At 40.4% G+C, this 72089-nt stretch overlaps 1 protein-coding gene across 1 annotated transcript; it reads left to right on the forward strand.

Annotated features, from left to right (window-relative positions):
* Positions 1-9713: 9713 nt before the first annotated feature.
* Btc (betacellulin) lies at positions 9714-50706 on the forward strand. The gene is made up of 6 exons (XM_036201685.1): positions 9714-10071; positions 33695-33793; positions 42517-42634; positions 46428-46574; positions 48365-48472; positions 49869-50706. The coding sequence occupies exons 1-5, from the start codon at positions 10008-10010 to the stop codon at positions 48468-48470; spliced, it is 534 nt and encodes a 177-aa protein (XP_036057578.1). The 5' UTR covers positions 9714-10007; the 3' UTR covers positions 48471-48472; positions 49869-50706.
* Positions 50707-72089: the final 21383 nt, after the last annotated feature.

The following is a 72089-nucleotide window of genomic DNA, read 5'->3' on the forward strand; positions in this document are numbered from 1 at the left end:
AGACTTTGTTTCTGCCAGACCCTTTCTCCCTATTCCTTTGGCACAATTGCGTCATATTTCCTACTTCCCTTGAATTGCCGTCTGAGAATTGAATGTGAACATGTCTGATGTACGTTGCCTTCAGGCTTCTCCCATAAAAATGTGTTGTGTGATTGCTGGACCCAGACAACATGTGAAACTCACTATCACAGTTCCACTCCTTGTTAAGCTAATACTCTACACACAATTCTGAAAGCCTGTTTAATCACCATATTGTTTCCATACAGTGATAACAGGTCACACTTTTCTTTAACATGATAAGCTAACCAGCATATGAAAGAAAATTCAGTCTTTCACAGAAGATACAAAGGCCTTAAGTGCTATTATTCTTTTTATGCAATATCCTGTAATTTAAATTCTAGAGTATAAGATAAAAATTAAGTAAGTACTAATGGTATAAAGTCAACCCATTTTATGTTACATAAGAAAAGATAAGGGATTTGCTTTACACATGCATACACACACACACACACATGTTCATAACAAAATAGAGAAAAATATGAGAGTTATCATCTTTATTTTCTGGATCTTGTCATGTTGTTGGAACTGGTTGGTTTTTATAACTACTTACTTTCACTGCCCTTCCTTTCCTATGTTTCAGTAGGCTGGGACACAGTGCTAAGTGTGTGGCACCATAACTCCTCATGTTCCTACCTTAAACAGTTACATGAAAAAGAAATCACTGATGTTTCTCTCAGCCACTGAATTTTGGCAACTTTTTGTAGCCATGCCTTGACTAGCTTTTTGCAAACACACTGCTTCTAGTTGGGGGTATCATCCCTCCAATGCAGCCCATGTTCCACATGTGACTGCAATCAAGAGCAAGGAAGGAGCTTGTGTTCAGAAGCTGGTGACAGAGAGCCAAGCTGTCTTGGGTTATAACCTAAGTGTAAGATAAATTGATGAGTGCTCAACTCAAATACACGCTGGAACAATTACATATATATATATGATATATTGTTGGAAATGCCTTCTCAGACAACACAGAGGGTCTCTTAGTTGAGTCTAGATCCAATATATATATTTATATATCTGCAAAAATAATTCAAATGTGCCTAGATACTCCACACTCAAACAGGAGAGACAAATGTCTGCATCCCTCAAGGACAGATTGGACCTAGAGAATTTCCTGTAGAATGCAGCATAGGGCAGCAAGCAGGAATAGAGTGACTTGGAAATAGAAAAACCTGACAAAATGATCACATCCAGGTGATCAGGTCAGTATCAGCCATGCTCACATCTTGTAGCCATCTTATGGTGTGATATGATGTCTCAGTATTGAAGCCTTCTGCCTCCATGTCTATAAACCTTATCTAACTATGAGAAGAGCAAAGGAGAACCACCTGGAGGAATATTCAATAAAAGACCTAACAAGTTTGAAAAGCTGTCAATACTAAGGCGAGGCATTCTTAGTAGGAGAAACTGGACTTAGGAGATATAGAAACTTTGCTGTTTTTGTAACTTCTGGGTAAATCTAAACTGTTTTCAAATAAAAAGTCTACCAAAAAGAAAAAAGGTGACCAAGTTAAGTGTGTATAATTCAAAATTCCAAAATACCTTCTGTAGGCTGGATGCCTGTAACCCCTCCCCTCAGTTTCCTCTGTTAAAACATCTGTTAGTCACTGATGGGACTGTATGTGAAGTATCTAGAGGTGGGAAAGAAGAAGACTCACACTAATTTCTGTGGTGGCTGGACTAATGTCTATCCTCACCAGTGACTAGGAGGGTTTCTTTTGCTCCTAAGCCTCACCAGCATTTGTAATTTTTCATTTTGCATATTTTTTAATAACCATCCTAGCTAGGGTAAGATGATACCCAGTTGATTTTGCTTTATATTGCTTTGATAGCTAGTAATATTGAACATTTTTATATATTATTGACTATTTGTATTTTACTTTTTGGAAAATGTCTACTCAAGTCATTTGCTCATGTTTTAATTGGACTAGTGATTTTCAGTTTCTGAGCTGCTTGCATATACCTGGGTATCAGTCCTTTGCCAGGTGAATGACCATGAAATATTCTTCCCATTTTATTGGTTGTCTCCTCGTATTACTGATTGTTTCCATTGTGGTAAGAAGTTTGTTACTTATATATGATCCCAGATGTCTAGTTTTCCCATCAATGGCAATTTTAGAATCAAATAACTTGTGCAAATGTAGATGGCTAGTTAGTAAGCGAATGAAAATTACTTTCTTAAAAGTGCTCTTCAAAACTATAAAGACCATGAAAAACATAATTAGAGAACCCATTATTGCCAAGAAGTTACTATGGGGTGACATCACAATGATATGCTTTGTGGAATCTTGATGGGATTCCTGAATAGAGAAAAGGGGCTTCAAACTCTATAAAACACATTTAGAGGATATATTAGCTGAGATTCTCCAGACAAACAGTCCAATGGACTGGATATATGCTATGAAAGGAAATTTATTAGGTTGGCTTTCATGCTACACACTGGGTAACCCAACAATGACTATTGCACACTGAAGTCACTAAGAACCAGGTCATTCTCTGTCCAGGATGCTGGATATCTTAGCAATCCCATTCTGACTCGAGGGCATGGGGGATTCTTGCAGCAGCTGGTAGTCCACATTGTGAGACTGAAGATGGGCTCTGATGGCAATGGCTACCTTCCAAAAGCAAAGGAAGGGAAGCAGGCAGCATGGCTTGTCTTGTGCCTCTTTAGAGCGGGACCACAACCTAACCACTGTGGGGCAGGCTCTTAAAATGACTCCTCTCCCTTTACTCAATCCTTCCTGGAAATGCCTTCACAGACAACCCAGAGGGTCTCTTAGTTGTGTTTAAATCCAATCAGCACAGAGAACAACTGTGACTTTATTTCATATAGTTTGTACTTCTTGATTTTCTAGTTTATACTTCCTTTGCATTATGGAGTATGTGCCTTTGCATTTTAACAATAACTTTATATGAATGATTATTATGTGCTAATCCCAAGGATGAAATTATTAAAAGTTGTTTGTAGTTATTAGTGGGGACATCAGTAGGAACTTTTAATATGCTTTAAAGATATAGACAAAATATAAGAATTTTCTATAGGTATCACATCTTTTAAAAAATTTATTGATTTTATTTGATGTTTGTGAGTGTTTTGCCTGCACTATGTATGTATGTATGTATGTATGTATGTATGTATGTATGTATGTATGCCACATGCATGTAGTGCCCCACGGAGGCCAGAAGAGGATGCCAGATTCCCTGGAACTGGAGCTACACACAATTGTGAACTGCCATGAAGATGCTGGGAATTAAACCCTCATCCTCTGGTCTTCTGAAGACTAGTCAGTTCTCTTAACCATTACACCATCCCAGGTGTAGCATGTCAAACTAATTTCTGAATATTTTAATCAGTTTTAATAGTTAGGACATTGTATCTATAGGCAGATGATAAATAGTTCCAGGCTAAATAAATAGTTCAGGGAAATAAAAAATCAGCTTAAAGATATCATTGAAGGAACACATTATCTTCTGTGGAAAAAGCTTGAATGCTCAAGATGGTTAGATTAATCATAACTAAATTGTTTTGGAGAATCATAATTTCACTGAAGCTGAAATAAATGCTTTTGTTTCTTCTGTTGCTGTGATAAAATTCCCTAACAACAGCAACAGAAGGGAGAAAGGGTTTGTTTGGGCTTACAGTTCAGAACGCAGCCCACTGCAGCAGGAGAGTCAAGCCAGACGGCTCTTTTATTGTTTGTTTTTTTGTTTTTTTTCCGAGACAAGGTTTCTCTGTGTAGCTTTGCACCTTTCCTGGAACTCACTTGGTAGCCCAGGCTGGCCTTAAACTCACAGAGATCTGACTGGCTCTGCCTCCTGAGTGCTGGGATTAAAGGCGTGCACCACCACCGCCCGGTGCCAGCTGGCTCTTAAGGCTGCTGGTCACATCACATCCACAGTACAGCAGCAGAGGACAGGTGGACACTTGTGTGCTCCTTTTTTCTACAGTCAAAGACCCCAGCCAGGGAATGGTGCCATCCATGGGTGAGTCATTCCACCTCAATTAGTCTAATCAAGACAACCCCTCACTGGCATGCCCTGGGATCTGTCTCCTAAGGGATTCCAGATACCATCAAGTTCACAATTGAGATCAGTCATCAGATTAAGAATATTGATGGTTTTTCCTGAAAACAAGGGAAGACTAAGACATGACCATGCTTCAAATTTAAATGTATTTTATTCCATTCCTTTAATTTTTAAAATTCCATTCTTCTTCTAAGAAATATCTTTTGAAGAGTTGTTTAAAATTTAAAACTCCCCATCTCTGTGCCATTTTCTCCTTCTCTTTCATTTACCTATGAAGCTGTGGAAAGATGGGGGATGGGGGGATGCCGGGTAAAGCTTTGGGAACTTAGTATTCTGTTCACTTTGCTCTAATCTCATTGAATACTGATGTTGGAACTGGGTCATGGGTAGAGGCTGGAGCAGCTGTGAACTGAGGAGGGTTATGGTGAGATTCTTCAGGGTCCTTGGAGAGCCTGGACCTTCTCAGAGGACAGCAATGCAGATAATCAATGAGGTTCTGATGAGATCGAGATCTCAAGTGGAACTGAGGAACAAAGTATTGGATTAAAGTCTACTTTGTTAGAAAGCTTCAAAGAACTTAACTGCACTGTGTCTGATTTCTCGGACTTTGTGGAATGCAGGACTTTAGAGCAGTTAAGATAGAATATTTGGTACAGGGAAAATTTTATGGAGCAAAACGTTCAGGCCATATGGTGCAGTTGCTTTTAATGCCTTAAAGAAAAAAATGAGAGGGCAAAGAAATAACTTAAAGATGAGTTTATAATAAAAAGGGAAAGAGAAAAAAAAGATTTGGAAAATCCTCAGCATTGTTAACTTGTTAAGCATTTCAGAGACCTGCAAGTGTGTCCTTCTCATCACAGACCAAAGCAGTAGGTGGGCAGAATGTCTTCAAGACATTAACCCAGGGTACCCTACATGAATTCACTTCACATGAGAGCCTCAGATCTCTGCTACCCCAAGTCTGCTCTAAATCATTCCTGCTCTAGTTGTTAGTAATGTGAGACCCCACTCATTGCTCTGGAAGGAAGCAGTGGTTGTATTCTGCACAGTGCCCAGGTAGATGGCATGTATTCTGCAGGCCTGAAGAATGCAAGAGCTGTAAGGGCCTGCCTTCCTCCCCATATATTTCAGTGGATGTTGTGATGGCCCAGAGATCCCCAGAGACTCAGGCAGAACACTGAAGTAAGGGTTGAACCTCTACACACAACCCTTTCTAGAGCAATGCCTCCTGGAACTTTGGACATGAGAGTGTCTCTGAGAATCCAGGATTATAGAGATACAGTGGCAGTTTTGGAGAGTTTCAGATAGGAAGCTCTATCTTGAGTGAGCTGAAGCATGGGCAAACCCAGGAAGGGTTCAGAGATGGATGTGTGAGGCATGGAGTCAAATGAGACTGCTCTCTTATATGAGACAGTGTTATTTTCTCTGTCTAGTTTTGGAGTTCATGGGCCTTTTCTTATTTGGAATAAGGATGTCTCATCACTGTATTTTGCAGGTACATAACTTCTGTTGATTTCATAGGCTCAGAGCTGGCATGATTTGCCACAGGATTAACCCAGTCTTGAATCTCACATCTAATTCAAATGAGACTCTAGATTTTAGACTTTTAAATTAGTGCTGAATTGAATTAAGACTTTGGAACTTCTGACGTTAAGTAGGCAGAGGGGCATGCATTTGCAGGGCCAGGGGAATAATTCTGTGATTTGAATGCTTTTAACAAAAGTTCATGTGTTAGAAAGTTATTTATGCTAATTCTATGTTAAGGTGGGTCTCCTGAGTGGTGATTAGGGTTTCATGAGGTCACAATGGTATTTGTGGCTTTGTAAGCAGAAAATGAGGTCCAAGCAATGCATGCTCTGTCTTGTCACTTGATGCCACCTAACATCTTATGAAGAAGACCTTCATCGTCTACTGCTGTTATACTCTTGGATACCCCAGTTGTCAGAACTCTCAGCGAAATAAATAAAATTGCATTCTTCATTTATCATCAAGTCTATGGTATTCACTTATGGTAATAGAAACCTAACTAAGACACTGCTTAGTAAAATATTGTATTCTAGGTCATATGCTACCTTCTTAATAAGGAGAAATGAAATCAAGAATGGATGAATGGGAAGGGATGGAGAAGAGGGCCAGAGGGCCAAGGGAGTGTGAGGAGTTACAATGGTACCCAGATCCAAAGAATCTTAACTCGGTGTACTATCTCGGCACAGCCTTCACTCTGTTATTTCCTTCACTCCAGCTCAACTATTAATGAGAAAACGAACTCCTCTTTGCTTTCTCCATGACCCTTCAAAAGTTTAATTACATAGCAATCATAATTCACTGGATAATTTCTAATAACTAGCCTTTGGCCTCAGAGGTATCTATCAATGTGTGCCATGAAAACTATGCCAGTCATTACTGTTACATTCTATAGATGTGGAAACGGAGGCTTAGAGAGGTGAATAATTTGTGACTCATCCATTTGGTGACCTGGGCTCCAGTTTGAACAGAGTCATAAACCAGTGAGTGGTTCCTAATGTTCCACCCGTGTTATCCCACCCACAGGAGTATCTGTACTGGTGGGAGGATGTGAAAGCAAACTATGTTTGCAGGCATATTAGTGAGGGATGCTGGGGCCTTGTCACAGAGAGAACTGAAAGTTGTGCTCCTCAGGTGCTTGCTTAATTTAACCCCCCCCCCCTTTCTTTTGCCGAAGCTGAGGACCGAACCCAGGGCCTTGGGCTTGCTAGGCAAGCGCTCTACCACTGAGCTAAATCCCCAACCCCTCTTCCCCCTTTTAACAGAGGATTTTTCTTTCTATAGCATTAATACTTTGATTAAAGGAAAGAATAAAAGTGAACCAAAACTATCAGATTTAACATCCCATGGGTGAGTATGTTTGAGATCCATTCAAGTCTGATTAAGCTGCTCTTTAGAAAAGATAGCGAGCCAAACAAGCATTGTATAAAATGGTAGATTCCCCAAAACACTGAACAGGAAGGTATGCTAAAATGGGCAAGAAGAAGACAGACAAAGCAAAACAGAAGGGAATCCTCCACAGAATAATTCAACATAAACCAAGGAAATAGAACATTTGAACAGTGATTTTTTAATCAGTATTTTATTAGATAGTAACTCAATACTTTATAAAATTTATTTCATTCTTATATCAAAACAATATATTTTAAAAAGATGCTACTCTTATTGAATTAAGCCATACTGATTGTTACTCAAAAACCTCCCCAGACTACTGAATCTATGGTCTATAGTCAAAATCTGGAGACTATGTTGACTAGAATAAACACATTCTGGAATCTTCCTTGCATCATCATGTGTGTCTGTTTATGTGTTGTGGCTTATTTTGTCTTGACCAGAAGAGGGGAAGGAATGTTCTGGATGGAGGCTACTTTGTGTGGGAAGAGGAAAAGGTTGGTGCTTAAGGCCCTTCACAGGAATCTTCTTGAGTCTCATACCAGATTTGGGAGAGCTGGTTGTGCCTGACTAAGCCTGCCACAGGGATGACCTCATCCAAACAATGTCTAGCGTGGTGAATGCAAGTTCTATTTTGTGACTCCTGTGCCACACTGAGCTATCCCTCTTTGGTTACAGTCCAGCATGCAATCTGAAGTCTTGAGACACACCTTAGTTAGAAGAATAAGGACACAGGAAGATCAAAGCTAAACCTCCAGCTGTCTGAAACTAAAGTTTGGATTTCAGATTTAAATTCCTCCATAAACAAGTAGAGAGTTGGGGGGGGGCGGTGGAGAAGAAGAGGGGAAGGGGGAGGGGGAGGAAGAGAAGGAAGGAGGAGAGGGAAGAAGGAAAAGGAAGAGGGCAGAAAAGAGGAAGGGAAATTCTCTTGACCTTGAAGAGACTAGGAATTCTAGAGGACATATTCTTGGGAGCATTTATTTTATTTCTGTCAGTAAATAAAGCTCTCATGGAAAGATACTAATTTATCTGGCCTAGTTAGTATATTAAATTACACTATTTCATCCTCTAGTGGCCTGAAAAAGTTAATTTACCATTTGAATGTCTGGAATGCTAAATACATGTATCATGTCTTGGCCCTTTATAATTCTCAACAAATATATAGTGTGCTTGCTTAGGTGTGCTTTCTTTTTTTAATTTATATTCACAGATAGGGGAATGGGATAAGAGGACGGAAGGAGTCTGTCAGCAGTAGGACCACAGATGCTGACTATGGTGCATCTCAGAGAATGCCTTGATATAAGAGGGAGACGATGCCAGGAAGAAGAGAGGACGGAGAAGTGCTGAGCCAGTGATGGTGACTCTGAAACCCACTGGCTTCCTCTACTCTGCCCTTTGCATCTGTGGTGCATGACCTTCTATCCCCCAGCCCTGAGATGCTCTAGACTCCACCCTCTCCCGCAGAAAGCCCTCTTTCCCAGGGCTCTAAGGGGGAAACCAGAATGGATGGATCTAAAAACCGAAGAGCCGATTTTCATCCTTCCAGATACGTTAGTTGCCTAAAGCACTAAGATAATTAGGATTGGTTTAGAAACAAAATGTCACTTGCTTAATTTATACAATGGGATGGGAAAGAAGGGGCAGATGCTTGACTTACATTTCACATGCAAGAGATGTTTATTGTTCTCTTGGATGTCAGAAATGCAGCTTTTGAAGATGGGTGGCTTTTATATATTGCCATTTCAGAGGCAAATATGTTTATAATATAAGGGAAAACTGGAAGCTCTTTTCCCTCTTTGAAGGCTGTTGAGCCTGTTTTTGGGTTCCAGAAACTGCTTTGGTGCATAACAACTTCCCATAACCAGGCATGATGAAGTAGGGACAAGATACAAGCCCCCCCCCCAACAAAAGTCTTATTTAGAAAGATCCAACTAAAATTAAGAGGCTAGATGATAGATAAATGAAATCTAATGGATAAATAAAACATAGATAAAGTTCTTTCATCTATCTGTGTACATAGTTGATGTGTTTGTTAGTCTCTGAGCTAAAGCTGTGCTATGTGGGCCAGGCTGGCCCTGAGGTCTTGCTGTTATTCTGCCCCAACCCTAAGGGATTACAGGAATGCGCCACCACAAGCAGTGGCAACACGAAGGAGATTTGGGTCAGCTAAAAATCTTACTAAAGAGTTCGTTAATCAATAAATAAAAGTTAATAAATTAATAGAAGATACTGAAAACTGAGCTGTCACCTTTAAGAATTTGACAGACAGCTATGAGTCTTGAGAAACTGCCTTTCTGTGTCAACTGTCAAATGCCTGAGGGTTTTTTTTTTTTTTTTTTTTTTTTTTCAGTGAACTTGGCTCTGTTCTCTTTTAACTCCCGAGTTTTTTCAGTGAACTTGGCTCTGGCTCTGGTCTCTTTAACTCCTGAGTTTTTTCAGTGAACTTGGCTCTGGTCTCTTTAACTCCAGCCATAGCCAGATGGAGAGTTCCACAAGTGTTTGGCTCTGATTTTCCCTCAGAGGGCTCCATGAGTTGAGGCCACAAGCTGGCTGCAGGTTCATCTTTTGCCATTCGTCTGGTCCCACTTTACCTTGCTTACTCCCCCCAGGGGGGAGATAAATGAACAGTCAGGTGAGACCCAGCAGGGGGAGTGGGTGAGCTGGCCCTATGGCCATCTTGAGTATGTCCTTGGGTGTGGGTATGGGTGTGGGGCAGCTGGGTGGGAGCAGCGTGCAGGCTACCAGCACCAAGTGGTGCGCCTCTCGGGGGTGTGTGCAGAAGGCTCCAGGATAAATAGGAGGCTCCCAGCCCTGGGCGACACTGGAGCCCTCTGGCTGCCCGCCCTGGTGTTTCCCTGCCCTGTAGCCAGGCTGCCTGCTGCGTAGTTTCGTTTCCTCCTGGCTCAGGGATTAGTTTCCAAGCACCCTCTCGGTGCCGGGGCCCGTGAGGGCAAGAAGAAGGAGCAGGGAGACTCTTCCAGGGGCTGCCCTGCCCCGGCACAGCACGGTTGATGGACCCGGCCGCCCCGGGCAGCGGCGTCAGCTCCCTGCCGCTTCTCCTGGTTCTTGCCCTGGGTAAGTGTCCCTTCTGGGAGCTGCAGATCAGGAGGAAAGACAGAGTGCTGGCGTCGTGCGAACCTTGATCTGAAGAGGGAGACAGCTAAGCTAAGATCCCGCCTCTCGCTTGCACCTGCTGGAGGCTTCCCGGGCTGTGCGCAAGGCCTCAGGGCGGAAGGGACCCTGCGGGCCGCTGCTGGGCTGCGCTCAGGTGGTACTGCCAGTGCGGTGTGCCAGGAGCAGAGCCTGGAGGAGGTCTCTGCGGGCACCGGGAGGCGCATAGCCGGTGGGTGAGGCAGAAACAAGGGAGTTTGCACTCAGAAGGATACCAGCAGGAGGCAGAGGAGGGAACTCCTTTCATGCACCAGCAGAGGGGCAACATGCAGCTGTGTGTGTGTGTGTGTGTGTGTGTGTGTGTGTGTGTGTGTGTGTGTGTGTGTGTGTGTTTTTCCAGGAATGTGTGAGAGACAGGACCGCTGTTGAGACTAGCAGTGGCCAGGAGCGCGCGCGCGCGCGCGCGCACACACACACACACACACACACACACACACACACACACACACACCCTTTCCCCCTTCTCCTTTTTCTTGTTCAATTAGGGAGTAGCTGAAGCTGGAGGGAAAAATGCTCTCTTCTGAGACATTTCTGTGACTCTTCCATTCACGACAATTAAGCAAATATAAATGAAAAAAGAAAAAGAGAACCTGTCTCACTTAGGACCTGTTGTTTCCTATTTTTAAGAAGTCACAAGAGGAGATGTTTCTCTTTATTTGGAAAATTAAGGCCAGTTGGTTGAGAAATCACTGCTGTGATTTCCGCTGTGGGAAGAGAGGAGAGGCTGGTGCCCAGGAAGCAGAACTCAGGAAGGACAGCAGGAGCTTCAGGTGGCACCCTGCCCTCTACTCTCTGAGTAGGGGACAAGACGACAGTCTAGCCATCTTAAGACCTCTGCTTCGAGGTCCCTGAGGTTGCTGGAAGGGAAGGGACACTAGTGATAGTTTTCAAGCCGTAAGTGGAGTGTAAGGACTGTTGAGACATTGGGGGGCCTGCAAGTGTCACTGTGCCATTAAACCTTCTCTCAAGCCTGGAAAAAGGCTACCTACCACCTGTGAAAAGAGATGAGCCTGTCTCCCAAGGTGGCCAAATGGATGGTTCTAAGTGGAAATTTCATTTGGCTGTATCTCAGCAGGGGGAGGAAGGTAAAATGCTCGTCAACCTGGTGGCAGGTGGATTGGATGTGGGACCCAGGTTAGGGAGAATGGACTGGCTTAGCCTGCACAGAAGCAGCAGTTCATATTCACCCAGTGTAGAGTGATGTGGAACAAGAAGAGTGATCCACCTGAGAAGGAGGTCCAGAGGAAGCCCCGATTCCATTATCAGCATCACCTGGATGCAACTGGTTCTCCCATCCTCTCTCTTGTCTGGACTATCGCGTAGACAAGGCCTTCATCTTGTTAGAGTGAACAAGATGCTAAAGCACATGAGAAATGGCTATAAGACTGTTCAGGAGACTCTTAGATGTGGTTCTTGAGCTTAAAGTGCTTCTGTTGAGTCAGGAATGCCAGTCTGACAATACAGAACAATTAGGGGAAAGCTCAGATAAGCAGAGAAGGGAGAGCTCCACACTGTATATGGAATGGTGACAAGGAGCTGCATGGAGGATATGTATGAGTACTGGGAGAATCTGAGGAAAGAGAGGAACTCGGAGTAGGAGTGGGCAAGGCAAGAGCATTTAGTAAAGGGATGTTGGTTTGGTGGCAATTCTCTACCGGAAAAAGAAGCAATTGGGTTGAGAGAAAATGTAAACAGATTATGAAGAACCAAAAAGACAAGTCAAATTAAACTATTTGATCAGAAATCAATAGGTAGTTAAACAAACTCAATTACAACGCATGAATGGAGGATGTAAACAATGAATCAGAGGAGATAAAACTGGCATTAGTGTGCAGTGTGGGAGGAGACTGGACAATGGGCTAAAACAGCTTGACTGTCTTGAGAGTATGAGTTAAGCATGAGCTATGTTGCTGGACCAGAAGAGTGAGGAAAGAAATGATCTTTCAGGGCTGATGGGCATTTCCCCCTTTACTGTCACAGTCGATTTCATACCCCAACCTGTCAAAGGACACAAATGAAAAAAGCAGTCCTCTAACCCAGTGTTGCAGTACACCCAGGGAAACCTAAATGCATAGTCATCTAGGGAAACCTCCTAGAGGACTGATGGTTTGGGAGCTTGGACTCTGTCTCTACATCCCCTACATGCTTGCAACGTGCCAAGGGATGTAATTTGTTGGCATCACTGTTTCCATTAAGCATTCCTACTTCTATCACACATAGACTTCAAGTACCATTCCTAATTTAAACCATATGTCACTTTACTTTTGCAAAGACTGTGAGCAGTGGGATGTGATGTGTGACATGACCTGTGGGACAGTGGTAAGAACACTGCACACTGTCGCTGAGCAGGTGGGAGGCCTGGCTCCACCCCTGCTCTTCTGTGACTCTAGGATACCTGTACGTTACAAATTTTTCAACATCATTTTCTTCATTTGTAAAATGATGGGGTGTTATGTTTCCATCATCACATTCTTCACACAAAAAATACAGAAAGTAATATATGATGAGTTAGGAATAGCTTAATAGGAATGCGTTTTAAGTATAGATGCATCTAAAGCTACTGGGCATTTGGAAGATTGATCTATACAGGGTTAATTACCATTCTAATATATATGAAAATCAGATGATACTCCCTTTAGGGATTTTATGAAAGAAAAAGTGTGTTGGAGATAGAAAAAAAGAAGTATAGCACAAAACAATTAGTTTCATATAATACAAATAAATTTAACATAGATTATAGATCTATATGTGTAAATATATATTTATATGTGTACTTAATATCTTTTATACACATCATTTTGGTTTTATTTTACTGAAGCTGCCCCAAATCATTTTTATAGAGCCAGTGGACATCTTGACTTTGATTCCTCATCTGAATAATCTTGACTTTTTGATTCCTCATCTGTATAATCTTGACTTTGATTCCTCATTTGTATAAAATTCTCTTAATTGTCAATCAAATTCAGCTGCTGATTGAAATCTAATTCCGTGGTTGAGAGGGCATCATTCAAGGAGAGATACTGAATACAGCCTTTTTAGCCTCGTCATTGTGTTTGAGAAATGGGCCCAGTGGAATTAGTCCTATCTCTTAGAATTGTAGGTGAGAGGATGGAGTCGAATCTACGTCCTGTATGACCTTTTAAGTGACAAAAGTCCACCCCGAGTTCTTACTTGCCAAAAGAAGGGAACAGCCTGTAGTGATGTCACTCCAGGCCTGTTTGCATTTGCTTGCTGTGGAGAGGCGGACCGTGAGAACTAAGCCTGATTTGGGTGATCCCTGGTCTTGTTAAACTTCAGTAAGTGCTACTTTTGACTTCCCAGTGGCTTGTATTTCAAAAGCTAGCACTCATGACAGATACTTTGAATGTACACTGCACAAAGTATCCTATGTCAACAATGGCTGTGGTTGACATTCCCCCTCAAGCCATTAAAAAAAAAAGTATGAATTTACAATGTACTAATGAAAGAACAGAACTAATGATAATAATATTACATCTAAATCTGTAAGTAAATGTCAGGTTACAGATAACATGTTTGCTCTCACCATTACATCTTGATAATGATGTGTTGTTTTTCATGAGTGAAAACTTTGGAGGGTGGGAATGAGGTCATATCCTGTATCTGTCATGTATTCAACAGATATAGATTGATAACTTTTTATGAAAAAGGCCTACATAATTGATGGCCATGCTTGAATGTATTTGCACAACACTTTCCAACGCAGAGTGCTTGTTCCCCAGATAGGAGACAAAAAACTTTAAGGAAGAGAATAGGTTTTGACTTATGCCTCTAAGGTTTGCACATCAAATGCTGTCTGATCTGTCAAGTACTTAATTTTCATCACCCAGTTATAAAGCCAAAACCATTCTTAAGTCATCTAATATAACATGCACAAAATTCTTCAGGTGAAGTAGTTCTCAGTCTCCTGTCAAGATGCTCTACATTCACTGTTTATATGGAGAACTTGATACACTTATTAACTTGCGGAGTTGTTAAAAGTGTCCAGGGACTCACCCATGATGCAGTGAACTGATTTCCTAGTTCTTTATGCTGCTCATGTAGATAGCCTTGCCCTTTACGTTTAGAATGCTTACAATGAGTATGCTTTCTAAGGCTAATGAGTGTATCTTAAAAAAAAAAAATCTCAGTAGCTTAGGTGAGTCTTTAGTGATGAGAATTTAAAGAAATAAGAGAGAAATTTTTAGATGGATGGAGAGAGTTGGGGTATTTAATCTGAATCCATATCAATTAAGTAGTTGCCTATTTTGTTTATCAGCTGTTCAAGTCAACTGACCATGAAATACTTTCATTCATTCTTTACATTTTTGAAGGATATGTGGATTGTTATTTACTGACTGGGTTAGTGACATGAATTACAGAATGAGTTTGGAAAGTACAGCAGTGTTCATATTCAATTTTCTTGTTTGAAAGGGTGGCATGGGTTGTATAAAGAAATGGGTTACTAATAGAACATTTTCATCTTTTCAAAATTATGAGATTATTATTTGGCCTTGTTTGCTCATGAAGGATTGCATAAAGAATGCCTGACATAAAATAATTCAAAATAAGTAGTTAAATGAATGGGTAAGTGAACATGGCTATTGGTGAGCATGCCCCCACTGAAAATGCAGCAAGTCCCTTGGCTCTCTCCATATGTGTTATAGTTGTATAGCTTGGTCCTCTTGTGGGAACAGGGGCTGTCTCTTACTCTTTTACAGGCTTTTGGGACCCTACTTCTCATACTGGGTTGCCTTGCCAAGCCTTAATACATGGAGAGATGCTTAATCTTTCTGCAACTTGATAAGCCATGTTTTGTTGATACTCATGGGAGACCTGCCCTTTTCTAAACAGAAGTGGTGGGTGAGAACAGAGGGAGGGTTGAGGGGTGAGGGACTGGGAAAAGAGGAGGGAGGGGAACCTTTGGCCAGGCTGTAAAATAAATAAATAAATTAATTAATTAATTTAAAAAATGCAGCAAGGTCAAGTAAATCTTTTGATTTCATGTCACAAAACAGAGGCCATAGCTCAGAGATGCTGAAGGACATGTTTCTTCATCTCTTACTATGTGGGCCTGTTGCTGGAGGGGGCGAAGGAGCCTTCTGCAAAAATGTTCTTATTTCACAAGAAGTAAGATCATTTCTTCTGTTCTTTGTTGAAGATTCAAACTTACTGTCCCTGTCTCATAGGTTGAGTTCTAGGGAAGAAGTGATTGGTCAAAAGAACTTTTCAAAATAAGTCTTTGGAGATTTGGGGTATGCCTCAGTGTCCAGTATGTTGGAGGCCCTGGATTTAATATCTAACACCAAGGAAAGAAAAAGAAGTGATTATGTGAGGAAGGGGAAGGCAGTGGACTTGAGGCGGTCCCCTGTGGTTCATCAAAAATGATTGACCTATTGTTGGATTAGATCAATGCTTTTCACCAATAGTGGATAATAAAGTTATATCCATGGATTTCTGGTGATAGTCTATAGAAAAAAAACAAAAAAATACACCTTTGGTATCCTCTGTGAATACTGAAATAGATTTGCTTTAGAGGCTGCTTTTCTTGGACTTGGTAGTGCTGGAGAATTTGTCACTTATTCTAAATCACACACGAAGATGGTAGAGGCACCAGTCACCTAGTTTTAAACTCATGGCTCATGAACTTTTATCCTCTCTTCTTTGGAGTGAGCTCCATGATCTGAGCTTAGCCAGAGCAGGAAAGGACCCAGGATAGAACAGCCAGGAGCAAGGCCAAGCGACCGTCTACAGAGCTGAATGAAGAAGTTTGGTGGACTTGGACTTGACTTCCTCCTGAGTATCTTCTTAGTGGTCTGCTCTCTGGGCTTCTGATAGACACAGGATGCTGTTGTGTACTTAGATCTTGTCTTGATCTTTAGTTGGAATCCCAGCATTGCTACTCTTTAGACTTTGGGGATCTTTACAAAATTATTTCTTTACCTATTATCCTATTTGGGTTTCAGCACAAAAGTAGTAGGCAACCAGTAATATTGTACAGGGCAGGCACTGGTCTAAAAGACTTACAATTTATTTGTTCTATACAACATATCCACCTAGTGCCATTATACCCCCATTGTATAGGAGGAGTATAGATACAGGGATCATGTAATAAATCCAGGTTTCTGGCTTTATTGAATATGAATTTTAAAGTGTGAAGTGAGTGACTGAGTCTTAGTCAATGAGCATCCATTGCTGAATGGGACAGATTGGGACAGATAGGATGCTAAAAGCCAGGGATGTCATGCAACACTAAAGCAGAAAAATTGACACTGGAATCACATATTCTTGGCTTATTATTATTACTTTTTAAAACACTGAAGTTCATCACAGCTGTCTTCTCACCATCACTTAGTTGCCTCTCTCTGCACCTCTGTCATCTTTGGCTATTTCATGTATTTGAGAGGGTCTGGCTCTTCAGTCCCCCCAGATAAGCTGCCCTCCCATGATCCTGAGCTGGACTTTCCTGGCTGATAGAGTTGATTTGATAAAGACCTTTGGAACAGGTGTTTACTTCGGTCTGTGACTAGCATTACTCTGGACGTCATAGACTGATCTTAAACTGAAATAAAATTTGAGCACTTGGAAGGATTCCTACACCTTCCCAGGTCTGTTTTCAGCCATGTGACACCCACATGCTCTTGTGGGAAATTATTATTTTTATTATTTTATTATTGTTTTTATTATTCTAGATTAGATCCACTTGCCTATTACTGAGAATATGTGATAAGGTCTACTCTGACCTGGACTAATATGGGAATTAGGAGGCAGACTCAGCCAGACCATTGGCTGTAACCTCTGGTGCTCTGAATTACTGACTCTGAAAGCCCAGTCCCTTAAACCTTCTCAGCTTTAGTCCCCTCATTTACAAATGCTGATAGGAATGGAACCAAGGTTATTGCACAGATGACCCTCATGACTCTGTAAAATACCTACAGTGAGTCCAGAGTAAATTCTAGATATGCATAATCTATATATGAATCACAGGAGAAATCATAATGACCAATACCTTCTTAATACTTTTTGCTGCAATTTTGAGTCTGACTTCCTGATTATAATCAGAGTGTATTAATTAATGAAAAAAATCCTTTTTGGGGCCTTTGTGTGTCAAGTTTATGATCTGCAAGTTATGAAATTGGCATCAGATAAAAATCCCTCAAAGAACTTTACTTGGACTGATTTTGAAAGGAAAATGTGCACTATAAATTTGCAAAAGTGAAATGAATATCTATTCTCTGAATATGAAATGCCCTCATAGATTCTTTTTCACCTGCTAATTCTGATCCTGATTTTATGTGGTTAAGAGCTCCACAGCACTGGGTGACATTGATATAGATACAAAGTCATTCTGTGATAGTTGAGTGTATTTAAGAGGTGATTTTTGATATTTGAAGTCATCTCATCAAAATGAGATTGTCTCATTTCTTTGAATTACAGAAATAATTGCCTCAATTTAAAAGGAATAGATCTGTCATTTTGGAAGAGTGGGTGATGATGCAATGTCAAAATTCATTCTAAATATCAGAAAAAATGGAAAAATATTTCATACATTTTAGGATAAAAAATTCTGACTCTTTAGATAGCCATTCATGATATTAAATTGTTCCATTTCTGTCTTATAACAGTGAGATAATTGCTTAGCTTTTCCACGGCTCATTCTCTGATCCACTCAAAAAAAAATCCTCATCATCACTTAGGGACACAGGATCATTTTGAGGACAACATAGAATAATATAGGATAAGATTTTACCAGAATAATTGGTAAACAAATGTCTAGAACAGCACTACTGTTCTCAGCTTTGTGAATAACTTTGTCAATATATTTCAAAATATTTCATAGATATAATTTATAAACTAGTAATAGAATCACTTCATCAATTAATCCAAGTGAAGTGATAGATTTTATACTTTGAGCAAAGGAGAAGGAAATTGTCACATTTTTCACCTCTAGAGGAAAAGAAAGTAAGTTTTTGTCCATAACCACAACAGAGGTCTCATCAGATTGCTTACATATATCTGAGTGCCTAGAATAATTTTTTTTTTATATATGAAGTATTCAGTAAGCACTTGCTGAGCAAATGAATGTGAGATAGCCCAGGAAGTATTCCTAGACCAGTATATTCTCATAGTATGCCACAGAGTATTTGGTGTAAACTTTACACTATAACACACACATATACACACACACACAAACACACACTCACATAGACACACATAGAGACATAGACACAGACACACACACAGAGGGAGAAAGAGAGAGAGATAGAGAGAAACTCTTTGATAACCGAGATTTAGAATCTCTTTACTCTCTCCCACAACTCTTTGTTTTTGTCTGAAGATTTGCTAAACAATGACTTTTTTTTTTCACTATACAGTTCCTTATCAAGATGTCTCTGAGTGAGATGACCTAGCATAATTGGATTTATTCATGGACTTTAGTGTTGATGACCACCATTAGCAACATGTCAATTTACCCCAAAGTAGGACTTTCCTGTACATGGCATAATGCTCGGGGTCAATAGAAAGCATATTGTGATTTATAAAACATATAATAATGAGAAAGATCTGAATTTATTATAGTTTTACAATTTACAAAGTGTGACTACTATTACTTTAAAGAATGTCTATGACCTTTAGGCATCAATGGATGAATAAGAACCATTTACTTATAAACAATTATCTTCTAACAGGAGTTTATAATATGTTATCTTAAAATGTTCATCACAAATGAAAGAGTGTAGACTTATTTAATTCTACAGTACAGGTTAAATACGATCCTCATAGGAGGGTAATTGAAGGGCTTAGTGATTGAGGGAACCCACTGATGGAGTGGAGGCTGGAGGCAATTCTTCCATGATAGTGGTGGGGGTACCGAGGAAAGACTTAGAGGTTGGTAGATGAGTAGCTGTTACTTTTATGTGTGTAACAAAAGAGTGAGAAGGCTCAAATGCCTAGAGCATGAAGTTGATTTTGTGGTCTATAGAGGGAAATACTGACTCCAGAAGGAGGGGCTTTCTAAAATGAAGCGTTTCATCAGGACACTGAATTCTTGATGCAGTGCTCTCTTGGTGGGGTTCCCAGGGACTGGAGCCAAGTAATTTTGTCATTCAGATAAAGCCAAGTTTTTAATGACAAGTGAAACTTTAAAATATTTTATGGTTTCTTAGTTGGAGGGAGTTTGTTTTTAGATGCTGAGGAAAAATTCAGTCTGCCTTTCTCCTGGTTCCCTACTGTTTAGTGATGGGCTACCTCATCTTAATCAAAGGTCTGAAACAGTGGTCTGCCCCATGGTTCTTTTCCTTCTTTTATGTTTTTTAGACAAGGTCTCATTACAGAACTCAGGCTAGCCTTGAACTCCTAATCTTCCTACTTCAGACTCCTGAATGCTGAAGTTACAGGTATACACCACCATGCCCAACTTTGTGGTCCCTAATCACTCACTGCTAGGCTCTATAAGCTTGGAGGTAGCATCAGGTTCATCTTGTAGTAACAATAGCATCTTTTAAGAGATACTAATGTTTTAATAATTAATAGGATTAAAAAATTAATGATTATGATGTAGTGACATGTTTAAGAGAATTGTTTCATGATCCTGAAGGAGTAGAAACCCAAATGGAGTGTGCTTTATTCTTTTTTTCTTTAAAGTTCTTCTTATTGTGTGGAAGCTTGATAACATCCAGGGACACCATTTTATTCTCTCACTCATATTAGAGAGAGGACCTTCACTGGGGTGCAATACAAATGGATAAAAGTACTACCTGGGTGTTCTCAATAGGGTAGTAACACGGTGAACACGGTGATTTAAGAGTGACCTGAGTGTACAGAAGAACAGATGTGAAACCAGTCAAAGACAAGGCAAAACTGTACTGATGCATAGCTTGGCTGAGACAAGAGAGGAAAATTTGCAAATATTTCAGCATAAGAATTCTTCAGCTATATCAACAGATCACAGATACACAAGGAAGGAGAAACAAGGATCACAGCTCGCTCTGAAGATGACAGCCTGAGACAGAGAAAGTGTGTGGTACCATATCTGGGAGAGGATGGTTTTTCTGTGGGGCTGTGATTTGCTTTTGGGACACTCGATGCCTGATCAGGAACTGAAACTATGGAGGCCAACCAGAAGTTAGAGTGGTGGAACCCAACCTGGGCTGTCTTCCCAGGAAGGCAATGCAAAAGTACACATCATCATGCCTTATCCCAGACCTATTGAAGACTTCCTTCTAGGAGTCTGCTTTCTAGGAGAACAATGCCCTTATATAGAGTAAATATAAATACTCTTCCCTTCAGGAGATGGAACTTAATTCCTTGACATCTTTCAATGGAGACCTGATATAATGACTTGCTTTCAAAGAATAGTGTAACATCCCATGTGGAGTGGTTTCCTTTTTTTTTTTTTTTTTCAAGGATGAATAATATCTATTGCATGTATCTATCATACTGTCTTTACTCATTTATAATTTGATGGACTTTGACTTTGTATTCATGTTTTGGCTAATGATACTGATACTAATGATGTAGTGCTACAGATAACTCACAAAATTCTTGATTTTAATGTACTTGTATATATACCCAAGAAAAGGATTGCTGTATTTTTCTGAGTATTGTACAGCAGTCAAAATCAGAACCAGAAATGATGGTTCATCAAGTTAGAAGCTGAGATAAGGGGATTACTCTCAGTTTATGGCCAACCAGTGCTACTAGTAAGACTCAGTCTCAAGCACAACAAAACAAAAACAAAACTAAAAATGAAAAACCTTAGAAGCAGAGGGTAGACTGGTGTTTTCAGGGATGGAGGTGCTTGAGAAATGAGGAGGTATTACTCTAAGGATGCTAGGATTCAGTTTTGCAATATGATAATCCTAGAGATCTGCCAGAGGGCTGGACTTGACACTACTGCACCATGTACTTAGAACATTTGCTGAATTCCTAACATGTAACAGAATGTGCAAGGGGAATGTAGTGACTGTATCATGCAGAAGTCTGGTGTGACCTCCTTAACCAAGTAATCCAGGTTAACACAACCAACTGTCATTTAGATGTCATGCCTTCTCTAATACATTATAATGTGAAGAATGAGTCAACAATGTAATAGTCTCTCCAGTAATTACAATCATAGCTGAGCTATGTAAAAAACATCAGACAAATGAAAAAATGAGGGACAATCTACGGGATACTCAATGTGTCAATGAGGTTATGAACACCAAGGAAAGTCAGGCCTGTTACAGGGCAAAGGAGACTAAAAATCTTGACAAAGAAAGAGATGAACAACAACAATGATGCATCTGGAATAGTTCTGGTCATGTGTCACAGCAATGTGACCAGGTCACATCAGAGGCAGCTAAAAGCAAGGAAGGGATATATTATTAATGCTTAGTGCCTTGAAAGTTTTCAATAAATATGAAATTCTCGCATAAAAATTCTCTTTAAAAATACTCCTTTTTGAACAAATACCTGCTTAGAAAATAGGGCTGGAAATATAAATGATTTTTTTTAATGACTATGATTTCTTTAGCACTATGCTGGGCACATAATATGTCCTGGTAACTATTTGCCCAGTAACTGAGTCCATAAGTGTTTTGTGACACCAGATGACACTGCAGGAAACAAGATAGAGACAAAAAATCATAGAGACAGAAAGAGAATAGACATTCCCAATGGTAGAGTCAGGGGTAGGGTGAGGGGATTTTGTTTGATGAGTCTAAAAATTTCAATTTTGCAAGCTGAAGAGAATTCCAGAGGTGATGGTGAGGTTCTCACAATAATTTGCATTAATTTTATACCACCGAATTATACTTTAAAAAGGCAAGATTCTAACTTTTCTATTTATTTTATCACAGTAAAGAAGAGCAGGGGAAATGAGAGACCTGAAGCAGTGTTGGTAGTGTTGCACTAATGGTAGAGAAGACAGAAAAAGGGCTGTGGATGAGGGAAGGGACGGGCAAGTCAGGAAGCAGAGAACATGAGTATATTGCTGGAAGGTTTGAGGATCAGCCCTATGGAATGCTGGGGATGAAGAGACTGAGGCTGCTAGCTGTGTGAGCTGTGGGCTCATCACTGGTGCTCTTGAAAGCCCAGCATCCAGAGACTGATAACTGAGGAACCCGAACATGCATCTACACAAGCCACTGAGGAAATGGGATGCTGACTGGGAAGGGTACATCTTGGTCTATCAGAAACAACTTTGTTGTGGCATATTTGTGCAGTGTACTGCATAAATGTGTATCGCTATGATTGGTGTGGTGAAGGGCTGAGCAGTCAATAGCTAGACAGGAGAGATGGGTAAGACTTTCTGGCAGAGAGAGGGCACTGAGAAGAGGAAGGCAGAATTGCCAGCCAGAGAGAGAGAAAAAAAAGATGAACAGTACAGAGTAAAGATAACCAAGCCACATAGAAGAACACAGATGAGAAGGTATGTGTTCATTTAAGTTATAAGAACTAGTTACAAAAAAGTTAAGGCCACGCTAAAGCTGAGCTGTCACAATTAATAATAAGTCTCTGTCACATTTTTTGTGTGTAGGCTTGCGCCCTCTCCCCCCAAAAATCCATCTACACAACTTAACATATTTGAAAAGTAGTTTCAACAAAGATCCCCTCTATATGGTTCAAAATACAAGTTAGACCAATGAACTCAAGGCCTAAGGAAGATAACTTTCACATTAATCCAGGATGAATTCTTTTTCCCATATGAAGCTTTGAAAACAAAAAATGGAAGCGAATGCTCCAGGATGTGGTGAGTTTCCCACACCTGGGCATGTTGGGGGTTGTTCTTAGCTCTTATGGGAAGCATGCAGAGGTGATCTCCAGGCAGAAAGGCAGATGGACCAAGTATTTCAGGATGTATTGTGTTTTTATGAATACAGAATGAGGCTAGTTCACTTTGAGGATGCTTTGAAGGTTAGGAGATCCTCAAAGGAAGAAGCTGCCAGTTTCTCCTGAGACGAGCATAAGAGGCAGAGCCATCAGGACTGGAAGCCAACATTGGAGAAGAAAATGATTTGATTATTTTCCCATCCAAACTTGAGTTACATGACTCTCCTCTTCTCATGGGCCACATCTTGGAATATAGCAGCAATCTTATGCCCAGGGATGTTTCTACCTTGAAGACTCTGCAGATTTGATAGTTGAATAACTCAACTGTGCCTTAGTGTGAAGGAAATGCAAATCACAGCTACATCTGCTAAACTATATTGGTGAAAATTTCAACTACTGCTATGTCAGAGGCCACCTTTTCCCTTGTGATAGAAAATGGGGAAAAAACTCTGCACTTATTTTTAGATAACTTATAGTCAGTCTGTAATGGAGAGTCATAAGAGATGAGGTTGCATACATAATTATAAGCCTCACTTCCCTCCCTCCACCTTTTTTTTTTAAGTCTATTAAATGCCAACCCCTTGTTCTTTCTTATTGATTTCTACCCAACAATAGTCATCACTATTATGCATGTATTGGGTGGTTTTCTAGACTAATTAGATTCATAATTGTGAATCTGTCTTTCAGGATGTGGTCAGCAGGCATTGCAAAGAGTCAACTGAAAATATGTGGTGTGACTGTTTCTTAATGAGTCTTATTTTCCTAAATAACACGGGAAAATCAATTGAATTATTTCACAGTCACAGCACACACATCAAGAGGGCCCTTGATTCATGAGACATTTTCTTTTTATCCTTTCTCTTCCAGCCACATGGCTTTGCCCATAGTCTCTAACACACACAGAGCTCATTGCTACACCATTGCCTCTGATTCATTTCAGTTTCCTGCTTCTTAATGAAGTTTTTCTTTAATATCTCACCAGCTTACCACATTGTCTCTCCTTGGGATCCCAGTATAATTTATTTTCTATATTTCTTACACTTGGAAGATAACCCTAATATCATGTGCTTTTCTTTCTTTATATTTTTAGTCCTTATGAACAGTTTTACTGATAAAGATAATAATAGATGAATACTAAGGGGAATTGGCTTACTCAAACTCATTTAAAGAACGCTGGGACTTTTGAAGGTTGGGTAAGTCTCCACTCTGAAACCCTTTGTCTTTTCTTTACTATCATTAAACTTTGGTTCCTTGTTTTCTTTTTAAAACAATGTTTTTATTTATTCCTTAGTAATTTTATACAATACATTTTGATCATATTTTCTCCTCTCCTAACTCCTCCCCCTCCATCCTAACACCTAACTTCCTGTTCTCTCTCTCTCTCTCTCTCTGTCTCTCTGTCTCTCTGTCTCTCTCTCTCTCTCTCTCTCTCTTTCTCTCTTTCTCTCTTTTTCTGTTTTTAAATTGAGTCCAATTCTTGCTGGCTGATGACTCTGGAGAATGGGATATGTCGTGAAGAGTGGCTGTTATACTCTGTGGTAAAAATGTTACTATCTATCATTCTTAGTCTTTATTAGATACCAAGATATTATATCTTTCATTTAGAATAGAGTTTCATATTAGAAGAGAAATAATTGTATTTTACTTTCCTAATTTGGAATGACAGTGACATATTTGTGAAGACCCCGTGGATTGTTTCTCTTTCTCCATGCTTCCCCCTCAGGCCCTGAAAATCCAGAAGCCCGTCTTTCAGTTTGATTGAATAGGAAGTTTCCCAGGTGAAATTACTGGAAAGAATTTGAGAATGCCACTTTAGCTTGTTACACTGCTTTTCTATTTCCTAAAAGGTGTCCTGCTACCCAGCTTCCTGTGCTGGAACCCAGTGGGCCAATCCAAGAGCTCTCCTGCTGCCTCCCACACAAGTTGCCCCACTTTGGACTTTGATTAAAATGTCACACCCCATGGCATAGTCCTGGCCTCTTATTCATCAGAAGTAAGGACATTAGTACCCAGCAGAAGAGTTTTGTCAGTGGGGAACTGGTGATGAGCGTGACTGGGCCAATACATTTCTCCTTCCTTCCATTTTCAGGAATCGTACCTTAGTTAGATTCAGTTTCTGTTTGGACCGCTTATGTGGTCTGTGTGTGGGTAAATATGCTATTGGGGGGAATTCCTTTGTCCTCGTGTGAGACAATGAAGACAAATTTTTAAGTACCTCCCTTCTCTCTTTCATTTCCTTTTCCATCATTTTCATGGCCTGGGGATTATAACTCTTCAATCCATATCTCAGGATCTGACTCCTAGAGGACATGGATTGAGACATTCTAAGCTCTAGGAAAATTCTTCTGAGCTAAGTAATTTCTCTCCTTATGGGTTTGCTTGGAAAACAGGCTAAATGATGACATTATACTTGGGCTGTATTTGTAAGTGCAATGGTTAATACATTGTAAAAGACAGCAACAGAAAGGACAGAAAATGAGTTGATTTTGTTTTTAAGGAGAGCACAAATACTAAATTGCACTCACTTCACAATTTTGATCTTAGTCCAGCCCAAGCCCAGCGTTAATCAGCAGCCCCACCCTGTCATTATTTCCAGTTCCAGGTTAGATATGGCTTCTTTCTGGACGTGAGAACCACTCGTAGTTCACACAGTCCACATTCTGTTTCTCTTCTTGGCAGCAAAGATGCTACAGGAAAAGTCCTCAAAGGCTTATGATTTTCCAACTGTAGAAAAACTGTATTAAATATGCTCTTTTTGAAATCTAGAGAAATGATTATAGCTCAGTCAGTTGTTACTGAATTGCCTCATTTCTGACCTTATCAACTATATTTGTGCCATTGACTCAACCAACAGAGTCAGGAATCCCAGCTCCCATAAATGGGGTGCTGAGTCACAGAACTATGCTGAGAACACAAGACCCAACACATGACAAAGACCCCATACTGCTATTAATTAGCAAAGACCTATTCACTTCAGAGATCTTAAAAACAAAACAAAACAAACAGCACCAGGAAGAGACAACACTTGGAGATACCTACCCCTACACAGTTTGTCTCATTAACTACAAAACACACTTCGGGAATGTGGTTTGTGTATGTATGTATGCATTGACATTTTGTTGTTATTGTTTCAGACATTTTATATACAAGTGAAACTACAATCTAGATGTAGAAATTAATCAGTATCCATTTACCATTTCTGAGAGTGAGGATATGGCTTTCTATACATGCAAAGACATTAACCATGGTTACAGTTTATAATTTCTTTTCCCCTCTGTGTTTATGCACACAGCTAGATTTTCACTGTGACATGGGATTTGGGTTTCCAGAAAGAACTCTGAAGCTCAGTGGTTAGTAAGAATCATAATCACGAATCAGCCAATTAAAATTCAGATCTAGAACCCAAGTCTTGCTTCAGCTGATGGTAAAGCTGTTGTTTTCCTGCTGGTCAATATCATTTTCCTTTAATATAAATGAAGTCTTGGGGGCCTGAGGATGAAATAGTCTTCCGGTTTCTAATGGGACACAGAATGCAGTTCACATCTTAAATTTGGTCTGATAGAAGACATTGAATTTACTAGGTAAGCAGAGGTCTGCAAGATATTTAAGAAGTTTCTAATCATTAAAATAGAGATAGATGAACATTTCGTGATAATATATTTGTTTTTAAAATACAAAATGTTCTTGGCTTTATACATGGAAAATTCAGCTCAGAGATGAGGCAAATGCAACACACAGACTGTATGGTCACATATGATCTTTTTAAATAGTTGATCCAGCTGGCTTATTTCTTACCTCAGCGTTAGCAGTGACTGTGAGACTGTGTCATGGGCCTTGTCAAGCTGCCTCCTTTTGAATGCCGGTATTGTTCCTACTGACTTCATTCCCCATGCTGACGGATGGGGATAATAATTTAATACATTCTGTAATTTTTAACTTGATGATCTCCAAGTGCATGGACATCGATGGGCTTGGACTCAACTGAAATAGTGCTGGATTTTTTTCCTCTTTTCTTTGAATTTATGAATAAGGTTGATATTTTAAGAACTAACTCCAGAAATGAGAACTCAAGTTCTAGTCACTTAGCAAGTAGAGCTAACACTGTACCTTTGTTTTTATTGTCTTATTTTTGTACAACTGAGAAAATTCTATAGGTCATGTGAAATGGAATATTTGATAGGCTCAATAAAAGAATCCAAAAGCAAGAGAAAAAGTTGTGAATTCTTTGACAGTTAAAGCTTCCCACAATACAGTTAAAGGAGTAAGTGTAAAAAACTGTCTACTTAGAAGAAATACCGAAGACGAAGGAAAGTGAAGGGGAAAACAGAGGAGACACATGCCCATCATGACCCTGTTTCTCAGCAACATAAGAATTTAGTAGGCATGTTCTATGTTAGGCAGAATAAAACCTCAGCATTTATTATGACAGCCCAGAGGGGCTGATAGACTATGGGCTTGCCTTACCAGAAGTGGTGGGGCTGAGAACCCTACTCCTGTGTGTCTTTTAAAAGACCATGTTGGACAGCACTTTGCATTTACAGAAAGATGACAAAGTTTTTGACATAACTAATAAAATATGGTTGAAGGAGCCAGGATGCTTAGCTTGGTAAGAGAAAGCTCCATAGGGAAACTTGATAGCCAGCTACAAATATTTCAGAATGTTTTGTGGGAAAGAGAGGTTATACTTATTTTAGGTGATTCCAAAGATAACAAGCAAGAAAAGTGAGCTGCACAGATGGAGGCAGGTTTGAATGAATGAATGCCTGGGACTGAAAGGATGCATGGATCATCTTGAGATTGGCTTGCCTTAGAGCAGATTGAATCCTTCCACTGAAACTTTAGGACTTTGATGGGTGCTTTGGAAGATTAGTTGGTTCTCTTAACCACTGAGCCATTTCTCCAGCTTGATGGGTGCTTTGAAGGAATAGTTTCTGAGTTCAAAGTTGGTAGGATATTTAAAAACCTTCAAAATTCTTAGTAATTTAACATAATTTGTGATGCTTTTGATGGGAGGTTTTATCCTTCCTACATACTTATCCCAATTATTTTGCCATGTCTTTCCCTAAACACAATGCATTCTCTATCTCACAAATACATCGATAACTTTAATAATATGTGCTTCTTAAAAATTACTATTTTTCACGAACTAGGTTATGGGGTGAACAGAAAATCTACAATACAAGGTTTTCTTGATGAAAAAGATAATTTGTCAGCTCAAAGTCACATAGTGAACTGGAACCTTTCCATGGGATAGTGATACTTAAGGACTTTAAGAAGTCTCAGTATAAGCCTTTGAAGGCTGTGCAGTGTGCAGTTGGTTCACATTAAAGGGATATGGTAAAAATGCAGGCTGTACTTTAGATTAAAATACATAAAATGGGTTTCAGAGATTTGCATTGGTTCCCACATGGAGGAGTTCCCTTGACCTTGGAGCATTTGGTGATGTCTATACCTTTTTCATAGTGATAGTTCAAGTGTGATGTGCAGAGAGGCACTAAACACTATTGACATCTAGCAGGTAAAGGCTCAAGTCACTTAATCATTTTACAATGTACACCCTCTCACAGCAAAGATACATCCAGCTCCAGATGCCAACAGTGGGACCTGGGAAAGACTCATAGGATGCTTCTTACTTATGTGAAGCTACAGCTTTAGCTTCCTTAAATATGATGTCTTACACAGAATAGATGTAAGGTCTTATTTTCCTAAGATTCTTTTCCAGTTCTTACGAGATGACACTCCATTTGCCAGCACGGCTACCTTGACAGCAGCTACTCAAGTGTTAGTAACTGACTAATCACTACCGTGTTCCCCAGAGAGTGGATATTGGGTAATTATTGTCTCCAGTTTTATGATAACTTTGTGTGAAATGATCAATATTTGCATTATTATGACCCCATGGATGCTAACCCCTGCCGCAGCAGATAAAAACACTCTGATAATTTTTCTTGCACATTTTTAGAAAACAATTCATTGACACTTTAAAAGTCATTTATTTCCCATTAGAAGTTCATCAGAAACCTCAGCCTCTATATGGAACCTTTGCCAACAGGAAGAGTTGATTCTCTTTCAGGCTTCCTTATGCGTTGTCTCTCACTTTGTTAACATGCAGTACCTTGATGATATGTGCATCTTTTGAACCAGAGTGAGGTCTTTAACATTAGCCCTAGTATCTTTATCTTTGAACCTTCAGATTCTCACATCAGTAGCAAGCACACATGTGTAATGAGTATTTGCTGACTAATGGATGGAACAAGAGTGTTCTCTGTAAAGTAGCCTGTAGTATTTGGTAACAGGCTTGGTGAATGTTTCACTGATTTCTCAGTCTCTTCTTACAGATTGTAAAGTCCTGTGAAGACCCGAGTAGTTAAAATGAACAGAGCAAACCTCATGGAGTCTGTGGCACTTAAAGATCTCCCGTTTCTTCATTCCAGCCAGGTCCTGTGGGGGAAAGGTATTTTCTTCCATTATAAAGATGGAAGGACTAAATTCAGACTTGAGAGGTGCTGTGGATATCGCTCTGTGTAAATAAAGTTCTGATTGGCTAGTGGTCAGGCAGGAAGTATAGGCGGGACAAGAGAGAAGAGAATTCTGGGATGTAGAAAGCTGGGGAGAGACACCGCCAGCCGCCAACATGAGAAGCAAAATGTAAAGACACTGGTAAGCCACACGCCATGTGGCAAAGTATAGACTAACAGAAATGGGTTAATTTAAGATAGAAGGAGTAGATAACAAGAAGTCTGCCACAGCCATACAGTTTCTAAACAATGTAAGTTTCTGTGTGCTTTCTTGGTTGGGTCTGAGCGACTGTGGGACTGGCTGGTAAGAGAGATTTGTCCTGACTGGGCCAGGCAGGAAAACTCTAACTACAGAGAGGAACTGTCTTGGCTCAATTATTAGAATCTGCTCAGGCCAAAAATGCTTTTGTTTTTCCAGATAGGTTTATGACCACCAGTTACTAGCTGAAGATGGTTTGTAGGGCAGTAGGAGATATCATTGTTCAGAACCTTTTCTTGAACTGGGTACTGGTTTATCTGAAAACACCTACCCTCTTGGCCCTGTCTCTAACCTCTGAGTGGGTGGCCTCTTTTTCTCAACTGATGCCAGAATGTGGAGTAGGGATTAGCAGAAGGAGCCTGGCCATGGGCCTTGGTTTGATGGAATATTTGAATAACTGTTTCAGTGGAATCAGTGTTCCCTCCATTAGATAGAAGTGGAGAATAATGGGCTAAATTATAAGTAATAGTAGGAATAAAAGTAGCTAGATAAAAACTGGATAGTATTCTATGCTATTTTTCTCATAAAACTTAACCTTTATAATAATCCTGATACGTAAATTTTTTACTTTTAGCTTGTAGATATTGAATCTCTATTAGACTTAGACTTCCCTCCCTTCTTCCCTTCCTCTCTCTCTTCTCCCCCTTCTCATTCCCTCCCTCCCTCCCCCTTCTTTCTTTCCTTTCTTTATACAAATTCCATGTATGTACATATTTGTGTGTGTGTGTGCATATAAGTGTGGACCTGTATGTGGAGGTCCAATTGGCTAGAGCTTACCTATTGGCTATACTGGCTGGGCAGCACCAGTGTTTCAAATGTATGCCACCATGCTGACGTTTTAAGTGGGTGCCAGGGGATCCAAACTCAGGTCCTCATGCTTATGTGCCTGGCCCCTTACCGACTGAGCCATGTCCCCAGTCCATCCTTTCCTTAACTTCCTCCCCTGCCCTTCCCTCCTCTTCCCTCCCTTCCCCTCCCCTCCCCTTCCTTCCTTCCTCCCTTCCCGCCCCCCTCCTCCCCCCCCCCCCCCCCCCGCCCCTGAGCTGTTAGAGTACATGAACTATAGAGTTAAGGCTTCCTCATTTTGTCTAAGGGGGAAAAACCAAGTTGTGAATTGGATTTTAGAAATGACTTAATTGTGTTTTATTGTTTCCCAGCAGAATTTGCTCCTGGGAGTTTCTGGATTTGAAAACTTTTTGAAAATAGACTATTTATTGACTATTGACTGATTCTTCATGTATCATATTTTGTGTTAGGTACTGAGATTTCGAAGATGAGTGGTCTATAATTCCTGTGCTTCAGGAACCCACAGCAATTGTTGGCTTCTGATTGTTTTAAGTGGGAAATGCTAGAGAAAAAAGTATAAATAATGGAAGTTTGGTGGCCAAATTGTGATTTAAAAAAAAAAAGGATTCATTCCTTTTTTTCCTATTGCAACACACAAAATGTGCTTGTAGAAAAATTAAAAAATAAAGATAAAATTAAAGAAAAGTGTTCCCAAAGAGCTGGATCAATTTTCTGTTTGTCTACCTTTTGATTATTTAGATAAATGAAGAAATGTGCTTTACATACACACACACACACACACACACACACACACACACACACACACACACACAAATCAACCATGTTAAATCACTACTCCATGGTGTTTGCTTATTTGGAAACACACTAAAATGTACTATTAATGTTTTAACACCATTTTTGTGCATAAAGGTAGGTCAAATGTGTTTAATTAATCATGTGTTGCTAGACACTAAGGTAAATGATGTGTGTATGTGTGTGGTGTATGTGGATGTGTGTGTGTGTGTGTGTGTGTGTGTGTGTGTGTGTGTGTGTGTGTGTATGTGTGTGTGTACAACCTTATAAAGGACAGAAGATATTGGGTATCTGATTCTATCATTCAACATCCTTTTCCTTGACTGAACATAGAGTAGGGCTTTCAGCCTGGGTTTGTATGTGGTTCCACTGATATGAACTCAGTTTCTCATGACTGCATAGCAAATGCTCTTACCCACTGAACCATCTCTTATCTTCTATTTAAGAACTTTTAATGCTTTATAACTTAGGTCACACAGAGACCTTTGTAGGTAACTTATTCTGTTTGTATATCCTGCATTATGCATTATTTCCAGAGGAAAATTATCAGTTTATAAATACTGGGCATGAAGAATTGCAAGTGTTTAATTACTTTTGTTTTTGTGTTTTGTGTTAAATTGTGCCCCAGAAAACAAGGGTAATTTGCCCATCACTAGTATTTCACGTTTCCATTTCTGTTCAATTTCTCCAACCTTTGGTACTTTCTCTTTCTTTAAAACAATGTTTTCTAATTCAATAACCAGTAAAGCTGACATTATGAAGACTGTTTTTGGAAAGTCTTGATATTATAATTTGCTAGCCATTGTTTCCTGGCATACTGCTATCATTTTGTATCATAGTTAATTGGCTGGCTCCTTATCTGCCTTCTGGCATCAGAGCTTCTTGAGGGTCAAGTGTATCCTATCCACCTAGGTGTTTCCAAAGGCTCATGATTGTTTGTTGAATTAAATTAAATTGGAGAACATGTTGCCTAGCAACTGCTGGCCAGATGTATAATTTCCAACAACCAATAGGAATGCCTGTTATTTCTGTCAGCTGCATAGCAATGAGGCAATTTACTGAGCACTGATTATATGTCAGTATGTGTTTAGTGATCTGTATCCTTAACACATACTTCACATACTCAATACTGTCAACAAGGTCTTGAACTAAGGAGCAGCCAATTCCCAAGCCATCTTTTTCTTCCTCTTCTTATCTCTGCTACCATTTCCTGTTCTCTCCCCTTTTCGTCACAGACATTTTTAACATGTGTGAACTAGAAAGACTGGCATAATAAACCTTGACCCATCCAACATTCAGCTTTATCTTTGCCTTTCTTTTCCATCTTGTACCACATTCCCATAATATTATCTTAAAATAAGACTCAAGACAGATGTAGCTCAGTAGTATAGCACTTGACCAGCAATTCAAAGGCCATGGGTATAATTGTCAATATCACAAAATAATAATGATTATGATAATAATAATAAAGTGAATTTTAGGTACCTTCTTTAACTAATGACTATTTAAAAATATTTATGACACACAAATTCTTAATATAAAGCACAATGTCATTACTGTATTTTGAAATGTTTACAGCAATTCTCTAGTGGGATCTCATATCCAGTCTGCACTAATTTCCTTGGTGGTCTAATATATGATTTCTCATACTTGAATCAGAACTAACACAAGTACCACTTATCGTTTTCTCAGCTATTCAAACAGCAACACATTTCTTTTTTCTGGGAAAAATATAAGGTCCCACTTAGTACTTATTAAGTTGAGGAACGTAAAATTCTTAAAGAATCATCATGGGAAGTGTGGTTTGATGGCAGAGGGCTTGCTTAGTATATATGTGAAGCCTGGATTTACTACCAACAATAAAAAAAAAATTCCCCATGGACTGAGTATCTATTTGACCACTTCATCATGAAAGTACACTTGGAAGTTAACCTCTGAGAAACAGCAGACCATGTGGCTGTGGGGAATGAAATAGTTCCTTTGCCATGGGGCTCATCATTTATTCTCTCTGCATCTTCATCTATGTATTTATCTGGTGACTGGGATCCCATCCCACTATTTTTGTTTTTGTGATGAGCTTCTACTGTAGGTTATAGCCAAGTCTCCTCCCTAAAGATGTGTAGTTACAGGAAGTGGTACTGGCTTGAAAATTCTGTCTTTACACTGAACTGAACACATTAAGACATGCTGATCCCTGGTTCCCCTTCCTGATTGGGAGAGGATAGCATGCAACAGAAGCCACAGGGTTGCTGTTTTCCATAACAGGTCATGACATTTAAAGGATATTTTACATTGAGCAAAGTTTCAAATTTATTTTCTGGTTCTGTTTTTTAACTTGAAGGTCTTGCAGTTCTCCACTGTGTGGTGGCAGATGGGAACACAACCAGAACACCTGAAGCCAATGGCTCTCTCTGTGGAGCTCCTGGGGAAAACTGCACAGGTAAAATGCTTATACTTCAAAATTAATCCTGGAAAGCTACATCCCTAAGCTTAATTTAAAAAATTCATTATACTAGGTGATTCTTTGTGCATTTAGTAGTATACTAGGTACTGCATTAAGTAGTTTGCATGCAGTAATTTATTCATTACTTGAAGAGTTTTCTAAGGGAGATGAAAATTTAAAAACCATACACTGTATTTTATGCATTTAAACAATACTGTAGGAATGGTTTGATATAGTTTTAAAGAGAAAAGATGGGAAATTTTCAGTTTTAAAAACTCCCTTAAGGTTACCCCACTGAAGGTCATAAGCCTGTAAATTGCAATTCTGTGATTTAAACTCCAGTCTCCTGGATTTTAGTGCCTCCATGCTTAGCCACCATATACTTAGGGTCTTAGTTACTTTTCTGGATGCTGTGACAAAATCCTTGATCAAAACAGCTCCAGGAAGGAAGAATTTATTTTGGCTCCTGGTTTGAGGGTACAATTTAGCATGGCTCTGGCTGTGGTCCTGGGAGCCTGAGGCAGCTGGTCACATCATATACACAGTCAAGAAGTATTGTGAGGTAAACATTGGAGCCCTCTATGTTTCTCCTTTATATTTGTGCAGATACAGCACAGTACAAGCTCAACCAAAGCTGCTGTGCACATTCAAGATGGGTCTTCCCACCTTAGTTAACTCTCTCTGAGAGCATCCTCTTAGACATGCCCATAGGTGTGTTTCCTAGGTGATTCTGAGTGCTGTCAAGTCAACAATCAAGATTAACAATTTCACCTGATGTCACCAATTCATGGTGCTCCAGACTCCATTGTGTGATGTGTTAGTTTGGACTCATGAATTCTTGGTGCATTCCACATTTTTCTGCTTTCTCTATTCCATACCCTAAAAAGGGGAAGAAGGAAAGGACTTTTGCATACTTTATCTTGCAGATGCTTGAATTAATATTCTCAGAGGTTTTATGCTGTAGACATTTGGTCCTTAGACCACCACTTGCTATTGTTGGCTGATCCAAGTTGCTTTGGGTTCTACATAGATTTTTGTGATCTGGTCCTCTACAAGGATTATTTCTAATTTTAGGAAAAAAATTTAAAAGCTACAGGCCACTTTAAATATTCATTGGTGTCTCAGGTCATGCTTATGGGGGCCTGGTTTTATTACCCTTGTTAAGATAACAAGGTCAGCTTTATATGGTTGATTGTTTTTCTTCAGTGTAGTTTCAAATATCATTAAATAATGACATTTTCAACATGATCACTCTGAAAAATTATTCCATGATCTTATGATTGACAATATTAAAAAATCTTCCCTGCCATAATCCTAAAGATTTTTTCTGATTTTATTTTTGTCAAAGTACATTTAACAGTTCTACTTTGAAAACAAAATTTGAAGCATGTTATATAGTTGTTATTAAAAGTATGATGTTATATAACAGATATTTTGAATTTATTCATTGTGTTTAAATAACTTTATGCCTACAATATAGCAATTCCCATATCTTTCTTCCTCAAGATGCTGGTAACCATAATTCTATTGTCTGCTACTGTGAATTTTGCTGATTTAGATAGCTTAGAGAAGTGGGATCATACAGGATTAATACATAGTGACTGTCCTGTTTAGTTTATGATGTTCTCCAGGTGAATTCAAGTTACCATGTGTTCCAGGGTTTTCTTCTTGTACATGGCTGACTATTGCCTCATTATATATGCTGTATTTTCTTTGTCCATTCAGCTATCAAGACACTTGGGTTATATCAACCTTTGACTCTTGTGAGGGATGCTACAATGGACATGGAATAAAATATATCTTTGATTTCCTAATTTCAGCTCTTTAGGATTAATATCCAAAAGTGGGGTATCCTGGATCGTGTGGTTGCTCTATTTAAATTTTGTTTGAGGAACCTCCACTCTTTTCCATAGCCAGCCTGGAAGATTACATGCTCACCAACATGTTATAAGGTTGCAAATTCACCACATAATTTCTCTCTTCCTCTAATTCTGGTAAGAATAAGGCAATCTTTTATCCTGGCTTTGATTTACATTTCTCTGATGATACATGGTATTAAGCAGGTGTGTGTGTGTGTGTGTGTGTGTGTGTGTTGACCATTTGTACGTCTTCTCTGGAAAAATACCTACTTAATTCCACAGTCCCATTTCAAATATTAGATTATTAACTATCTACTTTAAGAGTTTCTTATTTTAGATATCAGTAACTTATTACACATATAATTTGAAAATGTTTACTCCCATCCTATAGGTGCCTTGACTCTGCTGATTCCTTTGCTGGGCCATGCTTTCATCCTGGCTTTTGGTGCCATATCCATCAGAAAGTTTTCCCTTGTGATATCTTATACAAATGTTAAAGTTTCATGTCTTACATTTAAATCTCAAATCCATTTTGAACATACTATTGTGAATAGTGTGAGAAAGGAATCAAATCTCATTCTGTTTGTATGATATTCATTTTCAAACTTCACTTTTTATTTTATTATTTAAGATTATAATACAATTACATCATTTTCCCCTTTCCTCTTCTTTCTCTGACCCTTTCCATGTATCCCCAGCTCCCATCTCTTTAAAATTCATTGCTTCTTTTTCTTTAATTGTTCTTACATGCATATGTATATAACACATATGTGTTCTCTCTATATATGTATGTTACTAAATACTAAAGTATGACCTACTCACTCTGTACAAAGTTACTTGTATGTGTATTTCAGGGTTGACCGTTTGGTACTGGATAACCAATCGTTGTGTCTTCCCTGGGAAGACTGTATCCTTCTCTCAGCATTTCCTAGTTGCTTGTAGATCTTTGTCTTAGAGTTGAAGTCTCTTGAACTTTCCCCCTTCTATGTTAGCATGTTTATTGATGTTATACTTGGTCAGGTCATGTTTAGACAGACTTGACCTCACACTTTGATGATACTTCATGGATGTAGCCTCTGAGATCTCTGGCAGATAAATCATATAGCAAATGTCCTGATCCTCTGGTTTTTATACTCTTCCTCCTTACCACCTATAGGATGCTTATTATTAACCACCCAAAAGTCATATGGGGACATCAAAATGAGGATGATGTGAGATAACTACTTAAAAGGCAAATTGCCTGAAAGCAAAGACCAGGTGGAGTCCAGATGGCTCTGGAAGAATAGCTGATATCAAGAGCAGACCTTTAATGACTGGCTCTCACACTGGCAAGTCACCTAAGCTTTCAGAACCTGAGTCTGGAGCCAGCATCACCAAGAAGCAGGTTAGAAGATATTGAGACAAATTTTCTGTGTCTAAATGATTCTTTTATTTTTACTTTTATTAAACTCAGTGTCTAAGAATTACATTTTCAGTTTGTTATTTTCTGATGAGTAAGGAGTGCATTCACTCATACTTACAAGCATCTAGGATACAATGGGCCTTCTATGATGACAGGAATAAACAACGAGCAAAAGGGGCAAAGATAAGGTCAAGAAAGTAGTGGGAGTGACTTGTAGAACTACTCAGGTTAATTAGTTCATTTTTGTGAGCATCTCTCTGGCATGTGTGTTGCAGATTAGATAGCTGAGATGTGAGGTGTCATGAGGAAGGAGACACCCTCCAGCCTAGAGCTGACATGGGACTGAAGCCCAGTGGAGGGCATGATGGGGTGATTTTGCATGAATTTTGAAAACAGCCAACAGGATTTGCTGATGGATTAGATGTAGAATAAGAGTCAAAGAAGTCTAAGTAATGTGGAGATATTTGGTCTAAATAAACAGTCAGAATGAATATAATTTATGAAAGTAAGGAAAAGTTAAAATGCCAGTTTAGATATCCAACTGCATGGTTAGTTGGACAATTCATATAATGTGAAGACATCTTAGATAGGACATCAACCTGGGAATTGTTGCCACGAAACTAGGACCTCATGGACTCACTCCTGGAATGGGTATAGGGAGAGGAGGCCACCCTGGGCCTTGAGAGGTTGATAAGTCTTAGAAGCTAAGGGAGATGAGAAAGACCCTGCGTAGGAGGCCAGGAGGCTGAGCATAGAAACTGTGATTTCAGAATTTTATAATTTGTTTGCTTTAAAACCAAAATAAAACACATTTTCTTCTTGACCATTGGTCATTTGCTCCAGCCATGAAGAACTTTGAATGTATGCAAACATAGAACACTTCAACATTCCTGGTGTATAGCAATAAATACCCAAGAAAATCAACTAATTATGGAAAAATATTTATTTTTGTTCTCAGTTTTGGTAGTTCCACTGTATGGACACCGGACCTTGTTGCTTTGGTGTCTGTGGTGAGGCAACATTTCATGGTAGGTATGTATGTCAGAGGCAATCACTTCATGACACTTGGGAAGCCAGTAGAGAAAGAAACTAACATTCTACAGTCACCTGTTCAGGCACACCTTGAGTGAGCCAAGCTCTCCCACTACACCTGTCTTTCTGAAGGCTCCACAATCACCAATAGGGTCATGGGCAGGTGACCAAGCCTTTAATACGTAAGCTTTTGCTCATTTTTTCCTTTAGTAGACTAAAGCAGGTCAGCTTTCTTCAGAGACTTCAGTTCTGTAATGGTCAGCCTGGCCACCTTGGTCAAAATACAGTCTAACCCAGCTTTAATACCATGCCATGATTCCCAGCTCTCCTCAGTTTCAACCATAGAGCCCAGTTAGTTGCTCTATTTTATTGCTTAGCATCTTTCTGTAGTTAGTTCCATTATGTATGTAACTAAGGGGCTAGAAATAATGTGAACTAATAATCACTGCAGTAAGTATTACAAAAAGCATTATTGGGCCAATGGGATGGCTCAGTAGGTAAAGGCATTTGCTGCCCAAACCTGAGGACCCAGGTTTGATTCCTGGAACCCACATGGTAGGAGATAATCAACTTCTTCATGTTGTCTTGTCATGTCCTGGCATGTCATGCCATGCTGTGCATTTAGTCACCCACACTGTGTCATGCATGCACCCACCTATGTACACATGCAAGTTACTTAAATAATTCACTTAACACAATGTTTAAATGTCAGGATAATTATAGTATAAGTTACTCTTAGAGTTAGTAGTCTGCTGAGGTAAGTTATGGGTAGCATGCCATTTACAGAATTATTAAATACATTCATAACATGCACTATTGGGATAGTCAGTAGAGATTTTATGAAAAATAGACCTATTGTGTCTGTACTGGCTGGTTTTGTGTGTCAACTGTCAAGCTAGAGTCATCAGAGGAAGGAACCTCAGTTGAGGAAATGCCTCTATGAGATCCAGCGGTAAGGCAATTTCTCATTTCGTGATCAATGGGGGAGGGCCCAGACCATGGTGGGTGGAGCCATCCCTGGGCTGTTGATCCTGGGTTCTATAAGAAGGTGGGCTGAGCAAGCCATGGAGAGCAAGCCAGTAAGCAACTCCCCTCCATGGCATCTGTATCAGCTTCTGCAACTGGGATCCTGTTCTATTTGAGTTTCCTGTCCTGACCTCCTTCAGTGATGAACAACCGCAATGCTGAATAAACCCTTTCCTCCCCAACTTGCTTTTTGGTCCTGGTGTTTTGTTGCAGCAATAGAGACCCTGACTTAGACAGTGTCCATTCTGAAGAGCTTCAGTCATAACTGTTAGAAAAACTCTTTGTATTACAAAACTCTGTTATGTATGAATATTGTAAATATGTCAGAATCGGAAAAATTCCATATCAGAACTAAATTATTTGGTTGCCTTTCAGATTTCTCTCCACTAGCTTAGCCCACAGGAATCTGTCATATCTAATCTAACTAGCCTTATAACCGACCAACAAGAGCAAGTGCTTCATATGGTCCACAGGAGCCACGCAAGACATCTTTTTTTTCCGATCCCTACTGCAAAGTCTTTAAACCAATTTTTTCCCCTGCACACAGTCATCTGTCAAAGCTCTCATGGTTTCTGACTCAGTTGACCATCAGAATCTTGAGAAGCCAGTGTCCCACAACAGACTGAGACAGTAACTGTAGTAGCCCTCCAAGTCTGAGGTTATGCTTGTAGCCTGGCCAACTGGCAGGTGTAGTTGCTCTGTGAAATTTTGAAATGCCATTTTACTGAAAAATACCTGTTTGGATGCACTCATTGACCCCGGTTCAGATGAGAGGGAGAAGACCAGCAAAGCTCGCTCACCTCTAACATCATGGAAGTTGTCTTGTTCCATTTTTAGGAAGATGCCGTTCAATTTTCAAGAAAGAAACATAATAGTTGGGACTGGTGGTACTTTTGTCATAAGATTAACTCCTTTAACTCCTTCTTGAGAAATATCTGGGCACCAGAAGAGTGGAATGAGCTCCCCACTGGCTCCACTCACCCACCTCTACTGTCAGGCCTCAAGATAGAATATGGCTTCCCAGTTCAATTTCCGACAATGTGACTGAGGCAGATGCTGGATGAGAAGTAACTATTACTGACAAATGTTCTCATTTCGAAGACAGTGCAAGACAGGTTTTTGTTTGGTTTTGTTTGGTTGGTGTTAAATATCAAATGTGTGATTTATTTCTTTTTCAGCTCTGAAAGTTCCACAGAGAAATCACCATGCATTTTCTGCCTGCTGGCAAGGAAAGGGATTTAACTCTAAATAACTCTGGGAATACTTAAAAACATGCTTCTTTGGCTAGCCAAGCTGAGTGATCAAAACAGGGCCTGGCAACTGCCTGGCTGGCATGGATTTGTGATGCTTGGATGGGCAGAGGCTGCTTAAATTGCTGCATCCAGCAGCTGCTAGTTAATTTGTCTTTTGGAATGATATTCTATGTGTTGTTTATTGGAAGTCTGGATGCATATAAAGGAACCCAGCAAAGAGAGGAATTAGTAAAGTTTCAGATACAAAATCTCATGGCTTAGACTTAAAGGCTAGGATGCTTTGCAAATCAAGAAATCTCTTCTGGAACATAAAAGATCTCTGCCTTGCTACCTCTTGAATGTATCTCTTTGCTTTTCATTCCCTGGTCCAGGCCCACATCACACTTGTTGGCATGCCCCTGTATTCCTTGGCTTTCTCCTAGTGCCCAGCATCTCCCTATGCTAATGTAGTCTGCACTGCCTTACCTGATGTTTGGAAGACTGCTTCCCTGTGCAGAGTTTTTTCCTTACAGGTACCATTTAACTTCACTGTACAAACATGTCACCCTCTTGCTTTACATGTCACTGCAGTCTGCTGAGACCCACATTCCCTAATGCCATCCCCTGAATTACTGGCTGCTCCTGACAAGGTCCTCCCACTTATCTACATCTGCCTCCCATGTTCCCCCTCCTGTTAGCTCTGAGTGCTACTGCTCTTAGGGTTCCCCAGTGTTAAATTGTTTGCCAACTGACACCTAAAAGCAACATTCTCCAAAAATCCTTATTTTATTAAGGAAGCCCTTTCCATACTTACACAAGATTTCTTTTGAAATAGCTAAGGTCTTCAAGAATTGAGCATCAGCTTATTAGCTGGGAACTTAATCTTTTTATTTATTTATTTATTTTGGCACTCTGCTGGGCACTTTCACATCTTTTCTTATATTTCTCAACAGCCAGTTAAGATAGACTTTATTGTCTTCACTTTATACATGTGGAAACTGAGGCCCAGACAGTTTAATTAGCATATCTGGACTCAGCTAGTGAAGAGTTCAAAAACCACACACTGCTCTTTCCCCAAAATCAGTGTTCTTTCCACTGTTTCCAGCACCCTGCAGTGGTTTCTATGGTTACTATAGCTGCTTTCCTGTCTGTCTGTTACTTTCAATTTGTGCTGTTGTGCCAGTTAAAACACATCGAGGGGACTTTATTCATTGATGCTTCAGTACCCACATTTAAAGTGTTAAAAACACTGCTGGTGGGAGCTGACTTATCAAGCAGTTTGGCACAATGCACATTCTTGCTTTCACAGGATGTGCAGTTATTTCTAAGAGAATTTCAGTCCCTTTGATGAGTCCCACTAACTGGTGTGCATGAGAGCAAACTACCCGGCATGCATAAGCGTTCGGCCTGGGAGTCAAGCGATTCAACAACGAAAACCAGGTCAGCCAGCTCCTGAGCAGCAAGCAATCTGGCATCCTTGGAGATTGTAGAGTAGCTCCTCAGAGCCCACGAGATCTGCATCCAGTGGACTAACTCATTCAGTGGTCGCTCAAGTCTATAGGAGAGAGAGGCAAGCTATTATTTACTAACAGTACGGCATAACAACTTATTTGATTTCCATGTTCTATTAGGTACCATAAGTAATTTAGACCTTATTGAGGATGTATACACATTAGATATGTTGTTATACAACATTATATAAGAAATTCAGATTTCTTGGGGTTAAGCATCTGTAAAGGTCCTAGAAGCCATTTCCCATGGATCTCAAGAGATCTGCATTACATCTTAGCATCACAGAAATCTGCAGTGTATTGATTATCCAAAAGTCTTCAAGATTCTTCTGTTTACCCCACAGAGTTGTTCTGTGTTAAGTTTATATCAAGGTGTTCAATGGTTATTGCTGACAACCAAGTCATAACTTATTATCATTGGCAGGTAGGAAATGGGTCCCTGCAGTGACTGCTGTATCTCTTTCTTCTGCTTCTCCTCTCCCTGTGTCTCAATCCTGCCGACTGTTGGCTATACCATGCATATGGAAGTTTAGCTCTAGGTGAGAGCTGGCTTGTGGCTTTTTTTTTTTTTTTTTTTTTTTCATGTATCTGGCGTATATTGTGAATCAACGAATGAAATGAGGAGTTAGTATTTTAATACTTCTTTCCTCTTTTCCAGGCACAACCCCTAGACAGAAACTAAAGACCCACTTCTCACGGTGTCCCAAGCAGTACAAGCATTACTGCATCCATGGGAGATGCCGCTTCGTGGCGGACGAGCAAACTCCCTCCTGCATGTGAGTAGAAGCCCTGTGCCCAGGAGCAAAGGGGTGCAGCATGCGCCTGCCTGGGGCTTGACAGCATTGGAAAGTCTGAGCTAACCCAACCATCTGTCCGGACCCAGTTCCGTCGTGTCCTGCCTTCAGCCACTTTTTTTAGGTCCCAGCTCGGCATCTACTTCTGGAGAAACTGACGCAGACTTTCCTTCTGAAATACGAGTGTGAGAACCCAGAACCAATTCGCATCACGGATGTCTGTCCTCTGCTCCCTTGTGCAAGAAAAGCCGATTCTGTCTGTGTTAGGATCTCGTCAGTCCCAATCATCTTCTGGGTGGTTCAAATGAAAACAGATTCTTTGGCATGTGTGAGGCGGTTCCGTAGTTGATGTCAATGCGAAGGAATTCCTGCCAAACTAGATGCGGTCCTTCTGCAGGTGTCAGTAAAGTGTGAGGAAATCAGAATATTTGTAAATAGAGATGATCAAGGCCTGCTTAGCCCACTGGGGAGCTGGGAGAGGGGCAGAATTTAGATCAAGAGTCCAAGTTTCAATTTTTTGTGTATTTTTAATATTCATTTTCTTCTAAAGGGATGTCCCTTTAAGGAGAATTCTAGGATTTTACTTCACAGAAGGATCAAGTAATTCCTTAAGCATAATTCTGACCTCAAGTTCACAGAATATGTATGTTCTGCACAGCTTGCCTAACATATATAATTTCTCATAAATATCTCTCAAGTGTATTTTGCTTGAATATTAAGGGTTATGGATTTCCTAAAAATTTAACTCAGCTCAATTCTTCAAAGAAATATGCATAGATAATACTTAGAGGTAGGGTAAGAATTGGTAGAATAAAATGTGTGTGTGTGTGTGTGTGTGTGTGTGTGTGTGTGTGTGTGTGTGTGTGTAGACCTGGGTTTTTAATTTTTACTTAGTTTTTTACTGGCTTGGAGACATATACTAAATTTTAAAATGATGAATGCCCCTTGACCCAGTACATTTTCTTCTAACTGGTTCCCATGTCTGCAGATTTATTGTTCTTTAACTGTGCTGACTTCTGAGATGAAACCCAGATTGTGGAATCTGCCTGCCTAAGATCAAGTCAGGATGATCCCATTAGCCATGAGGTTAATACCCACTTCCTCAGCCTCCCAAACTCCTTAGATCCTGGTTTAACTTCCTTGTTTTAGTTTTCAGTGAGTTTGCAAATATCCTGCAGGATCCTGCATTCCTTCTCAGGGTTTGGTATACAAATCCCTCTCTTAGCCTGGAGAGCTTACTCCTGCTGGTGATGAAAGGCAGCTCAAGCATCTCTCCCCTCTCCTCTTACTTTCCATGTGGGAGACCCTTAGTGAAAATAATCATCAGCTGATGTGCAATTGGTTTGCTGAGGGCCAAATGACAAGAGAGGTGCTCTAGCCATGTTGAAACTTGACCTTCTAGCATGACTTCATTGGGTGACAACCTACAGGAAGTTCTGCTTGCTGAGACACTCAGTTAAAGCTACTGAACCCAGAGTTTGTAGTTAGGAAAAAAAATTCCTAAAGAGCACTGTGTAATGGCTGGCCATTTATGGGCAAAACAGCTGTTTAAAACAAGTCACATGTAGTGGGCTTGTTAAAGAAATAGTTAAGCTAAGTAAAAGAGAGTGTGCATGTTTGTAAGATTTAGTTATATTCTTTACAGACTCTTAAAAACATTCCCCATCATGTCCAATTAAAGGTGATCTTTTTCAATCCTAATTTTAAGAGCATTTTGATATTTTAATGTATTTCAAGGTTCTCAGCCTGTGGTTTTTAAAAAATTAAATATTTACTTGTTTTATTTTATGTGTGCGCGAGTGCGCACCTGAATGTATATTCGTGTACCACATGTACTTAGGAGCCATAGCGGCCAGAAGAGGGCAGTGTATTATATGGAAGTGGAAATTCAAATGGCTGTGAGCTTCCATGTGGGTGCTGGGAATTGAACCTGGGTCCTCTGGAAGAGGAGCCAGTGCTCTTAACCAGTGAGCCATGGCTCTAGCTCTTTAGCCCATTTTGACTGTAGAATGAAGATATCCAGTGTTCTTGAATGAAGCAGTTCTTCCTCACTTATCCCAAGATCCATCCTCTTGTGGTATCCTTAGGTGTGCTTCTCCTTTCTCTATGTAACAGTTCACCTTTCCACTGAGACTGTTTCTGAGTTTATTTCTGTTGGCTTTTGAAGCATTTTGTCAGCTACAGTGCTGGCAGCTGAGATCTCCTTACTGGAGAAATTACTGGTGTTGTGGGAATTATCTGCCTTGATTCTTGTTGAGCATCAGCTGTGGAACAGCCTGGCACTAAATCCTGAGGTTTGAAAAGAAATGAGGTTGCACAGAAATCTTTTCAAGGTGCAGACTTTGATCATTTTGATATTTAAATAACTGTGCAGGTGGCCAGTATTTCTTTGTGTTTGAATGTATCTGTGAAGAATAAAGGGAAATATTAATGCAAAGATGCTAGTGTTGCAAGAGATTAATTTGGTTAAAATGTACTCAATTTTTATGTGTCCTTTAAGGTTCTATAACAACTTAGAATTCTGTGTAGAGTCCATATATCATAGAGCCATTAGCTCAGGGAGACTTGCAGGAATAATTCCCAGCTTGGTCAAAAGTTTCCCTAACTATAACCACAGACTTGGAAAATCTGCTGAGTTGAAGTTTATCTTGAGATTATATTGAGCAGGGCGGTGGTGGCACATGCCTTTAATCCCAGCGCTTGGGAGGCAGAGGCAGGCAGATCTCAGAGGCCAGCCTGGTCTACAGAGTGAGTTCCAGGACAGCCAGGACTATTAAAGAGAGAAACCCTGTCTCGAAAAACAAAAACAAAAACAAAAAAGAGATTATATTGATAGACACATGAGAGACTGGGCGAAGACATAGTCCCATTGAGATTACTGACTAATTCTGGTTGATTTCCTTCAGAGGGCCATGGCATCAAAGGTCACTGCCTAGAGGGAAGTGGAGGCAGTGATGAACATACCCGGAAATGTAGGCTTACTCACCCATCTAACAGAGCAGCCCGGGACAGGACTTGTGATACAGCTGTGTGAGATGTGGATGTAAGGGCAATAGAAGACTGTTTCCTGACCTGTGGTCTTCCTAGTCATAGAATTAGAACCCAGTGTGTGTGTGTTGGGAGAATCTGTGGAAATAATCTTTATAGAACTTTCTGATTTTGGACATGGAGTCATGGTATTTCATACACAACACCATGTTCAACCATATGAAATTATGTAATCATTTGTTCGTTTGGTCTATTGAGACAGGGTTTCTCTGTGAAACCTTGACTGGAACTTGTTCTGTAGACCAGGCTGGCTTTGAACTCACAGAGATCTGTCTGCCTCTGCTGGGTATTAAAGGCATGAGCCAATATGAAGTCATGTTATTTTAAGATAGTGCTTTGATGCAGTGAAACGTATGTCTTACCCTATGATGAAATGAGACTTTGTACAGCTTTGGCATCCTGGTCCTGAAGTTTTTATGAATTGCGAATGTTGTGCAGGGAATTTTAGCATCTCCTTATGACAAACTGAAAGATTAAAATTTCAAAGCATTTCAATAGGTTGCCACATGGTCTGCTCATATCAGACAAGTTAATAACATTCTGCCAGTGATGGGTTTCAGCAGAGCAAGGTGCAGTTGCTCGGGAACACGGTGGAGGAGACCTTGCCTTCTTTTCTTTTCCCTTTTTAAGGAATCGTGTTCTTCATTAAGCAATGAAAACAGTGCTAATTTCTTCCGAAAAGAAGCAGAGACTCATGAAAGTGTTTTTTTTTTTTTTTCTTGTACAGCTGTGAGAAAGGCTACTTCGGGGCACGGTGTGAGAGAGTAGATTTGTTTTACCTCCAGCAAGACCGAGGGCAGATCCTGGTGATCTGCTTGATTGTGGTCATGGTGGTATTCATCATTCTGGTCATCTGTGTCTGCACCTGCTGTCAGTAAGTGTATTTGTTTGCACTCAATTTTAAGTAAACTTGAGAAATTACATTTTGCTTTTCTTCTCTTCCCCTTTCTTCTTTCTCTTCTTTTTTCCCACCATCTCTTCCCCTTTGCTTTGTTTAAAAGAAGTGAACTTTTTGGGGCATATGTTTATTAATATAAAATTTATATTAGTAGTGAAACACATTGTAGACCATTTTTATCTATTTACTGGGAATAATTATTATAAGTTGAAACAAAATTTGTAAATATCTGCTATGGGATGTCTTTGTGTATGCTGTGAATATGTGTTGCTGAGATTGGTTAATAAAGAAGCTGCTCTGAGCTATGGTGAGTTAGGTTATAGCCAGGCAGGAAATCCAAGAGAGAGACACCAGCCGTCGTAGGAAAAGCAAGATATAAAAGTACTGGTAAGCCATGAAGCCACATGGCAACTTATAGATAAATAGAAATTGGTTAAGTTATAAGAGCTAGCTAGCAAGAAGCCTGCCATAGGCCATAAAATTGGTAATTTATATTAAGCCTGTGAATGATTATTTTATAAGTGGCTGTGGGACCTTGGGGCTGGTCAAGACTGGAGAAACCTTTCGGCTACAGATATCTTTGGCCTAAAAGTTCCAGTCATTTAGTCCTGAGGGCAGGTATACTTTGTGCTTGTTAGTAAGTTAAATATTTTTTTTTCATTTTCCAAAACTGCCTAATTATTTAGTGACAGTTAAGAATAGAAACAAACTGAAACATTTTTGTGTGACCATGTTGAAATAATGACTTTTATGTTCATGGGCAATTTCTCTGTTTTCATTATCATGAGTTTTTATTATGCATTTGAAATCAGAGATATCTTTCTTTTTCTCTGAAAGAAAAATGGGTTGGGACAATTATTAACCCATAAGCAGCTTCTCTTGGAGACCTATCATTAAGTTTAATATTTTCTCATCTTGAGGAGTGTCCCTTCCTAAAGCATTGCATCCACTTCTGTACTGAGAACTATGCCCAAACAAGATGCCCCACAATTCCTGTTCTTGAGATAAAACAAATAAACAAACAAAAACACAAAACCCAAACCCCCAAACAAAATACAAAAACTAAATTTGACCAGCACCATTATGTATTTTTGAGACTTTGGACAAATTTCTTAATATCTCTGAACTGGATTGTATTTTCTGTAAAATACAAGTATTAAACCAGATGATTTACAGGAATCCTAACCATTAAATTGGGAGATTGTTTTGAGTTTTTATACTTGATGGTAGAAAAGAATATTTTTAATGCCACATTTAGGGCAGAGAATAAGTTGGGCACAGCTGGGAAATGATCTTTTTATATTAATTTTGAACCACATGTCCAGGAAACTAGAGTACAGCCTAGAATATTAAATCAATTTCTTCATTAATGTGCCTAAAACTTTAGTAATGTTTCTGGGGGCTACTATCACTCCCCCAGTTTCTTATACCTGCTTCCAGCCCCCATTGCTTCTTCTTTCATTGAGTAGAGCTAATTGTTGTACCCTGTGAAATAACTTGGCATGGAAAATTGTCTTCTGCCTACTAAGCTCTCTCAATAATCAGGTAAGAGATTCTTCCTACTTACATTAATATGGTCTGTGGTAGCTAGCACTTAAACTTATAAAAAGAAATATAACAAAAGAGAAGGCAGTGGATGTAAGATAAAAAGGAACTTACACATGCTGAATAGTATAGAAAGAAGGTCACAAGCTCTCTTACTGAATATTTATATACTGACATGGACTCAGATATTCGGACTAATGTCTAACATATTATTTTTGAAGTCCCCTTCGGAAAAACCGTAAAAAAAGGAAGGAAAAGAACATGGAAACTCTGGGTAAAGATAAAACTCCCATAAGTGAAGATATTCAAGAGACCAATATTGCCTAATGGTAAGTATGCTGAGCATAGTAGATGGGAAGCCCAGTGACTGTAAATGGTGTGTTGAGGTTTATTTATGTCTAATAATCATTGATTGGAATTGGGTTATGTATACAAACATCCAAAGAGAAATTCATTTTCTTTATGAAACCAAAAGGTTTTGTCATAACTGTATCATGATATAATAACACAGGAAAATAGAAGCAAATAACTAGTTTTTGTTAGATCATGCCAAAATAATTAATCTCAGTTTTATTCTCAAAGGACAGTTTCATTCTTTCCCTTCTCCTGAGTGTGTTACCGCAGAAATAGGCATTCTAATGCTACACAGCTGCTATGCTTATTTTGTATATTTTTTCTTCCATACGTTTGAGTAAAGGAAGTATTATAATTTAGACATATCATTATCAAGAGAGGAAATAAAGCAACAATATCAATGTGAAGATGAAGATGACGGTGATGGAGAATTTAGTATACACGAAGCATAGTTCTCAACTCTTGAAGTGTTTGTGAGTCAGGATCCCAACTGTGGTCACAGGTCCTCTCGGCTTATTCAAGCAGATACTCTAATAAGAGTACTACCAGGTCACTCTCCCAAGAGTCTAGGAAGACCACCAGGACACTCGACTCTGGTTGCAGCAAGAAGTCATTGAATGCCCTATACGTGGTGGGGCCATGGTGAACATTCGCTGACATCCCTCAAGGAGAGAGCAGTTGCTCTGGCAGAAAGAGCCACTGCTGAAACCTAAACAATGGGAAAAATAAACAAATGCCCCAAAGTGTCCCTGCTTCAAATCTTCAGCCCAAGCCTGGCACTGGATAGCCACAACCCAAAACAAATCGACAATGGAGTGGAGCCCAGCCCTGTAATCAGTAACAGGAGCCCCTTGGAAAATATGCACCGGGCTCACAGAGCACAACTAGAAGAAGCAAATGAAGGTGGTTTGGGTTATGATGGCAGGATATCCAACCAAGACTATTTTAAAACTCAAGTAGTGTGTTGGACCACATGAAGGTAGCTCCACATTTGGTGGCACCTCTAGGAAATACAATTTCTCTCTTTCTGCTAAACTGTTCACAGGGTTGGCTAAATTCCTGGCCAGTTCCTCTAGGTTAGAGGAGAGGCTGGGAGCAAACAGGCATGGTGTTTCCTTGTTCACCCTCAGCATAAGAAAGCAGTCACCTTCCACAACTCTCTGTGACAGTGACACTCCTTTCCACAAACATGTGTCACCAATGGCGAGCAGTAACACTTGATGAGGAATTACAGTGTTCTTCTCATTTATTATGAAGATAACACTAATGACTACAAACACAAATGCCCAGTCTGGATTAGCTATTCTTGTTGTAATTATTGTATAGTACTTTCTATTAAAGTTGCTGCTCTTATTTTCTTCATTCTCACAGGTTACAAAGTTACTGTGCGCTGGTGGGGAGCTACAAAACACCTTGCTCATTTGCAGATGGACAGGACGTGTCTCAGGAAAACAGCTAGCAGAAATGAATGTTTAAATATTGTATTTACCTTTTTATTTTTATTTGTAACTTTGTGTTGTTTGTTATTGTTTTTAGTAATATTTTTTATTATGGTCTAATAATTGAGGACCTGGCTAGATAGCATTAAAAAGAAGGGACATTTCAAGATAAGCTTTGTTGCCAGGATTATTAGTCAAATAAAAGAGAAGGAGGAAAGAGGTTAGATTTTTAAGAATTGATCATAAGTCTCACCAGCAATGCACACTTATTGTATGCTAAATTTGGAATATATTATTTACTTTTATCCTCCAACAGTCTGTGAGAGAGCATATTTCTGTTCTCATTCCCATATATACAAAAATTAAATAATCTCACTTAGACTTAAAGATGGAGGAACTGACGGAGTCAGAGCTGAGATGGACCCAGATTCAGAGCTAGTGCTCTTATCGTTGTTAATTTAGGCTCCTGTAATAATGTAACCCAAGATTTCTTCCTGGATTGTGCTTTGCTATGATTCTAAGGTGGTAGGGCAGTTTTCCCAGATTATCACAGACTATTGAGTCATGGCCAGTGCTGATGTCATCATCATGATTTTTGCAAAGTTGACTTCTATGATTACTATTATTATTATTATTATTATTATTATTATTATTATTGTTTTGCTTTTCCACAAAGTCTCAGTGGCATGAGTAAATTCTTATATTTTTCAAAACAAATAGATTTGTCCCATAATTATAGTAATAAATATAGATGGAAAAGTTAATGACTGGCTGGGTGGTGGTGGTGGTGGTGGTGGTGGTGGTGGTGGTGGTGGTGGTGCACGCCTTTAATCCCAGCACTTGGGAGGCAGAGCCAGGCGGATCTCTCTGAGTTTGAGGCCAGCCAGTCTACAGAGTGAGATTCAGGACAGGCACCAAAATTACACAGAGAGTGCCTGTCTCAAAACAAACAAACAAACAAACAAAAAATCAACTAAAAGAGTAAGTGACTGTTGTTCTTTAAACCCTTGATAGGTATTTATGCTCAATAAAGTATAAACAGCACTGTAAGAGACTGTTAGTATCAGTGATGGTGTGGCTGACCATATGTGGCCATATATGACCACAGCCTGCGTTCCAGTGCATGTATGTTGCTTTCAGATGACTTTTGATGCCATGGCATACTGACCATAGCATCTATTATTTGAACTATGTTGCCATGTATTCCTTTGACTATGTGTTCTATTTAGTAGAAAATATATTACGTATAAAAATGAAATTTATATTTAGTCAGTATTCTACAGAACATGGAATTTCCATATTGACTAGCTGGGTCACTTACAAAAGCCAATGAGAGTATGTCCTCAGACTGTGGCGCTTCCTGCCTGTCAGGATCTTTGTAAATTTTACTTTACAATAGAGATTCCATAGATTTAAACAGAAACCTGAATTCCATATGTTCTTTTAGCACAGTGTTTGGAAGTAGGCTGGGGTTTCACTAATGAAAGAATAGCTTACCTGCCAATAATGGCTAAGCGAAAGTGCTATCATGTCTCAAAATGGATTTTCTTGTGACTGAATGGCCATCCTTAAAATAAGACTATCCAACCAGACTCAGATTTGTGCTTTATTTTCTAATGTTTTCATGGGTTCAAGTGTGCCTTCTCTTTCCAGTCTTCTTTGATGCTAAACAGGCTTGAAATAAATGACCATTAGAACATTTAAAAATACCACCAATCCTGTTAAGTGTCTCTGCTCTCCTGGTCCCTCCCTGGTTGCCTGACCAATGCTATCTCTTTAAAGAAGTCAGTGCTGAGAAACTCATTTTTATCTGAAACTTTTAATGGTGTCTCTTGAAATTCTGGTATCTAGAAAGAATTTTAAGAATTTTCATGTCTTTTCAGAGTGTATTTTGTAATTGGTTTTGCATATACTATGCTGTTGTTTATATAGACTGTTGAGGTTATGATGGAATAAAATTTATTTTTAAACAAAGCAGCCATATTTTTCCTTGAGAATTTTCTACTTGTTCCATGAATTATTAGTAGAAATAAATTCAAACATTTGCTTTTCAAAATTTGTCTTTATAGAAACCATTCATTGAAGCATCAGGAATAGTCTACTTGACTCATGTGTTTTCTTTTGTAAATGGAAGCATGGGGACACCTCTGTGACCATCTGTCTAGGTTTCTGACCCTTTCTTTGAAGTCTACTTCCAGCTGTATTTGGATGGCCAGTCGGAGTAATTCCTGGGGAGTTGAGAACTTGAAATCAATTTTCATTGGCTTGAGAAGTATAAATATGTCCGCTTAAACATTGTTTACATCTGTGCTTTGCCTCATTCAAACAGGAAATTAAGTGAAGCCCCTGGGGAGAAGAGATGATAGATAGATAGATAGATAGATAGATAGATAGATAGATAGATAGATAGGCAGACAGAGAGAAAGAGACAGAGACACACACACACACACACACACACACACACACAGATACTTCTAGCAAGTGGTCAGTGAGCACCATTGTAGTCCTGGCCAGATTCACTGTCACCACTTAGGTTCATTCCTGTCTGAGTTCTATGAGACACGTTAGTATCTCCAGAACAGAGTCCTCATTTGGCTTAAGATAGTTTTGTTTGAGTCTCTTCAACCTTAGGGTCCTGAGTGATTCAGGTGCATCCTGAAATTGCAGACAAGAGTCTCATAATGACAAAAAGGTGCCTCTGTCAAAATGTCGTTTCCAAATAGTGTGTGTTAATGTGTAAGAGGAGGGTCATTTTTAGAAACACTATTCCATTTTTACTATCCAGCTACTCAAGTCGGCATGGAGAGGGAACAGTGTACTCAGAGAGCATTGACCGAGCACCACTGAACTGCTGGGACTGTGGCAACCCTGGTGAAAACCCCATGGAGGAACAATGCATGGTCTCTTTAGAAACACCCAGCTGAGTGGGGGAATGAGCTATGCACTGATAATTTTAGTGTAATTTGATGCTTTTAATATGTGTCAAATTCACTGGATAATGGAATACCTAAAAACTTGGTAAAGCATTACTTTGGACTTGGCTCTGAGCATGTTCCCAGAGGAAATTAGCATGTGATTCTGAAAGGAGTTGGTGGGAAGCTCCATCCCAAGTACAGGTGGATATACCCACTCAGCCATGTGCCTGGAGAGAACAAGTGTGGAGTTGAGCCCTGCTGTGAGACAGGAGATGGACACTTTTCTGCTGCCTTGGACATTAGAACTCAAGGCTGTTCAACCATGGGACTCTGAATCTTAGACCAGCATCCTCCTGGGCTCTCAGACTCTTAGCTTCCCACAGAAACTTGCAGCACTGATTTTTCTATATCAAGAGACTTGGGTTTGAACTGAGCTACACTGCAGCTATTTCAGGGTGTCCAGATTGTTAAAAAAAATGTGTTGTGTAACTTATCAGCCACCATATTCACATGAACCGGTTCCCTTAATCTTCCCACTCACACAACTATAGGCATAGTCCATTGGTTCTGGCTCTAAAGAGCCTAAAGACAGGTGCTCTAAGAGTCATAAGGTATGCCTTCTAAAAGGGGGTGACTTGGATAGCTTAGAGAGCCCAGCAATGGTTCTAGAGGAAGTTACACCTAGTTGATAATTTGTTTTTCAAAGATAAAAGTCTTTGTCTCAAATCCTGGGCAAGCTCAAATATTTCTTGAGCCCTTCTCAAGTTCTACAGATGTCCCCAGAAAACTGTGTGTTACAGCAACAGGAGAGAACAAGAGAAGAGAAGCAACCAAAGGTTTCATGCCTTATCCCACACTGCCCTGGGCATTTTTAGGTCACCTATGTGGCACATACACTGGAAGGTGAGATGTTTCTGAGCTTGAGGAGAGAGTTTATTTCCTTTCTGCAGTGAAATATGTGGGACCTTTATAGTTTCACTCATATCATTGCCCCTGGTGTGAGTAAGTTGTATAAAAATTATCGTGAAATGCTCTGGGCCAAGGGCTGGGGAAGATGGATGGATGGCAGGGCACTTCCCTAACATGCCCAAAGAGGTTTTGAGTCAGATAACCTATAATTGTTCTCTATTTTGCTTGGTTTTATAGGATCTGTCTATGCAGGTAAGACAAGCCTAAAACTCCCTATCTTTCTGCCTCAGTTCTCAAGTGCTGGGGTTGGAAAGGTATACTGGCACTCCCAGAAATAATATTACTGTTTACATACTATTTATTATTTGAATACTTTAGTAGTTGTAGTATACATTCATTTGTTCATTTATTGGCAGTACTTGCAACTAAGCCCAGGATCTTGCACATGAATCTTATTTGCTCAAGTGCTATGTTACTGAGATATTTAGATAAGAAGACACAAAGACTCACAACTAGACAACGTGACAGGCTTTGGAGCACTGAGCCCTAAGTAGAATGTTTCCATCAAACCCCTCATGGCTCAGGGAGCTATCAGAAGAGGCAGCAGAAAGACTGTAAGAGCCAGAGGTGGTGGAGGACTCCAAGGAAAGTGGCTTCCAGACACATCAGGCCTGATGAGCTCTCAAAGACTGTGGCAGCATGCGTAGGATCTTCAGAAGTTTAAGCCAGATGGAGGTCCCAGCGTTGAGAGGAGAAAGTGGATACAGGGTCCCACCCATTACCAAGAAGCATTTTGCAATTGATACCTACTGGCAAAGAGAAACTCATTTTTCTCCAATGGAGCGTCACTGGCTATGTCAACCACACTTCAGGCCAGGCCCCATGCCCAGGAATAGTTGGCCAACACAAAAACAAACCCCGTGTTTTTATGGGCCTTATGTTAACTCTTCTTTTTTTTTTTTTTTTTTTGCATTCTTTTGGTTTTGTTCGTTTGCTTTTGTTTGACTTTGAGAGAGAGAAAGAGAGAGAGAGAGAGAGAGAACATGAAGTTGACTGGATAGGGAGGGAGGGAGGGAGGAACTGGGAAGAGTTAGGGGAGGGGAGCAACATAATCAAAATATATTCTATGGAAGAATTTTCAATAAACATATAAAATAATTATGACAAAAACAATCAGTTTGAGCAAATTTTCATGAAGGAAATTAAGGACATACTTAGTGTCCATGGTTTTGAGACCAGGGCATTTCCTTAAGCCTTTATTTTACAGTAATTTGCGCATAACTGTTACCATGGCCTGATCATTTCTTTATCCATCTAAAAGTATTTTTTAAGTATCCAGTAGGTGCCAAGTACTGACACTGCGATATTTATACCTATTACATACAACAATTAAAATATTAGTACAAAAAACCAAAACAACAACAACAACAACAAAATCTCTTTTTAATTATTTTATTTTATTTATTTATTTTTTTTTTAGTAATTCAGGGTTTTTCACAGTGTAGAATTTAAGTGAGACTTATCCAAAATACTATGTTACCAGGAGCCATATTGTTATCAGACTTTAAACCTGATGTTTTAGTTATTTCCAAGTGTTCTAGTAATAAAAAGAAAGTAAGAAAGAAGGGAAAAAATGAAAGGAAGAAAAGAAGGAAGGAAGGAAGGAAGGAAGGAAGGAAGGAAGGAAGGAAGGAAGGAAGGAAGAAAAACGTTTTAAGAATCTTTTTTTTTTTTTTTGGCACCAAACCCAGGGCCTTGTGCTTGCCAGGCAAGAGCTTTATCACTGAGCTAAATCCCCACCCCCTGTTTTAAGAATCTTAAAGGCAAGGTGAATATTCACAGAAGAGCCCAGCAGATAGAACAGTTGGGGGATTTCCCCAACTCTCATTAACAACATATTTTCTAATGACTGCCAAGAGCATCCATGCATAACTGTAGTTCCTTGGTCTAAAACTGGCTTTTAATCCTTCTGTTTGTTATGCTTGAGGAACACTGGTGCTGCACTCAGGCACCTGCTGTTCTTCAGAGTCCCTTATGCGTCAATGCAATTTTTTTTTCCCTCAAAGGAACCAGTTCCCACATGACCCTCTTTGGCAGCCCAGCATTAATGCCAGACCTTAAGGTGCAATTATTCCCCTCTTGCCTCTTTGCTAACGTTACTGGACCCAGGAATGTGTGTCTTATCATAACATCTAGTTGGCACATCTGCAAGGAAGTCCATTCTTCCCAAGACCTCACCAACTACTGACATTTATGGAGTCTGGAATTCTTTATTAGGAAACTATACAGTTACATAACTCTGAACACTGTGTCATTAATTATGCCAGATGATAACTGAGATTGTTGCTGGACATTTCAAGCTGTGGATCTTGAGGTACGGTTGGTCAACAGTTATAGTCAGTATCTATCTTCTACAAGGAAAGTTGACCAACTGTGTTTTCAAAAGGCTTTCCCCTGCATGCTTTGTTATCCTCCCTGAAGCTTAAATCACACAATAAATAAATGTGTAACAGAAGCATGCCAAAAGGCTCCTTTCCTTTGTCTTTTGTTTTCAGTTTATTTGAGGAGGCAAAATGCTTCACAAGCACAGAGCTTCTTAACAGTGCTTGTCATGGCAAATATAATTATTTTTTGAAGATGGATGAAGAATAATAAAATATCTTGAAATTGTGTGACCCAGCCTAGTTAATAATGTGCATTGTTCTGGGTTTTAGCAAAAGATAAGGGTAAATCTTGAACTTGACCTGCTTTCTGGATCCATTTTTTGAGATACTATGGGGTACAAACTAATTGAAATAAACTCATTTATACTTTATACTTTTAACATCCTAGGAACATTTTGTCTACTCAATGAACTGGAATGTCATTTACAGAGTATTTTTTATCTGCTTGGTTGGTTTTTATTTGTTTCACTCTTAAAACATGGAGAATTTATACTTGAATTATTGTGAGAACACTTCTCTGCATCCTAACTCTAACTAGACTTCCAAACATCTGAACTCTTGACCAAACAGTGCTCCTAGTCAATGCACAAATGCCACAGAGAAGGGGAAGCTTGCCTCTGAACAATCATAATGTGAAGCTCATGAGCAAATTCTTTATTTAGATGTTAGGGCTTCAATCTGCTAACTACCCATGAGGCCCTAAACAGATTATTTAACCAAGCTAAGGTCTTCCTCTACAAAGTTGAAATAGATAGTGAATAGGGCAAGCTGAGAGGTTTCAATGAGATTATAGAAGGTAGATGCTTATTGGGACACTAAGAATATTTCTGGACTCTGGGAACAGAGTGCTGTTATCACTACTAAGATCAATAATAGGAGTGATGATGTTAGCCATGGAAGCGGGGGAGGGGGCTCTTCTCTCCAGTTGAGAAGTTGAGTGACCACACAAATGCAATGCAAGGTCACTAAGTTTGGGAAGGTTTCTGAGTCCTCTGGAAAGGAATGTTTCTTCTATTCCTGCTAGAAGAACCCATGCTTAGGTGAGGCATTCCACCCCAGGGAGCAGTCCTAGGATAGCTATTTTATCTGCTTGCTTGCATTCTGTTTTTCTCTACTCTTTCTTTAGAGCACAGGGAAATATAAGAAACAGATGTAATGCCAATGAAAATAAACACAAGGACTAGTGATTTTTGGACTTATGCTGGGATATATATATAAGTTAGATACTTTCGGTGAACCCCAAAGGTGGGCTTAAAAATAATTTGGTCCAGGGACTGGACTAACCACCCACTGTTATTCACAGTGGGGATTCACAGTATCACTGTATCATTTCCTAGAAGATAAAGCTGAAACTCATGAGCTTAAGGACCAAGCCAAAGACCACACTGCTTGTCTGCCATTGTCATCTGCATCTTAACTCCTGATATCCTCAATTCTGAAGCAAAAGTACATTTGAACTATCTCCCTCTCAAAGTGAGCTAAGATGAAGAACATGTTGTTCTGAGCTCTGGATCTGCTAAATAGATAAAGTAATAAGATGGTATGGTTGAACAGTTTAAAAAGTGAAGGCCTAGGCAGGAGCACAAAGCTGAGACTCCACAGCAACCTTTCATCCGGATGTGGCAGCACTGGCTGTCTTCTCTCAAGTGTGCTAACATGTCAGCACTGAGAGAAAGGACACTGAGTGTGACACACTTGGACAGAGAAGTGCAGTGAGGGTCCTAACCGAAGGATTCTCTAGCTGGAGAGCAGAGCATCTTGGTGGCTCCATGAAAACAAATATCCCAGCCAAACAACATAAGGCATGAAAAAGGGAAAGACTGGAAAAATTGGGGGCCATTCCAGATGCTCTTATAATCAGTAAAGTTGTATGTAAATTGTTACAATTAGAAAAAAAAAAAAAAAAAAAAAAACAGCTGGGCAGTGGTGGCGCACGCCTTTAATCCCAGCACTCGGGAGGCAGAGCCAGGCGGATCTCTGTGAGTTCAAGGCCAGCCTAATCTCCAAAGCGAGTTCCAGGACAGGTGCAAAGCTACACAGAGAAACCCTGTCTCAACCCCCCCCCCCCAAAAAAAAGAAAGAAAAAAAATTCTTTACTGATAGCCAGAATTAACTTGATACAGCTAGAATATATTGAATTTAAAATAGCATCATTCATTTAGTCCTCACCAACCTAGAATTTGATTGCTATTTAGGCTTGGACCAGCACGTGCAATACAATAAAACAGAAAGAAAAAAGAAAAGCAGCACAGGTAAGTAAACAGTATTGTGTTATAAAAGATTCTAACAGGTAGAAAATTATACTTCAGAAGCAGCAAACCTTTGGGGTGATAACGCCACCTCCTGTGATAACAGGCACATGTCAAAAACATGTCATCATATAATCTTCCTTCAGATTCTAATCTGAATAGGAAAATGCTGAAAGCTGACCAGGAGCATGCACTAAAATGTACTTACTGCAGGGAGACGGTTGCCGGAGGAGGAGTAAGAGTTGGTGCATGGAATGGACAGGTTGTAATGCACAAGTACAGATGAGAGCCCATTCAAGTACCTGAAAGGCACAGGTGTCTACAACTGGCTTGGAACTACACACTACACAAGCAGGGACCAAACACATGGCCACTGTGGAAAGTGTACATGAATAGTAAACGACAAGAAAAGAGGGTATTTTTGTCGTCCAAACAGAATTTTTGCTTTCACACGGTGTATTCTGTCAAAATGTTCTTTAGGACTTTTATGGCAGAGTGGGCATAAGTCACTCATTTCATAGCATGCTCATGAGGATTATATAAAATACAATTAGTCATTGACAATGTCATTTCATGTTGTACTCTGAGGCAAAAGGGAGGGTGATTGTTTCTATAAATATTTATTAAACTATCCTGGTGTTTGAACCAAGCAAAAAAATAATACAAGTTTTATTATCGGAGCATTACTGCAGAGAAGATTGGAGGTGTCCACTCTTCACAAATTGTCTTCAGACCTCGTAAACCTGCACTGTTGGGATCCATTGCTCACATACCAGAGAACTGCAGGTAATTGGAAACAGACCATTCCAGTCACATAGCTATGTAAGGCTATAAAATAAGTTACCACAGCCTGTCTTTATTATAATTCTGATATTTTGTCCCATGTGGATTTTTATGTGAATTTTAGGTATTTGTTTAGACTCCCACAGTGTTTGGCTTTCCTTTAAATATGGAACAAGAGCACCTGAGAGTCTTATTCTCATCCCAGTCCAGACTGTGAACAAAGCTAAGCCAGGAGGTTACTTCAAACCAGGCTTTAGATGAGCTTGTTGGCACATGCCTTTAATCCTAACACCCTGGAAGCAGAGACAGGCAGATATGTAAGTTGACAAGTAATCTGGACTACATCGTGAGTTTCAGGCCAGTCATGGCTACTTATGAGACTCTGTGTCAAAACAGAACCAAACAAAACATCAGAAACATCTAGCACAATCACACGATTTTCTGTAAACGCACAATCATCTCGACTAGAAGCTAAAGAATTTTTCGTTTCGTCATACCTACCAATATTCTAGAAATTAATCCAAAGACCTTCCAACTGAGTTTAGTGTGAATGCTGCTGCTTCCTAGTGGTAAGTTAGATCAATTTATCCAGCCTCAGTTTCTTAATCAAAATTTGATAGAATGGTCCCCACCCAATGGGTTTGTGTGGAGCTCATGAAGTCCCTGTTCAGAGCTGGCTTTAGGAACTGGTACCAGCATTTCCTTTAGCACTAGAGCACAGAAATTTTGAAGCTGGCCTGTGGCAGGTGCCTGCTTTACAATGGGCATTCAGAAAACACTAGCAGTACCAGCTACACTGCTGTTGGTTTGTGGATGCGGTTTAAAATCCTGGCCCTGTTCTCCCCTGTGAGGATGTGAAAGTTTGCACAAAGTCTCATTAGTTACAGTCTTTGACTTCTGTAAAAGGATGCCCGAGTGGAATGGGGCAAGACAGCGGAGAGCACACAGGAACACAATGACTAATGATAACAGCTATGTTGTAATTCAGACAAGTGAGTTTTCACTCCCTCCTGATATGCACACTACATTGGGCTCAATGTCCAGTTCAGAAAGGAGGGTCCTGGCCTCAGAACTGGTTCACCACCTACATGGCCTGATCTCAAATGGTGGCTCCTTCCACATATCCACTCCCCAAAGCTGTGCTCAACTATTCACAGCCTCCTTAGGCTCTAGCTTCCAGTCAGTCCAGCCCCTCTGGGCATCACCAGTTGGCACCAGTCTGAGACCTGGATGTTCAGAGGGTTCACACTTCAGTTAGCTGTGTTGCTTTCATTTTTCTCAACACCTAACCACCAAAAAAAAAGTGTTCCTTGTTTTATTAGGCAATAAAATGAATGGAATTCAACTGCTTATGATTTTATTAGTCTCTCATTCTCCTGGCAACTCTCTGTTCTTGGTGGTCAAACAAAATCTTATAAACTTCTTCCTGCCAGAAAGGGCCAAGAATTAGAAACAAAAGCCTGCTTGCCTCTGGGAGGGAAGAGAAACATTCACGTGATCTCTAATAACAAACTTGTTCAGTCAGAGTTGGCAATACAATTTTATTTAGCTCAGCATATTAACATTCTCAACAAATCATCCTTGTCAAACAAGACAGGGCTGGTAAATGCTTACACAGAGCTGTCTACATGGCTGCTTTCATCTTTTTTGATACTTTAGAGTCTTGTGAGTATGTCCTTAGCTTCTGGGGGGGGGAGCAAGCTATAATTACATCTACCACCCCCCACATACTTTTTTTTTTGCTAGGATCTCATCTTTGTGGAAAGGCCTTGAGGAACCCAAGGATCCCTTGAGGAGGTGTCTGGTCAGCTTGTGACCAGAATGGAGGGGATGCTATCTCCATTCCAGATGCTGGTTCTTCCGCTCTTCCTCATACAAGTGCACACTGCACGCATGGGGGAGTGGACTGGTCCAACTTTTAAAATAGTTTAGTGGCTATCCAAAAAACTTTCCAGTGTAGAATGGGGAAGAAGAAGACTGAGTCAAACTCAGCCATCCCTAGCCTTCAAAGGGATTCAAGTACAGGCCTATAGCTCTCTTCCCTGCTGTTCCCAGTTCCCAGACATTCTCTATTTAACAAGCATGGCCCTTCAGTACCTGCCCCAATTCCATGGCCCCTTTGCTTTGTGCCCAGGTCTAGTGGTCTCAACCATAAGATGGTGCTATCTTTCCACAAATAGACTTTGTCTCAAAGTCCACCAGCTTTATCCCTTGCCCACCTAGGCAAGGTGGATAGATAATCAAGTAAATTTTCTCCTAAGAGAGTTCGCTTCCCATCATGCCCCAGAAAGAACTCTCCATGCCATTTGTTAGTGAAATTTTAAATCTGCTTGTACTGGCTGGTTTTGTGTGTCAACTTGACACAGGCTAGAGTCATCAGAGAGGAAGGAGCCTCAGCTGAGGAAATGCCTCCATGAGATCCAGCTGTAAGGCATTTTCTCAATTAATGATCAGTGAGGGAGGGCCCAGCCCATAGTGAGTGGTACCATCCCTGGGCTGGTGGTCTTGGGTTTTACAAAAAAGCAGGCTGAGCAAGCCATGAGAAGCAAGCACTCCTCCATGGCCTCTTCTTCAGATTCTGCCTCTAGGATCCTGCTCTGTTTGAGTTCCTGTCCTGACTTCTTTCAGTGGTAAATAGCAACGCTGAACTGTAAGCCTAATAAACCCTTTCCTCCCCAACTTGCATTTTGATCATGGTTTTGTTATAGCAATAGAAACCCTGACTAAGACACTGCTTTTGAAAATAAATATTTTGGCATTACTCTGTGAGGCAAAACTTAATGCCTCACTCCATCTCTTGCAGTAATAAGAAGAGGATGAGGCAGCCTTAAGTTCATCTTAATACAGGGAAGTAGTTGAGGCCTGTCCCAGGAAGGAATAGGGGCTCCTGCGTCCTAATGTGGAATAATGAAACGTATGGTGTGAAGAAGAATGTACTTCAAGCAAGCCTGACTGAGGGGTCAGAATGAGACAGTAGTGCATGCCTGACAGTGCATGCCTGACAGTGCATGCCTGACAGTGCATGCCTGACAGTGCATGCCTGATAGTGCATGCCTGATAGTGCATGCCTGACAGTGCATGCCTGACAGTGCATGCCTGACAGTGCATGCCTGACAGTGCATGCCTGATAGTGCATGCCTGATAGTGCATGCCTGACAGTGCATGCCTGACAGTGCATGCCTGACAGTGCATACCTGACAGTGCATGCCTGATAGAGCATGCCCTGATAGAGCATGCCTGACAGTGCATGCCTAACAGTGCATGCCCTGATAGAGCATGCCTGATAGTGCATGCCTGACAGTGCATGCCTGACAGTGCATGCCCTGATAGAGCATGCCCGATAGTGCATGCCTGACAGTGCATGCCTGGCAGTGCATGCCTGACAGTGCATACCTGATAGTGCATGCCTGACAGTGCATGCCTGATAGTGCATGCCTGATAGTGCATGCCTGACAGTGCATGCCTGATAGTGCATGCCTGACAGTGCATGCCTGATAGTGCATGCCTGACAGTGCATGCCTGATAGTGCATGCCTGATAGTGCATGCCTGACAGTGCATGCCTGACAGTGCATGCCTGACAGTGCATACCTGACAGTGCATGCCTGATAGCGCATGCCCTGATAGAGCATGCCTGACAGTGCATGCCTAACAGTGCATGCCCTGATAGAGCATGCCTGATAGTGCATGCCTGACAGTGCATGCCTGACAGTGCATGCCCTGATAGAGCATGCCCGATAGTGCATGCCTGACAGTGCATGCCTGATAGTGCATGCCTGACAGTGCATGCCTGATAGTGCATGCCCTGATAGAGCATGCCTGACAGTGCGTGCCTGACAGTACATGCCTGATAGTGCGTGCCTGACAGTGCATGCCTGACAGTGCATGCCTGACAGTGCATACCTGACAGTGCATGCCTGATAGCGCATGCCCTGATAGAGCATGCCTGACAGTGCATGCCTAACAGTGCATGCCCTGATAGAGCATGCCTGATAGTGCATGCCTGACAGTGCATGCCTGACAGTGCATGCCCTGATAGAGCATGCCTGATAGTGCATGCCTGACAGTGCATGCCTGACAGTGCATGCCTGATAGTGCATGCCTGACAGTGCATGCCTGATAGTGCATGCCCTGATAGAGCATGCCTGACAGTGCGTGCCTGACAGTACATGCCTGATAGTGCGTGCCTGACAGTGCATGCCTGACAATGCACGCCTGATAGAGCATGCCCTGATAGAGCATGCCCTGATAGAGCATGCCCTGATAGTGCATACCTGACAGTGCATGCCTGACAATGCATGCCTGATAGAGCATGCCCTGATAGAGCATGCCTGACAGTGCGTGCCTGACAGTACATGCCTGATAGTGCATGCCTGACAGTGCATGCCCATTGTGCCTCACTGGATGGGAAAATCAAAGGTTGTGGGCAAGCAGGTGACCGGTGCCATGGGATGTGTAACTTTGGAAGACAATTACTCAGGAAGTGTGAAGGTAAACCAGAAGTGAGGGTGGAAGCAAGGAGAACTGAAGGCGCTGGGCTTGGGAGGTAGAAACTCAAAGACGGTGACCTACGCAAGTCACTGGGGAGAGTTAACCTGATCTTGCAAGTGCCTGAATTTGGGGACTGGAGGCTAGAGTTACAGAAAAACAAAAGCATCACACTGGTAACCACAGAGTTCTTATGTGGACACACGTGTATGCACATGTGTGTGTGGGGGAAGGGCAGAAGCCAACCTCCTATGTCATCTTTCAGGAGCTGTTTGTATTTTTGTTTTGAGACAGGATCTTTCATTAACCTACAACTCATCAAGCTGGCCAGGGAGTCTCTTCTCTCCCTAGGTATCTTCTCTCTACCTTCCCAGTGCTGGGATTCTAAGAGCAGGCCACCACACCAGATTTTCCTATGTACATTACGACCATCCCAGCTTCAACCAGGGAGTTCCTGTTCTTTTTTAGGATTTGTTTCTAGTATTTTTAATTTTGTGACTGTGGGGTGAATTCCACGTGTGGGTGCCCTGGGGGCCAGAGAGCTCATCAGATCCCCAGAAACCATAGTTCCGTGCTGTTGTGAACCACCTAACGTGGGTGCTGAGGATCAAACTCAAGGCCTCTGTGAGAACAGTCTGCACCTTTAACCTCTGAGCCCTCTCTGTCACATTTTCCTATGATCAGCTCTGACGTGGATTGGTTTCAGAACAACAGCACAGTTTTGAAGACTAGTGTGAAGATCTTGGAGTGATCATCTGGAATTTATGAGTCCTTACAGTTCAGTCCAGGACAAAGACTATTTCAAACCGGGGAATGAGAAGGCAAAGCTCTGACAAGAATACCCAGAGAGCAGCACTTTCCCTTGGGCAGCATTTTGCTTTTTGTGGTTTTACTCACCCCTAGTCAACCTCAGTCCCCAAACAGTCAATGAAAATCATTGGAACTAATCATTGTGAGGAAATCTTACCTTGTTCTCCACCGGCTGGAATATGAACGATCCTTTTTTTCAATTATATTTACACTGTCTGCAGGACCTGCCTCTTAGTCTCTCAGGAGTTACCTGGGGCATCAGACTGGAGATCCCAGTTCCACAGTGCTGTGTCATGTATCCATCATGTATTTAATAGGGAATTACAGAATTGTAAATTAAAAATGACAGTTAACAAAAGTAGTGAAATGGAAGTTCAGGTATGCTATACATAAAGAAGCCACAAACTGCCTCCTTTGGCCAAAAGGTTAAGTTGCTGAAGTATTGAAGAGGAAAGAGTCCTGTGCTGAGGTGAAAAGGAAATCATCTATCTATGCAATTAGAAAAGACATAAAAGAAATTCATGTTAGTAGTGATGGCAAGCCTCGAAGTACAGCATTTCCTGCTACAGCTTAAGTGCTTCATCAAGATGGGGAAGGCCTTCAACTCATGCACACAGGAAGAGAAAAACCAGTATGTTTAGGGCTTGATGCTGCCAAATCAAAAATGGACTATGGTGTCCAGATACTGAGGCTACAGGGGACCCTGAGAAGCCCTGCAACATCTTGATGTGCAGTAACTGTGTGAAAGTCCGAACAGAGACATAAGACACATAAGGAAGGAAAAGACCAGCAGACCTGGGGGATAGATGGAGATATAGGACATCTAGATGTAGACACACATGAGGCATTGAGACACTGATCTGAGGATAAGGAAATTGGGCATGCTCAGAACAGTGAGACAAGGTGAGGTAGTGCTGCGTGTAAAGAGGGAAGGTGGTTCTGTTGTGCATTCACTGAGCATCAGCTTGTTTAGGAAGCTGTGAGGGAAGGTGTCCTGCTGGCATCAATTATACATCACACCAAAACCACAGTTCTGGAAGGGAGAAAAACATCATGACAAGTTGATAGCATTCCTAAGGATACAAATATGGATTCTGAATCTTAGCCCTCAGAAGTGCCATGAATGCCTTGAAAAGGCTTGCAATTTTGTGTGTTTTGACAAGAGAGGAGAGGAGAGGAGAGAGAGAGAGAGAGAGAGAGAGAGAGAGAGAGAGAGAGAGAGAGAGAGAGAGACTGAGACTCCAAAATGGTTGCACAGGAAACATATAATCAGTTCTGCCTATTATTAATCATTTTTTTTCTTCTATGCCATGCTCATTTCCTATTTTAAAAAAGGAGAAAACCAAAGTAATTAAATGTTCCATCTGGTTTAAATTCAGTTGAGTAATTTAAGGGGTCTTTTCTATAAATTTCCTGGCTTGCTTGGAATTAAAAAATAAATAAATAAAACCTCAAGTTCTCAGAATGTCTCCAATCTTCCGTTTCTCTTTCCATGGTTATATGTCTGAGCCAAGGGTGGAGGCCTTAGACCTCACGTAGGCCATACCTCAGGGATATGACCCTGGTTCACCTGATGTTATATTGTACTTTTGTCCTCGAATGAAGGATTTTGTGGCGGATGAACTTATGGTCCTATTTTCTGGGTGTGCTCGTGAACCAAGGGTTTATCCTGTCCCTTAGGACATGACTTTTTTTCTGTTATCTTGCTGGCTTCTCTCTCATTCTCCATCTTGCTTTCAGCCTGGTTGTCCCGTGCACCTCCGTGACATCACCACATTGCCACAGCAAGCTGCAGGAAGGCTAATTCTTAGCTCAGTGTTCACATCACACAGAAACAAGAGCATGTCAGAAACTCAGTTTTCTGGTTTGAGATAACTGGGTATTTTCATCAGAGAATTCAGGCAAGAGATAATAGGCTTGATGAAGCAAATGGAAAAAAATGGAATTTGACATGAATCCATTCGCTTATATTCTCACATCAAGTTTCTGAAGGACTGGTCAATATCCTCCAAAGTATTCCACCAAGGCTGTTTGAAGACGGAGTGTTAATTCATGGATGCCATTCCTTACTGTTCCAGGGTTATCGCTAACATCTGTGTAATGGCCTGGCCATGGGCTGTGCTGCTTACAGCTGATACCTTCCATGTTGCAGTAAACTCTCAGTTAGAGTTAGAGGATCAGAGACAAGAGAGGGTCTAACTCTGTGTAACTGACAGCCTGGATGCAGAAGGATGAGGGGGGTCTGAGAGAGGAGTGGGCATGGAGAAGATGCAGAGAGGGGTGGTCATTTGTGCATATTCGCTCTGCCTCTTTATCCCTCATCCTAATCATCTTATTGACATTAGTTTTTTTCTTTTTGATTATGACTATCACGAAGGCAGGCATTTTAAGAGAATGTTCACAAAAATAAAAAACAAAACTCTTTGTGCCAGCTTCTTTCTAGGTGGCTTCCCTCTCCTATCTACCTGAATAAACACTTGCCCTCAGCAAATACACCAGGAACTGAGCAATACATACAAGTCGTCATGGAAACCAAGACAAAAGGGGATCGTACTAAGGTGGAATAGTGAGGATTTGCTTGGTCTTACTGAGTGTTTTTCTCCAGTTCTGAGAAGTTAGAGCCATCCTAAAATCCCTGTGCATTTTAGTATCCCTCACCAGGCCTAGCTTGACCTCCTGGAGAAATTCTGAGAATCACATTGAAGTGATCCCGGGGGGCAGCAGTCATGTGACAGACACAATCAGGGATGTGGAGTCAGATAGACCTGGGTAAGCATGGCACTACCCTGTGTTTCTGTCATCATCTGACACTGGCAATTCTTGTCACATGGAGCATCTTGACAATGCATTTTGGAGTTGAACAGCTCTGTCTGTTTCTCCCCCAACGTCTTACCGCTCATATTCAAGTATGAGACTTATTTGCTGTTGATAAACATAATTTTCCTAGTGCTGTAGTTAAAGTATTTTAACATAAAAAATTTCAGTGACATAAATTTCTAATGGTGTCTCTGGAATTTATAAATGTCTTCAGAAAATTTATCTTTCTTAATCTATAAGGGATGAAGGACATTATTGGCAACTATAACATTATTGCCAGTTAGCCAATGTCTTTTCCTTGAGGTTCTAGGAAGACAGATTTTACTGCATCTAGAGGAGTACTCACACAATGAACTTGGAATCAGAAACAGTGTCTGAACTTCAGATCATGCAATCAATCCCTTACTTAAACAGAGAATAATTACACTTTTGAATTTCATTACATGCTTTGAGTCCCAATTTCCTTAGGAGCCACAGAATAATTTCTCAATGCTTATTTGGTATCTTGGGATTTCTCTTTTTCCTAACGCAAGCTAACTTTCATGCAATAACTATTCTGCACCAAGAATTGTCCTAAAGCTTTATGCATGCCCTCCCTTCCATCTCAGGGGGGGAAAGGACAAAGGTGGATGTCCTGCCCAGGACTGCCCAGCTAGGTAACTGGCAGATCGAGGACTCAAACCCAGGTCATCAATCTTTAGATAGTACCACCACTCCTAATATGTAATAAGTGCTTGCTGATGTACCAACTACTATTTTAGTGTTTTACAAATAAATTTCAACCTAGAGGCTGGTGAAGTGGTCCATTCTGCATAGTACTTGCATGAGGAGCATAAGAACCTGAGTTCTGATTCTGAGAACCTTGTAAAAATTTAGGAACAGTGGTTAATGCTTGTAATCCCTGTGATGGAGAGATGGGAGGTGAGTAGATCCTATGTGGCAAAGTGCCAGGCCAAAAAGAGACCCTGTCTCAACAAAAAAGGCAGAAAGTGCCTATGGATGAAAACCTTCATCCACACACTGACCTTCATCCACACACTGTGCACCTGTGCATTTGTACACACAGCACACACACATACACACACACACACGTTACGCACATAAATAAGACCTCATTACTCAAATGATTGATAAGGGACAGATATGACAACCTTCATTGTTGTACAGAGAAGGAATCAGGCTCAGAATCTGTGCTCAAGAAACCTGTCCAATGTTCTGTAATTCAAAGATAAACTCCTTTTGCACACCTTCTCCAGCCCTGCTCATCATCATCTTCACCAGGCTAAATTCTCATCATTCTTCATTTTGATGGTGAAATGCTACTGGGAAGTTCAGTAGTTCTCTTTGAAACCTCTACACCTGGCTAGACCTGCTTTCATACATGGCTTTAGTAATGTATGCTTCTCTTGTAGGAGTCATCATAATTTTACTTAGTTATCCTCATGTCAGTATCGGATCAACACCCGCCTCTCCCACCAGTAGATCACTGCAAGACAGGGACCTTGCACCTACTTCTGAGTAGAATTATATTATCAAAATTTAGCACATAGTAGGCATGCAACAAATACTTAATAAATTGGTACTTTGGAAACTTTGTTCTTTTCCTGATCATAAACCTTAGCATCTATGATGGATGAAAAGTATCCATTCTCTGTTTCTGTGAGATTGGTGATGTGAATCTTGAGAAAAATAAAAAGCAAAAAAAGAGATGAAATCAAAGGAAAGTCAAGATTTATGGAAAGAGCTGAATCTAGGGAAATAAATACAGTGACTGAAGCAATTTAAGTAGTAAGAAAAACAACTTGGTGCAGGCAACAGCCAGGAGGATAATTTTGAATGTGTGTAAATTGAGAGCAGCTGAACTTCTCCCTCCTAATTTGAACCTAGTCTTCATTGTTTTGACTTGGGTAAAATACCATTTAAATGTGTAAATAGTTTCAGTTGTCATTGGGCCAAAGCTTCTCAGGGTTTTGTTTTGTTTTGTTTTTTCTTGTAGCTGTTAAAGCATGGAAATCATGGCTGTGGACCATGCAATAGTTTGTCCAAGGTTATGGTTTGTTGGAGGGCAGGACTCAGGGTCCAACTCTTTAGTGGATTTGTGAAGAGAAGCGAGAGTGAGGGGATGAGGGATTAAGACCGAAGGTACACAATCTTTTTTAGTTCTTTCCACCAAGGGTCTGGTCTAGTCAGTTAACCTTTCCCCAGACCTGTGCTCAGCTATGTATTTGCACTTACCAATAGGCTTGGGAAGTGTTTGCCCGTTGGGGCCGGATGCTTGCTCTGTGACGCTGTTCCTGGGGAGACAGCAGCAAATGCTCATCCCAGATGTGGAGCCAATGACAATTCAAAGTACAGATACTATCCAAGTCCATCTTGGTAAGTCAATGAGTTTTATTGGGGCCACTTATAGGAGTATGTATGAAGGATTACTTCTAATAGCAGAAATGAAACAAAAAACAGTTTCATAACCAAAAGCCCATGGTCGCAGGTTAGAGAGTGTCTCTTTCACGTAGTTCAGATGGTCTGAACTTTATTCCAGGCTGCCTGGCTGGTCTCTGTCACCTCCAGATGACTCAACTGGTCTGTGCCCCTTTTAAACAGCTTGTATAAGAATCTTCTAGGCAGCTCAGCTCCTTTGAGAGTGTTTCTCAGCAGTTCTTACTGCTTCTAGACACTTGTGAATAGGACAAGCATAGTAAATCTGCTAAACTTCAGGGGCTTCCTGGAGCTTTTCAGCTGTTTACTTCCTGAGCTTACAGAGTGTTTGGGATAGATCCGTTCATCTCCCTTTGGAACATCCAGCACCCCAATGAGCTTCCTTGAAACAGGATGGAATGTTTCGCCTCCCTTTAGAATATCCTGTGCCTTAAAGAGCTTTCCTCCAAGACCAAATGTTTATTTCACAGGAAATTGCCAAAGAACAATATCATACTACTGGAAATTGTGATGCCACACTTTCTAGGAAGGGGCTGGAGAGATGATTCAGCCATTAAGAGTACTCGCTGCTCATGCAGAAGACCCAGATTTGGTTCCCAGTACCCACACAGTGGCTTACAACCATCTGTAACTGTGGTTTCAGGAGATCTGACATCCTCTTTTGGCCTCCAAACATGGATGAAGTATATACATACACACCTGCAGACAGAGCACTAACAAGTATAAGAAAAAACAAAACAAAACAAAAAAACCCAAAAACATAAACAAAAATAAAACAAAAGCATACAAACAAAAAATCCTCAAGGGAAGATGCCTGGACTAACGCAGAGATACCTGGGTTAGCTCAGGATGGAAGATGACTTAGACTGGCTTCCCACTATCTCCACCCTCTCACGGCTGTCATCTAAATGAAATGACTGTTAATGTCATTAAGTTCAGGGTGGTTTGTTAAATAAGAGATGAGAAAAACCTAAAAAAGAAATTCCAGACACAGAATACTTCCATGAACTTGTACAACCTAAAGAGTGACACAGATTTGGGGACCAGGCAGCTGGTACAAGCTTGCAAATCAGAAAGGAAAATGCTAGATAAAGTTGCCAAGACATTGGAGTGGAAATGTCAGTGGACAGGGCTGTGGCAGGTTGAAAACAGGTGACAATGTTATGTGGTAGCAAAGCGGTTACCTGCAGTAACTAGGAAGGTAGGGTGTGTCCAATGCTCTAAGGAAACTGATAGATAGTGTTGAAAGTGTCTGACAAGGGAGATAAAGGGTCGATGACAACTGCTTAAGCTGAAGTAGAATTTATAGGAAATACAGGGGTCTAGGATTGTCTGGGTTGAAGAATAAAATATCGGCATCCCTAGCCTCTCAGGTAGCATTACATTATCAAAATAAAGCAAATAATGAATTAAAAAACAAAACATAGGTTAAAATATATTATCCTTTGGAAGACCTTAAAAATTTTGAGATTTTTGTTAAGACCTTGAGATTTTGTTAAGTTACAAAGTATAATAGAATGTAAAATAATAAGTAACTAAATAATATTTAGAGCATTGTGAACAGTGACTTGGATGTCTTAGGATTTTTATTGTTGTGATAAAACACCACGACCAAAGACAACTTGTGGAGAAAGGTTTATCTTATCGTATACTTGTAGGTAATAGTTCATCACTGAGGGGAGTCAGGGCAGGAACTAAGGCAGGATCCTTGAGGCAGGAACTGAAGCAAAAGCCATGGAGGAACAATGCTTACAGTCTTGCCCCTTATGGCTTGCTCAGCCTGCTTTCTTATAGCACCATGGACCACCTGCCCAGGGGTGGCACCACCCACATTGCGCTAGTCTCTCTCACATCAGTCATCAATCAAGAAAATGTACCATAGTCTTGCCTACTGGCCAAAATGATGGGGGCATTTTCTCCTGGAAGTTCTCTCTCCCCAAATGACTCTAGCTTGTGAAAAGTTGACATAGTACTAGCCTGCACACAGACACATCCCAAACAGACACAAACTTGCCAGGAAAAGAATTATGAAAAGATTGGGGTTGGGGATTTGGCTCAGTGGTAGAGTACTTGCCTAGCAAGCACAAGGCCCTGGGTTCGGTCCTCAGCTCTGAAACAACAAAAAAAAAAGGTTGAAGGTGAACACAAAGAAAATTCATGAGATTTTAAAAATTGTTATAGTGGCAAATCAGTTGCTTTGAGTAAAGTGGACAGAGATAGTATACGTTTTGAAAAGTAGGAGGGAAGGGGTCTGAGAACTCAGCTCAGTTTCAGATGTTGTCATCTCTGTGGAAACATGAGTAG

This window comes from Onychomys torridus, chromosome 10 (assembly GCF_903995425.1).
Source record: "Onychomys torridus chromosome 10, mOncTor1.1, whole genome shotgun sequence".
Taxonomy (NCBI): domain Eukaryota; kingdom Metazoa; phylum Chordata; class Mammalia; order Rodentia; family Cricetidae; genus Onychomys; species Onychomys torridus.

Excerpts from the sequence above, each read along its gene's own strand:
- Btc (XM_036201685.1), top strand. The coding sequence starts at position 10,008 with ATGGACCCGGCCGCCCCGGGCAGCGGCGTCAGCTCCCTGCCGCTTCTC. Across the intron at positions 10,072-33,694 it reads TCTCCTGGTTCTTGCCCTGG|GTCTTGCAGTTCTCCACTGT; the intron begins GTAAGTGTCCCT and ends TTTAACTTGAAG. Across the intron at positions 33,794-42,516 it reads TCCTGGGGAAAACTGCACAG|GCACAACCCCTAGACAGAAA; the intron begins GTAAAATGCTTA and ends CCTCTTTTCCAG.